Raw genomic sequence first — 72,089 nt, 5'->3', positions numbered from 1 at the left:
TTATGTTGCACCTGCTCAAGCTCAATGAAGACCCCAAAGAAAGAAAAGAGCAGTGCCACAAGCCTTGGAAGGACAAACATCAGGAGGACAAGTCCCAATCACCTTAGACATGAGCCAAATTCAAGAGGCCATTGATAGCTTATTGATAAACCCTGATTTTGTGGTTTATCTTGTGCTTATTTTGGGAGATTTTATCACCTTTTCTCACATTTATTCAATGAAATAGCATGGTTTTGTAATTCTCCCTTGATTTGTGCTTAAATGTGAAAGCATGCTTTTAGGCCTTAAAATAGCTAAATTTAACTCACTTTAATTCCATTCGATACCTTGATGTGTTTGTTGAGTGATTTCAGGATCATAAGGCAAGTATTGAATGGAAGAAGTGAGGAGAAAAGCATGCAAGTGGGAGAACTCATGAAGAAATGAAGGAACCGTAAAGCTGTCAAGCCTGACCTTCTGGCACTCAATCAACCATAACTTGAGCTACAGAGGTCCAAATGAGGTGGTTCTAGTTGCGTTGGAAAGCTAACATCTGGGGCTTCGAAATGATATAAAATTTGCCATATGTTACTTCGCGCTCAGGGACGCGCCATGTACGCGTGCGCGCCGATGTTGCTTGTGGATCTACTTTAGTGAAATCGCCCCCAGCGATTTCTAGCTCATTTTGGGCCCAATCCAACTCTGCTATTGAACCCAAGGATTGAGGGAGGGGGGGAATGGAGAAGTAGTCATAGTTTAGTTTTTCATCATATTTTAGGGTAGAATTCTAGAGAGAGAAGTTCTCTCTTATCTCTAGAATTTAGGGTAATTTAGGTTTAATTTTCTCAAATCCAACTTTTAATTCTTGTTTTGATTTAGTTTTCCCTTGTTAATTTCTTGTTGCTACTACTCTATTCTTCTTAGTTCTCTTGTCAATTTTACTCTTATGTCTTTTTTTTTTATGTTCATGAACTCTTTGTTGGATTTGGATCTTTTCTTTAATGAAATTTAATGTTTGATGTTCTTTTATTGATGATTTGAGTTGTTGATTTACTTTTCTTGCAATTGGTAGTTGGTAGAATTTACTATTCTTGCTCATTTACCATGCTTTCCTTTATTACCCACCAAGTGTTTGACAAAATGCTTGGTTGGGCTTTAGAGTAGATTTTGAGCATTCTTGGCTTGGAAAGAGTAATTGGGCAATCTTGAGTCATGAAAACCCAACTTATGTTGGTGATCTAGAGTTGTTAGCTAATATTGTTTCCATTGACGCTAATCTTTTGCTAATTTAATTAGTAAGTTGATTAGGACTTTTGGATTGAGATTAGCTAGTCTTATTAGACTTTCTCTCATGGAAGATAATATGATACCTTCTTCCAATGTTGGAGATGACGTAATAAGATAAATTCTTGTTATTATTGTGGTATGATTGATTAGTCTTGTTTGACTTTCTCCCTATTTGTTGGAGTTGACTAAATAAGATGAATTAATCATTGCATAACTAGGATAGAAAGCCTATGATCTCAACACTTGCCATGAATGTCTCTCTTTATTAATTGCTTTCTTTAGTTATTTGCTTGATTTACTTTCCTTGTCATTTAATTTCTTGCCCTCTTATCAATCAAAACCCCCCTTGATCTTCATAGCCAATAATTGAGCACTTCATTGCAATTCCTTGTGAGACGACCCGGAGTCTAAGTACTTCGGTTAATTTTCATTTGGGGTTTGTTAATCGTGACACAACTCATATTTTAATTTGATGTGAGAGTTGTTTGTTGGTTTGGAGCTATGCTTGCAACGAAGTAATTCTTTTCTATAAGAAGAAAATCTAGACCGACAACGATTTTTGTGTCAAATTAATGGCGCCGTTGTCGGGGAGTTGCAATGGTGTTATGTTATTGGTTATTGTATATATATGAATATTGTGAATAGCTTGATTTTTGGATTGCTTGTTAGTTTTTGCTAGTTCTAGGACTTTGTTTCATTATTTCTTGTTAGCTTTTGTTTCTTATTTTTACTTTTCACTATGAATTCTCACTTTGGCTATGAGTGTGATTACAACTATGTTGTAGGAAATGGGAACTTCAATGAAGATGTGCATCAAGGATGGGATAACCAAAGGTGGGAGGAGCCATATGCATATGATCAATCCTCTTGGCAACAACCTCCACCAATGCACTATGAAGAAGAGCCATTCTATGATGCATACCAATCCAATGGTTATGGTGAATCCCCTTGTGACTTCCAAGAACTACCACCATACACCTATGAGCCATATCCTCAACATAGCCATCAACCATACTCACAAGCCACCTTTCACCAACTATCTTCATATGACCCTAATCCATATCCATCCTATCAACGACCATATGAGCCATATGAACCACACATAGAGCCACCACCACTCCAACATCAACATTTTTAAGAGCCGCCCCCTCCATATTATTACCAAGAAGAACCACCTTCCGACTATAATAAATTTCCCTCAAACAATGAACCCTCTCTTCCACCATCACCTCCTGATGAAGCCTTCATGCTAGAATTAAGGGATCTTGAATCTCATATCTTAAGGCAACATGAGGAGGATGAAAAGAAATTTGAGGAGTTAAGAGCAAAATCGGCTATCATGGTGGAAGCCATTGGCAACATAGTCTCATCCCGCCTAAGCCTATGCGATCAAGGCACTTCCATTGTGGAATGTGGAGAAGCAACCAAGGAGCTTAGTGAGGGAGTGAACTTGAAGCTCCAAGGTGAAGAAGAGGAGTTAAAGCAAGAAATGCAACAAGAGAAGGAGGTAGAGATTATTGAAGAAGAGGAAGAAGTGGTTGAAGACTTAGGAGATTCGGAACCACCTTGGGAGTCTAGGATTGAAGAAAACCCCTCCAAAATAACTGAATTTGATGCTAAAGAGGAATGTGCACAACCTCCGAGGCATACTCCATATGAAGCCTTGGATGGGATAGAGCAAGAATTCAGTTTCCTTGGTGAGGAAGATCAAGCACCAAGTCTTAGTGGTGAAGAATCCTTTGAACATGAAGAACCTTTCCCCATTGGATTTGAAAGCAATGTGGAGGTAAATCTCTCTCATCCTTCCATTTATAATTTGAGTAAGGGAAAATGTTTAGATAAAATTGTTGAACAAAGGATTGAAATTAAGAGATCTTGTGGAGAGGTGGAAGTCCTTAGAAAAAAGGAGGATGGGAATTGAATACGCCTTGTCAAGACCCTTGGAATCACCTTTGCCTAGGTTGCCATCTACACCTTCATTTGAGTTGATGAAACTCATTTCTATTATCTTTATTATCCCACTTGAATATGGCTTCTTGAAAAGGATGGTCAACTTAGGATGCTTTGTGGGATGAAGCGTAAAAGAAAGATGTTTTGTGGTTGGCGTTGTAAGTCTAGGCTCATTATGGTTGAAGCTTCAAGGAATAAAGGTTTGACTAGTGCTCAATTGGATGGGTCTAGGAGGATAGTTTGGTGCTTCCATGAGGATTCATCTCTCTTGTCACCCGGAGGAAATCACCATGATCAACTCAAGGATGGGTGTGAAAACAAAGTGTGGGATCCCGGATCGCACAAGGAAGATCAACTTTGGGAGCCTATGGTTTGTGAAGAACTCCATCAAGGCTTGGAGGTATTAACCTTGAATGATGAAGCACAATAGAAGTCCAAGCATTGGTGGATGTTCAAGGATGGATTCAAGCACAAGCCACCTTGATGAGGAGCTCCCCATAAGTCCAACTTAAGGACAATAAACAAAAGTTCTAGGTGGGAGACAACCCACCATGGTAATATCCTTTCATTTTCCTCTTTGTAAATATTGGTAATTTAGATTTAATTTCATGTTTTGTTTGATTAGTTGAGTTTAATTGGGAGTCTAGTAGGTCAAATAAGGTTTTATGATGTTTTGGTAGTTGTTTGGAGGTTTGGAATGCTTGGTTTGGTGCAAAAACGTAGAAAAATTTTGAAAAACAGAGCACCACCCACGCGCACGTGCACTCCACGCGTACGCATGAATCAAGCAATTTCGGCCATCCACACAGACGCGCCATGTACGCGTACGTGTGGATTGAGTTTTTCCACCCCCTCCATACATTCACCCGAGAGTTGTGCCTGAAGTTTGCCAACTTTGTGCCCCAGGGCACGCGAACGCGTACCTTGCGCATCCACGTCGACTCTCTAATTTGCCATGCACGCGTACACGTCAGCTGCGCGTACGCGTCGCTTCCATTTCATCAATCCACGCTTACGCGCACATGACGTGCACGCGTGGATTGCCCTGTTTCACTCACCTTCTTTTCTTTTCCTCTTTCCATTTATTTCCTTCTTCTCTTTTCTTTCCACCCTTCAATCATCATCCAACACTACCAAGCATCATATAACACCATTTCTTTTAGTTAGTTAGTTAGTTTAATTTTTGTTTTCCATTATAAGTGTTGGATTACTAATCTTATTTACCATTTACTACTGCTTATTACTAATAGGATGTTAGTTTAACATCATTATTGTTAATTGTCATTGTTGGATTTCTTTGTTGATGTTGTATTTGGTTACTTGGTTTGGAATTTTTCATGTTCAACACTTTGGAATACCAAGTACTTGTTATATTGCCTTCATGCATCTTACCTCTTTGAATTGCATGCTTTGGCCACCATGCATTCATCATCTATTGTTAGGCAATTGTACATTATCAATGCATTTTTTTTAGGATGCTTGTTCTAATTGGTCATCACCTATTTCATGCATTGAGATTTTTGAAATTGTGAAATTGGATCGAAAGCTGACCTAGCGACATATTTTTGAGCTTTCTAAGCTTTGTGGACCATGCTTGCTATGTGATTGATTTTTGACTTCTATATCCTTTTTTCTAAGTTCCATAGCATCTATGTGTTTCACCTCTATGCCACTTAGGTGTTGCAACAACTTCAATATGTGTCATTGATTGTTGTGTGAGTTTCTTATACCATTTTATTCACTAAGTCTACCTACACATCAATCAATGTCCATGCAATATCCAATTTCACAATTGCTTGATTTTTGCTTGAATGCTTTCATGCCTCTTCACTACTTATGTGGTTGACTTAACCTACAAGTCTTTTAAAGTATCTCAAGCACACTAGAATGAGTGAAGTGCATGTTTTATTTTGTATAATTGTGACATGATTTTTAAATACTAAGGTGTGAGTTCTAAACCGTATTCAAGTTAGGACCCACACACATATTTTTCATTAATGTCACACTAATTCACTCACTCAATTCTAGTGATTTACCTCATTCCAACAATGCATGCTTCCTTGCTTGTGCATTTACTTGTCTTATTATCTCTTGTTTTCTATGTTCAGGATGAGTCATCATAAGCAAAAACGGAAGCGAGAGAAGAACACGCAGCATCGGTTGACCTACCAACTGAAGGTAGCAACTAGGAAAGTCGTCGTACCCCCTTGTTCATCTTTGGATGCACCGAGGACGGTGCAAACCTTTAAGTGTGGGGAGGTCGTCCGACCGCTCGGCATTTTCTGGGTGACAAGTTTCTAATTCCAACACTTTTGCATTTCATTTTAGGATTCCTAGTTGCACTTTCTTATTTTGCATATGTATATAATAAGCTTAGTCAAAATCATGATATTTTCCAAGAATTTTATCTATAGGGCACCCCAATTGAAAAAAAAAAATTTTTAGAACTTGCTTGAATTATATACTTTGTGGAACATGATTTCTGAGCTAAGAACACAAGCATGTGAGATTTGAGCATAAATGTGTGGTCACATCATACATGACCACTTATTTTCATTCTTGTGTGCATTATTCTCTTCCTATGATTGTAATCTTTGATTTGTTTGATTCTTTATGTCCATTATTTTGTGTATACATGCATTTATATGATTGAGGCCATTGTTCAAATAGCTCACTTACCCAAAATAGCCTACCTTTTATCCAATTTTGGCAAGGTTAGGTGGTCAAGGATCTCTATCCTAATCACTAACCACAACATGAGAATTGGCAAGGATCAATCCCACTAAGTTAACCCTTAACTAATAGTAGAGGAAAGTCAAGTGAGCTATATCAATCCAAGTCCATAAGTCCTAGTTCTACACCTAATCAATTGGTGAGATCTAGCATTAATGGCTCCCAATCATCAATCACTTGGACATTAGTAACTCAAGAGTTCCTAAGTTACCTTCCCAAGCCAAGAGCACAAAATTCTACTCTAAAATCCAACCAAGCATTTTATCAAACACTTGGAAGCCATAAAAGGAAAGCATGGTAAAAGTGCAAGAATAGTAAATCTATCAACTACCAATTACAAGAAAAATAAGATCATAACTCAAATCATCAATAAAAGAAACATCAAACATAAATTTCATTAAAAGAAAATCAAATTCAACATGAACATCCATGAACATAAAAGAGCATAAAAAGTAAAATTAGCATGAGAACTAAGAAGAATAGAGTAATAGGAACAAGAAATTGTAGAAGAAACAAGATGAAAGCAAGGAATTAAACATGGATCTATGAGAGATTAACCTAATCCTAACATAATTCTAGAGAGAAGAGGGAGTTTCTCTCTCTAGAAACTAAGCTACATGATGCTAAGCTGCTAAACAATTTCTCTCCCCTTTACCCAAGCTTGAATTCTGCATGAAATAGCATTAGAAATGAGTTGGGTTGGGCCCAAAGTGCTTCAGAAATCGCTGGGGGCGAATTCACTTTAGTGGGCCACGGTAGCATCGGCGCGCACGCGTACATGGCATGTGCGCGCCCCTGAGCTCGAAGTAACATATGGAAAATTTTATATCATTTTGAAGCCCCGGATGTTAGCTTTCCAATGCAACTAAAACCGCCTCATTTGGACCTCTGTAGCTCAAGTTATGGTCGATTGAGTGCGAAGAGGTCGGACTTGACAGCTTTACGGTTCCTTCATTTCTTCATGAGTTCTCCCACTTTGCATGCTTTTCTCCTCACTCCTTCCATTCAATACTTGTCCTATGAACCTGAAATCACTCAACACACACATTAAGGCATCGAATGGAATTAAAGTGGATTAAAATCACCAATTTAAGGGCCTAAAAAGCATGTTTTTACACTTAAGCACAATTCAAGGGAGAATTGCAAAACCATGCTATTTTATTGAATAAATGTGGGAAAAGGTGATAAAATCCCCCAAATTAAGCACAAGATAAACCATAAAATTGGGTTTTATCACTTATCAAGGCAATATCTAGAAAGCCAAAAGCAGCAGAGAAACCTCCAAATGCAAATGATGCACCAACAAGAGAACTTTCAATCCCAAATGATGGATCACCAAAGAGAGTGGCAGAAGTAATTCATGGAGCAACAACTCGAGCAAGGAAAATAATTTGGTGAATCCATCAACATGGTAAACCAAAGACAAGCTCAACAACAAGAAGCCATCCAAAAATTAATCCATATGCAAGCTCACCAAGATGCACACATCCATGAAATGCATCAAAGGCAACATGAGCATATGAACGCATTTGATGAGTATAGGATATTTCAAGAAGGAGTTTATCTAAGTAGAGCTGGGTATGATATAAATACTCAAGCTAGGCTTGGTTACTTGGTTGGGCAGCTACCCGTGTTGAACCCAGGAATCAGAAGATATGAAGAGGTCCATGATGAATTGGCATGGGTAGAGAAAGAAAGAACAGAGTATAACCATGAATCAGTGAGAAAAGCACTAGAGGATTGGAAGAAGGCTAGAATGGCACGAATACAAGGAGGAACAAGCAGACAAAAAGAAGGAAACCAAGAAGAGGAGAGAAACAAGAAGGGAAAGCACATCAAAGAGTGAAAGGTGGTGGAGTTTCTTTCTTTAGTTCTGAATAAGAAAAATCATGTATGAAATAGAACATACTTCCATAGTTCGTTTAGAAATTTTACTTCGGTTTTTGCATTTAGTTTCTTTGAATTCATCTTTAGCTTGCTAGTTTATTTGATGAGTCAATTGCATTTAGTTTACTTATCTTGCTTGCTAGCTTAGTTGCTTAGCCCACTGCATCATTCCTTGAATTGTATGCTGTGTTCTTAAGTTCAATAAAAAAAATTATAAGAAAATGTTGTGAAAAATAAGAGTGAAATCTAATGTTGTAGAACAAAATCCTAGTGTTTGTGGTGGTATTTTCTAGCTAAGTTGGTTCATCAATAAGGTACAAGGCTAGGATATCTCTTGAATTATGAGCTTTAAGTGCATTCTATGAGACTTAAATGAATAATAAGATCCTAAAAAGAGAAAAAGAGAATGAAAAAGAAATAAAAGAGCAAGAAATAAAGCTAGGCACCAATAGTTTGAACCTTGAGGCATGTGTCTGTGGTATTTTTGTACAAGGATCTTCTTGAATGAGTAAGTTCTTAGGAGTACTTCATCACTTGAAAACTTGGCTTAACTAACCCGTGATTATCAACTGAAAGTCCACTATCAAGAGCAACCTTGTCACAAAACATTTAGTAACCCAAAGAGGTGCTGGACACCAAGGTCTCAGGAATGAATAACAAACCATGTACCTGTGGTGTGTATGTGCTGAGGAGAGACTTGGGTGATTAAGTCCTTAGGGGTGTTTCAACACTTAGCACCTTAAACCAACTGGTTCGGGAGTGTTGACTGAAAGCCTATCCTAAAGGGTTGCCTCAACACAGAACACTTAGCTACAGAAAGCAACAAGCTCTAAAGAAGGAAAGAAAACAAAAACAGAGCTATGTTAAGGATTTGAATTCTCTGAATAAGGACTTGTATCTCTTGTATTTTCATTTCATTCTTCTGATGTTCTATCACTTGCTTGAGGACAAGCAAGATTTAAGTTTGGTATTGTGATGCCAGGACATCTTGGCTAGTTTCACAATCCATTTTTAGTTTGTTTTAGGTTAGTTTCATGCAATTTCTTAGGCAATAAGCAAGTAATTGGTTGAATATGCATTCATACCTTGATTCAAGCAAACATTGTGAATTCTAAACAATTTCATGAGAATAATGCAAGGATTGAATGATAAGATGGATAATGCATCATCTCATGATTTAGAGCAAGACTTGTATGCACTTTGTTTGATTGATTTCAGGTAAGAAGAAGCAGAGAAGAGCCACGTTAGTGGCCACGTTAGTGCCACTAATGTTGCCGTTAACATGGAAGAAGGGACAGGCTTGCAACGTTAGTGGTGAAATTAGCACCACTAACATGTTCGAAGGCCAAATAAGCCCACGTTAGTGGCCCCGTTAGTGCCACTAACGTGGGTACTAACATGGAACAAGGAAAATTGTGCAACGTTAGTGGTAAAGTTAGCACGACTAACATGAGGAATTACCAAAGAAGCCCACGTTAGGGCCACGTTAGTGCCACTAACGTGGGCATTAACGTGGAACAAAGGGGAGGTTTGCAACGTTAGTGGTGAAGTTAGCACCACTAACGTGTTCGAGCCAAGGATTGCCCACGTTAATGGCCATGTTAGTGCCACTAACGTAGGCCATTAACGTGGAGGAAAGGGTGTTTGCAACGTTAGTGGTGAAGTTAGCACCACTAACGTGCTCGAGTGTTAGGAAAGGCTATGTTAGTGGCAACATTATTGCCACTAACGGTGGGGATAACGTGACTCAAGAGGGTTGGGAGATGTTACTGACCAAGTTAGTGTCACTAATGTCTTCTAACCAGGAATTTACACTTAACGTTAACCACACTAACGGCCTGACTAACATGAAAGCCACCCAATTCAAACTCTCCCAGCAAGCTGAGCAAAGCCCACTGAGATCGTAACTACTTCAACTAAGCTCAAAGGCCCACATCCAGAGAGTTGCAGAGTTAACTAAAGATTAGAAAAGTAGTATATATAGGGGTAGTTTTGAACTAGAAAAAAAGATTGGGACCTAGGGGATCCATGATTGTAAACAATCTGTATTTACTTTTCTTTGTAATTCAATTTTACTTTCAGTGTATTTTACTTTTCCATCTTCCATTCCCAGAGCTATGAAGAGCTAAACTCACCTTCATTGGGTTAGGGAGCTCTGTTGTAATTCAATGGATCAATTATAGTTCTTATTCTTCTTCTTCTTCTTCTTTCCATTCTCTTTGATTTACTTGAAAGCTTTCGCTCTTCATCCAATTGAGCAATTGTCTTGGAAGAGAAATTGCTAATACTTGAATTTCCTCTGATCCTTGGAAGAGGAATGAGGAAATCATGCTACAAATGCTTTCTTATGTTGGACTGGATTGGGGGTTGGATGGATATAGTGACATATAATTCAACCAATGCTTTAATCTAGGAAACCATGTGGTATAATCAGTGATCGCACTTCATCTCCTCCCATGAGCAATTAGATCAAGGAATTAGGCAATTGTTTAAGCTTAAAGAGATTGAATTGCTAAGGAATTGGGATTCAATCATCTAAGATTTCCAAGAGATCAATGAGTTGCATGGATTGGGGAAGAGATGAGAATGAACTTGATTCGGAGAATGCAATATCTCCTGAACCCAATGAGCTTCCCATTTCTGATCTCCCCATTCTTTATATTCTGTTTTTTTACATTTATGCTCATCACCCCCATTCCCATTTAAGTTTCTGCAATTTACTTTCTACATTTTACATTATGCTATTTACTTTCCGTTATTTACATTTCTTGCTATTTACATTTCCTGCCAATTTAATTTCTGCAAATCTCAATTTAAATCTGTTTAGTTCAACTAGAACACTCCTCTGAAAAAAGTTGCTCAACCAATCAATCCCTGTGGAATTTGACCTCACTCTATTGTGAGTTTTTACTTGACGACAACTTGGTATACTTACTGAAGAAAATTTGTAGCAATACAGATTTCCGTGCATCACATCAAAAAGCAGAATCAGGCAACAAAACCACTACCAGCATTCATGACGACCACCAATGTCCAAACATCCACTAAGATCATTCAAAAGGCAACAAGAAAAATGGAAAAACAAAGCACCAACCTGAGCGAGAGTTGAAAAAGGAGAGCGCGACAAGCAGCAACAACGCGAACGATCACCTTCAAAGAAGAAGCCTCTAGAAAAACTCAAGATAAAGAAAATCTTGGAAACCAGAGCAAACGGAAACAAATGGAGAAGGAGAGAAGTTCTTTTCACAAAGAAAGGAAAATGACACTACAAGAAAAACACCCATTCAGCCACACTTTGTTTAAACTACATTTGAAAAGCGTAGCCTATTCATAGAGTAGGCTACGCTTTTTTCTGTGTTCCCTTTTTATAAGAGAATAGGAAACACAATTATGACATCATTTAAAAAGTGTAGCCTTAGATACAATAAAAGTCACTTATAAAGCGTAGCCTTATGTTAATATCTATGGGTACACTTTTCATACCAAAGAGAGCGCTTTTGAAGAATACATATTTGTTATGATTTGGATGCGCTTTAAAAGCGTTGCCTAATATAAAAACGCCAAATAGCCATAGGACACTTAGTGAAATTTTATTTTGTTTCCTTTTCATCATCGAAGCTTTGCACTCCCTGTCTCTCTCATTCGGTCATTCTTTCTCACCTACCAAAGCACCAAATAACAAAACCCTAGTCGCTTCTCCAATCTCCCCGTCGTTGTGCTCTCCGTCGTCGTGCGCCACTGTCGCCGTCTCACTTGTTTGCTCGTCTCCCTTAGTTGTGCTTCTGCCGCCGTCCGTCCATCTTCGCAACTCTCCCTTGAAAGGATGTGAAAACCCTAGCCTCCATCGCGCCGCCATCAATCTCACCGTCGCTGCTCGTCACGCTCAAGATCGGCACTAGGTTCGTCGTGGTCGTTCGCAATCCTCATGGTTCGTCGTTCTCGAGGGCCCTCGATCCCCTCGTTCGCCAATGTTTGCTCTCTTGTCCTGTTTGAAGCGTCCCCCGCGTGTTCAGTCTCACTGCATCCCGCGAGTGCTGGAGGGCCACCACGTGCTCGGCATCGATGAAACTGGCAGCGGCAAGACCGCCGCTTTCGCCCTCCCGGTCCTCCACCGCCTGTCGGAGCACCCGTTCGGTGTGTTCGCGTTGGTGGTGACGCCCACTAGGGAACTGGCATTCCAGCTAGCAGAGCAGTTCCGCTTAACTGAGATAATTAGTAATTCCAAACAGCTATCTGAATGGCATCCAAAGAGCCACTGGTGATCTCTAACAAGGACGCGATGAGGAAATGGTCAAGGGCCATGATTTTAACATTAAAATTGTTGGTTCTGAAATCACACGTGAGAATGATGGCTTGGCAATGAGTTCGCGTAATGTGCGCCTTTCTACGAAAGACAGGCAAAATCTATGATTTTATTTTATTCAGATATGTATATTTTAATTAGTTCATGGTAGTCATGGTATTTAATATGAAGCACTTGTTATGATAGTAATGATAATTGTAACGCTGAGCCTATAAAGTCTTTATAACTAAAACTAACACAACTTTTTTCCCCGTTCCATCTGTTGCAGGCACTATCCATAAATAAATTTTTGTTACAAGCTAAGTCAGCGGCAGCAGATGGTCAGGTGCATTGTGAGAAGTTGAGAAACTTAGTGGTCCAATGTATTACTAAGGCTGGTGGACAGATTGATTATGCTGAGGTGAGTTCTTGTGTTTAATTAATTTGGATTATTTAATGAGATAATCTCTATAGTTTAATTGCATATTCAACTTCAAAAACATTCAGTCTCAGTTAATATATTATTAGATATTTACAAGTGATGTGCAATATGATTATTGCTAAAGATATCCTAGTTGTATAATTGGTCAGGGAAATTGGATTTACTTTTATTGCTGTTGTCCTTATTCTTTCTATGGGTGATCCTGGGAGTTCATTGGACGATTTAACATGATTTTGGTTATAAATATTATTATAAATAACAATGTTGGACAAATTTTGAATATAAATAACTTTTTGAGACATTTCATACTTGGATTATATATTTCTCATATGCATGTAGTGGAACAAAATTGTCTTTGCGGTACACATATATAGAGGGAGTAACGCAAACTGAAAGAATACCTATGCAACTCAAAATGCTGTTTTTTATGCACCAATTTCAATTAGCAGCAAGATCCATCATCACTTTTCTAGAGTCATGCCGTTAGTGTAATCACATTTCAACTTTTGGGATTTTGCCTTGCTGTTTTAAAATAGTCTATTATTTTCTGTATCTTCTAAAATAGAGACATTGGACACTGTTGCAAAAGTCTCTTTTGTTTTCTTTCGCTATCCCTCACTACTACCAAATACCAAATAGGATACAAAAATAATTTTTTTTTTGGGGTCTTCACTATCTCTGTCTCTGTCCATACATTACCCAACCATTACTGTAATGCCAAAGTTTCTTTGGGGGTAGTGTACACTGTGGCTTCCAAACAATCAATTAAGAACATTGAAAAGACACTTTTGTCCCAAGAAATAGAGAGAATAGTGAAAAGACATTGACTTAGATGCATGCTAACTAGATAGATGCATCTTTTCAGCATATTGTTGATCAAGAGAATTTGGAGAAAGTGGAATTTATCAATGGCAGCCCTGTTGTCTTGTGTGTTGCAGCATGGTTTGGAAAAGTGAGACTTATAGACAACATGGAAATTTACTTCAAAATAGATGTGAAAAATTGATATAGTTAAGCTACCATGTCTCATCGTAGCTCTCAAGGATTCGCCACTTGGTAAATAGCTAATGCACAATGCAATGATACACCACCAATGCTCTGCTATTAATCCTGAGCACTTGAGGCTGATTTAATATTTTCAACAAGTTACAATAGGTAAAAGAAAGTTAGAATGCAAGGTTAGAGTGAGTGAAAAGCTAGGAATCAATTTTTGACCTCTCAAAACCCGAGGTTATATGTTGCAGAATTATGCAATTTCAGGCAGCAACTTGTGAACAAAACTGGGAGCAATCTAGCCACTCAAAATGAGTGAAATTATTTTTATATGAAACCTTAAGATTTCTAGATTATTCCCCTAAAATTTCAGAATTTTCCGATGTGTAGTTTAGGAGATATGATTTTTAGAAAATGGTTATTTTCTGCAGAAACAATGCTGTGCGAATTCTGGAACAGCAACTTCAAAACCACATATCTCAATACTCTGAAACTCTTTGGAGGTGAAACTAAAAAAGAATGAAATATTAGGATGTCTATTAATTTATGTCCAAATTTCAGGACAATTCGAATTTTATAGAGAAAGTTGTGTCTTCTGGAAGCAGGGTTGTTCACTACTGCGACAGCACCCTTTTCTTAAAATAAAACCATATTTCGAGAGGCATAACTTTTTCTAGAGAAGTGAAAATGCCCTGGGACTTGAACTGGGTGAAATATGGGTAAGTCTGGTTCAACCACACTAAACTTTAGGAGAATCCAACCAAAGATGAATTTTATATGATTTTTTTAAGTTGGTTACTGCTTGCTGTTTTTCTGAAGTGTACTAAATCAGTAGCCGATTTTTAAAAAATCATATAAAATTAAATTTTTAGAACGCAGTTGCAAAACCAAAACCAAAGTACACTTTAGAATTCCTATTTAAAATAAATAATAATATATTAGGATTTTTTTTGCCCCTTTTTTTTATATGTATAATATATTAGGTATATGTATAATATGTTATACCTCTTATATTTGCATATGGTTAAGTTAATTGCTATGGCTGAAAATCATATGTTGTTGGCTTTATTGATACTTTAACACTTGAAATTGTATTGTTATAGCTGAAAATTGTTTGTGCAATTCTGGTTGTTGTAATTCTAGTTTTGTGCTAACTGAAGTAGCACCAAGAATTGTGCTAACTTTATTTTTGAAGTTGACATAGTTTTAATAATTTATACAACTATTTTTAGTTTGGTTTCTAATTATTTTCAGTTTGATTTTTTAATTTTTATAATTGTGAATGTTATTATAAATATTTTTCTAATACTTTTCTATATAATTATGCAGGATAATATTGAGAATAATAATGAAGATTAAGCTGTTTATCATTGTAGTTTATGGGTTAAGATGGAGTAATATTGAGAATTGATACAAGTATGGTAGACTAATTACTTTTATTAGATGATACTTGTATAGAATATAATATTTTAGTTTTTCGTAGAGTATTAGTAGTAAATTTTAAGTGGTCTCATGCCTATTTTGATATGGCTATGTTTAATTTAGTGTGAGATGTATGAATATTAGTACTTTTGGATCATTATAAATATATTTTATTTACAGATAATTTTTATTATTTAAAGAAATTATTTAGTATAATTATATATTTATTTTTATTTTATAATATTTAACTCATTTAATTAAAAATACAGAATTATATATGTAATCATATTACTAAATATTATGTACAAAAAATTATTAGAATATATATATATATATATATAGAAAATAAAAAAAACAATGAGGAACCTAAGGCTACACTTATATAGAGTAACTATGGTTATACAGAAAATTAAAAAAAAAAATGAGGGACCTAAGGCTACACTTATATAGAGTAGCTATGGTATACAATGTGGCTACGCTTTATAGGTGATGCAGTAGCACTAAAAACCGTAGCCTATTATGGTAAAAATGGAAGTTGAAAAGCGTAGCCTTTGGTCCTGGACAGCATCACTTGAAAAGCGCACCCTATTTCCAAACGCCAAAAGCGTAGCCCTTGGTGCAGAAAAGCGTAGCCTTTGAGAATAGGCAACGGCCGAATAGGAATCATCCCAGAAAGCATAGCCGTAGCCTAGAAAGCGTAGCCGTAGCCTAAGGCATCATTTTTTTTCACTTTTGGCTACACTTTTCAAGTGTACCTGAATGAGTATTTTTCTTGTAGTGTGAAGAGAATCGGAGAAGTGGAGAAAGAAGGAAGAGCAAGATCCACAGAGCTTTTATAAACGATGAAAAACCCAATAATAGAGCTTTAAAGCGCACTCAAGAATCAAGGAAACTGTCGCGCCAATCCAGCCCCACATTTAAAGCAGGGTAACATTTGAAATTTCAAAACAACAAAAGCCAGTTGCCCGACCTACCCGGAAAAGAAGCGTCCGACAAAAGAAGCCGCGAAATGCTCGAGCACGACTTATGAAAAGGTCGAAGCTCAAGCAGGGGCACTATTCATACCCTGCCCCAAGAATGAGGCTGGGTCTCATAAAGAGGAAAGGGCCGGCCTTAGAGGTGGGCCCTCCAACCCCTAACCGACCTCTTGAAAGAGGTCGGATATCAACTAAAGAGCCCAAGGCTCCAAGCACCCAACACAGCGAGGTCACTGCTTCTAGAAAGTAGTGACTAAAAAGATAAGATCCCAACAATTTTCCAAAATATAAGATAAGATAAGATTATCGCCCCCAGGGAGGTCATCAGGCTTTATTATAAATACGCTGGCACCTCCCAGGTATAACTCACGTTCTACTCTACTAACAACCTACTTAAAGCCCTTGCTAACTTAAGCATCGGAGTCTCTTGCAGGTATCACCCTCGCCACTTCACGAGGAACTCGGACAGGCAATATCTCAGTATCAACAAGTCGAACGCTGCAACTTGAAGGGACCTGGACCTCACGTTCAGGTCCGACTCAACGTTTCAGGTAACCCTACCTTGAAACAATAAGTATAGTAATTAAAAAAAAAAGAATGAAATTTTTGTTTTTAATTAAAAGGTTTCTGGTGCATTGGAAAAAAAAAATTGCGTTTCTTATGTTTCTTTTAAAAAATGATGTGTTCATCGTAAAATATATATATGCTTTGGTAAGAAAAAGTTTTTGTATTTTTTGTTTTTTGTTTCTCTGCAAAAATATCTGGGTTTACTTTTAAAAAAGTTTCTGTGCTTATCGTTCAAAAAGTTTTATGTTTACTTCCTATATTTCTCTTAAAAAATTGGGTACCTTCAAACAATTTATAGTATTTATCATTAATACATTACTGCGTTTACATTCTAAATTTCTCTTAAAATTTTGTATGTTTACCTTCAAAAAAGTTATGTTTGTGTCGCAAAATTTGTGTTTAGCATAAAATAATTTATATGTTTTATTTCTGTTTTTTTTTTTCAAAAATTTTTTGTGTATCATCAAAAACTTTTTATACTTACGTCAAAAAGTTTTATATATTTTTTGTTTTATTTTTATGCATTTTTTAATTTTTTTTGGTATCTATTTTTTATTATTCTTCTTCATAAAAGAAAGAAAGAAAATACAAAAGAAAAAAGAGAAGATGAAGAATAAAAAGAAAAATATATACAACAATAAAGAAAAGACGAAAAAAACACATAAAAAAATAAAAAAAAAACGAGAAAAAAAGAAGATAACATTAAAAACAAGATGACATGTAAATTCTGATAAAAAAAAAGAAAAACAAATGTAATAGAATTTGGTTTAGTTTAATTTAATTATTAAAAGGACTTGTTCTCTAAACTTTTTAACTAAATATCTTTAAATGGACATACAAGATAGAAATTAAAAAAAAAAAAAAAAAAAAAGGAAACACCTCTTAGATGTTTGTTTTACCTATATTGCCTTAACCTTTTCGATTAGCTACGGTGTCACTGTCACATGGATCTTTTCGATAGAAACTTAAACTGAGAAATGCCAAATAAAGATTCATGTCAAGGTCGGGGAAGGATATGTATATAAACCAATGAGTAATACATAAGAGGGTGGTAGCTGTGACCAAACCCCACCCTATTAATGTTGATCACATGTTATGTAACAACATCCATTTACTTTCTTCATAGTCATCATGGTCCCCCGATTCTCAGCTACTAAATCATCGTTATAGAGGAAAAACACCAAGCTAGGTACATTGAGAGATAATATATGTTTAGTTCAAAATATAACACTTTGTCCATTTCGTGTAGCTAGTATGGTCCAAAGGAACAAAGGTATTATGAGAGATAATATTTATAAATTTATTGCTAGAAACGTCAATGTCTGTTGGTTATTCATATTCCAGCCATAAATGAACTAATAAGATATAGCAATAATAAATGATGAGATTATCAATACTTGATGGGATTGTCCTTTTTTCATGGATAATTATATGCATGTTCTTCCTGTGTTTAATTTACTAATTAATTTGGCATAAATGTATTTATTGAAGAATCGGTTGTCCATAACTCTCTCATATGCATCTCATAGATTTAATCTAACATTATTCTCAAAAAAACAAATCTTTATTCTAATTCTTTTTAATTAATTTGCTTATAGACAATTTTTTTAAAAAAATATATCTGCAAAAATTTACTCTTTTTTTTATTTCTATTCTATTTTATTTAAATAAAATTGTGTCTCTTAATATTACTTTATCTATTCTTTCATTACCAAACAAATGAGTAAACTGGATAAAAAAACAAAATTAGCAGTTCAACAATACATATGTAAAATCCTAAAAACTAGTCACGACTCACGATTCGGTTCAGATTTTTTGTAAAAAAATAGATGACTCAAGTTAGTAAAATTAAATCACATACAACTCATTTAGAAACGAATCAATCTTATTCGGTTTGTATAACTCGCGAGTTAAAAAATTTGGTCGAACAGCCACGGTTGGTTCACCTATCTTGGTATATAAAGTCTTTTGTGTTAACTAATTTTTTGCATTAGATCATTTATTTTGAAAATATATAAATTTATGATTAGTTTTTTTATTTGTGTAGATGTCAAATAAAAAAAAATTCTAAAACATTGTATAGTAATTCTTTTTTTTTAAAAATTGTTGAAATTAATTTGTTGGCTCGAACAAATTAAGTTGTATTGACATCTTTTTTATTTATTTAAAATGCGAATCAATCTATTTTTCTAGTTTTAATTTACTGCTGATACCAAGTTGACTCAAATTTGGCCTACCCGCTCATTTGGGAGCTCTATACATATGGATATGGATTAGGCTTGAACGAATGAGGAGCATTTAAAATTTCTGCTGATTGTTAATAAATATGCCTGGAAAGTACAGTGATTACGTCATATATATAGTATAAGATATTGTAGCATTGTTTCTGATCAAACTATACGTAAATGCAGAAACGTTAACTTAGAAAGACCAAATATCAGCTTACATTATTTATGATTTATATATGCCCACTTTGAATTATTGATAAGTAAAATTGATACTTAATCAAGTCTAATAAAGGTTGAGAGCTTGAAGCGTATACCTCAGGAATAAATGTTTTTGTAAATATAGTGGGGTTAGTTTCAATCACTGAACAAATTGTTAGTTGTTAGCAATGGTGCAAATGAACAATTTCTCCTAGAGAGGTAGCTGGGAAATGTTTAACTCATAGCGTTATTCTAATGTTATTTACTAGATCAAGCATTTATCATTAAGTAAAAATTATAGTTATATATTAATATGTGTATAATTTTTTAATTAATTAAATTTTCCTAACCATATTTAGTATATAAATAGTTGCAGGTACTTTGTACTAAATTTTACTGGTACAGATTGAGGGGAGGATCGAGAACTTGTCGGTCTTGGTGATGACGTGATCGGACTTCTGGAGCGGCGGGGGCTGGTACCTGCAAAGATATTTCGATGCTCAAGTCATAATAGATCTAAGATGTAGGGTTAGGGTTATAAGTGTGTAATAATGTACTTGAGACTTGAGAGGGCCTTTGACTTCCCTTATATAGTTTTTGTTAGTTATCTTATCTTATCTTTTTGGCTATGATAAGGGAGATATTCAAATTCAAATGTTGGTTAAAAATTTCTGGTTTTTTAGCTGGTTTTGGCTGTAGAGAGGATAAGGGCTTAGAAGTCGGGCCATCGTTTGCCCATTTGGGGACCCGGGTGCCAGGCCCAGAACAGTTTTTCCCGGAGTGTGGGAGCAAGCTAGCTTGGTCTCGACACTAATATGAGCGAGTTTATTTTCTCGTTGTTCGGAATTTCTGGAGTTCATAGGCAGAGTGTGGGGTCGTTCCCGTATCTGTCCGTTGTATTTTTTGGTGGTAGGGTTTCGTTACATCTTTTGAGGTGTTATAATGATACTTAATGGAAGGAGAGAGGTTATGAAATTCTCTTTCGGCCCCTCGTCCCACCGCATTCCTACTTGAAACGTTGGGTTTTTATTTTTACTTACTTGTGACTACTTCCTTCTGTTTTCGTCATTCTCAGAACACCATTCACATATTCCTTTGTTTGAAAAAGCTCACTGCTGTATTTCTGGGTGGCTGTCGGCGGCTGCATTCTTCTACATTTGTGCTTCTTTGCCATTTCGCTTTCTCTGAAAACAGGTTGGTGCCTTTATTAGTTTTAGCATTTTGCGCATTGTATCGCTTTTGTTTCTTCCGTGCTCTTGGTATTTTTTGTGTGGTAGTGGTAGGAAAAATAGGGGATGCCACCATTTTCCGAAGTTTTTAGACATTTGGTAGATTTTAGTGTAGAATTTGTGTGCTTCTTTATCTGGGGAGCAAGCTGACAGTGGTGCCCCCTTTGGTTAAGGTATGGTTCGGCGGGACCAGAGGGTGCTGGGGTTCCTGTTTACCCAGCCGGAGGCATTCCCAACAATTATTATCGGGTAACTTCCGATGTGCTGGGTATGCCTTTCAGACTCACGAAGGAGGACATTCAAAAGCTTCATGATGAGAGTGCGGAATGCTGGTAGCGCGGAATTACACTTCGCACAACTGAACCAACAAGTGCATTGGGCCGTCCAAGTAATACCTGAGGTGAGTCAGGGTCGATCCCACGAGGATTGTGATTTGAAGCAAGTTATGGTTATCTTGTAGATCTTAGTCAAGTGTGTAACAACCCTAGATTTTGAAAATTAAATAATTAGTTATTTGTGATTATTTTATTTGATGATAATTTTATTTTAAGAAAATTATTTTACTAAAGGTAATTAAATGGAGTTTCATGATAATTGAAGTTTAAATTAATTAGAATTTTTATATAATCTTTATTAGATATTTGGTATAATTGAAATTATAATTTTGATAATTGAAAAAAATAGAAGAATTGTATAATTTAATTTAAATAAATTCTATTTTGAATGAATTATGTTATTAATTTGAACTCCTAGAAATTATTTTATTAGAAATGATTAGATTGATATTTATAAATACTTTAAGTTTAAGTCAATTAATATTTATGTACAATTTTTATTATAATTAATTATTTTATAAATTGAAATTAAAGTTTCAGAGATAGAAAAATAATAGAGATTTGTATAATTTAATCTAGAAAATTGATATTTGAATTTAAATTGTACTTTGCAAAATATAATTAACTTGTTCATTTTATAATGTAAATTAGAAATAATTGATTGAACATAGCAATATGTTGATAAATAATTTTCCTAAATATTTTTAAGAGAGTATACTTGATTTTAAAATTATCCTACCCTCCAATTTTATCAAAATATCTATTCATATCTATCCATATTCTTTTATAAAATCTCTAATTTCTAACCCTAATTCCCAAATTGAAAATCAAAAACCCTAATTCCCAAATTCACAAAAAACCCTAACCCTTAGCACCCTTCACCACAGCTGCACCCCATCCCCTTTCACCCCCTTCAGTGCAACTTCCAAAAATGGGAAATCAGAGAGGGAGAGTGAGGAAACGGAGAAGAGAATAGAGGAAGCAGCGGCTGTTCGCCGTCAGTGCCGCCCCCTGGAGCTCGCTGCCGAGCTGCTTCACGGCGTCGTCCCGTCCATGGAGCCATAAGCTCGCGTCGCCGCCGATCCGTCCACAAGTCGTCGTTGAGGGGACAGAATCGCGAAGAGAGAGAGACGCACGAACAAGAGAGGCCCACAACCAGCCTTGTCGCTGCCATCCTTGCGCCGCCACCGTCGCCCTCATCGCCACTACCGACGAGCACGAAGAGAGGGAGACATAGGAGTTCGCAGAGCAAAGAGAATGCAGCAGAGTAGCTCCGTTGAAGTTGGTCATTATCGCTGAAGCCTCTCTTGTCGCCGATGCCGTCCGAGCCGCCGCCAGTGGAAGTCGCTGCCGCCACTGTTGTGTCTACCGTGGGGAGAAACACGATGGTGGGGAAAGAACCTATAACTGTCACTGAGCTCTGCCCCTGTTTTTGGAATCTGAGAAGAGCACCACTATCACTGCTAGAGTTGATGTTGCTCCGGCTTTACTCTGAATTGTTACTGTTGCTGCTTGGCTGAAGCTGAGACCTTTCACCATCACTGGAGCTGCCCAGAATCATCATGGTAGCTGCTAAGAGAGCAGAACGGATGTTAGAACTGCCAATGGAGTTGCTGGGTTTAATGATTTCTGCGAGTTTCGACTTTGAGGTAGGGGATTTAACATTTTTAATTTAGAATGCCCACCAAGTTATTTGAATAAGTGCAAATGGTTAACAATGGTTAAGAATTTCTTAATTGACATGAATGAGCTGAAATGCATTTGAAATTTGTTAGTTGTTGTGAATATTTTGAGCTGTGACTGGAATTAAATGTGGTTGTGAATAATGATTAGTTTAGTGTAATTTATTAAATTGATATATGCTGGGTTAATTATTGAAAAGATGTCGTATGGATAATTGATGAATTGAGTGTGGACTGTTGCTGTGAACGTTACTGGGTTTTGTTGTTGTAAGTGATTAATTGATAAGATTAATTTTGGTTGCTGTTGTGATTGATATTGATTTTTTGATTTTGATGTAATTATGCTAAATTGGTTGAGTTGTGGTTATATTCTAATTGTTGAAAACAAGTGCTTGCTGTTGATTTTAGTTATCCGATGTACCGGAATGGCTGTGAAATTGACTCATGACTGGCTGAAATTTGATCTGGTGGTTATTGAAGGATTAGAACTTAAAGGATTAAACTGTCTTGAGAACCTGATTTTCTAAAATAATATAGTAACTTTAAGAGTATATAAATAATTCTGTGATGGCTGGACTAATTTTCTATGTCATGATTTATTGATCCTGGCTATGGCTGTGAATTGTGACTGCTTTTGAGGTTGTTATGACCATGATCAGTGGTTTGATTACTTTACTTAATTCTGATTAGTTGGGCTAGCTGGGCTAGCTATGAGTACGTTATGTTTGTGCTCTGATTATAGTAATATGCGAATTGAGGATTGCTTGGTGAATGTTTGCTGGAGATTCTTATTTTTCTTGTAAGCAATACATTGGGTGTTGAATTAATTTTTGATAAGCTAGGTTTGAAGTTGTGATTTGTAAAGAGATTGTAAATCGATTGTTAAATTAATTCCTTAAAATCTAAATTATAAACTGATGCAGTTATTATTAAAAGTATAAAGATAATTTGTAATAATTGGAAACTATATGAAGTTGACTTTTTGGGTGAACATAATAGTTGATTATAGGAGAACCAAGATTTTGTGAATAATACATATTTTTGTGTTTTGGTGTCAATGTTACTAAAATTCTGGTTAAGTGGGGGCGATAATGTGTTTGGATATTTGGGAATGAGGAACTATTAGTCTTTTGGTTAACTTAATTTATGAATTGATGAGTTTGAAGTTGGATTGATGGATTATATGAGAATAGCGAATTGTGGATTTTCTGATTGATTGAGAACCTTTATTTGATACCTGTTGAGAAAGGTTGATGAGACGTTGAGAAAGAGGGAACCCGTAAGGGTGGCTAAGTCTGATTTTAGGGAAAGTGCTGCCGAAATTTTATAAAATCTGAGATTTTATTTGAGAAGTTATTTTAGAAGATTTGAACTTGAAAAATTATATTATTTGAGTTTTATTTGGGTAAGAAAAGAATTATACTATTTTGAATTTGAATTACCAAGAAAAGGTTTATGTTCAAGTTTGAAATATTTATAAAAGATGTTATGTTTTGAGATTTATTCAATATGAAGAGAGTTATGCTTGGGGTTTGCAATAAAGGATTACTTTTTAGAAGTTTAATGAATATATAATATTTGAATTTGAATGATAAAGAGAAATGGTTTTTGAGTCTTTGGGAAGTTAGTAAACTTGAGAAAGAGTTTTATTTGATTACTTCTAATGAAAGGTTATGTTTTGAAAAGTGTTTAATGAATTTAAAAATAAATGATTTTCTTGAGTCTTTGATAGAGAACTAGAATGAAAGATAGTTTTAAAGTTGGCTTGACTCAAGATTTCCATAGCAGAGATTATGAACTGAATTGATGATTGAGATTTTTATGAACGAATGGTAAAGAGAAATGGCTTGAGCCAAGATATTACAAAAGTGAAAGATGTAAAGTTTATACTATATGATTGAATAGAGAAAGAAAGAGGTACTGCATAAGAATGTGAAAGTAATGATGAATAATGAGAATGATAATGAATGATGATAAAGAGAATGATTATGTAATGATCTGCTGCATGAAGGCAGCCAGATAGATGGTGGTACGACCACTAAGAGCGCTTCCCTGGGATACTTAGCTATAATGCTATTCTGTAAGTCAGAGGACTCTTACAGAGGTATCGAGAAAATATATAACTAGCATATGCTCCTATAAGTCAAAGGACTCTTACAGTGAGTGTGTTGGGCAGACTAGCTCCGCCTTGCAAGTCAAAGGACTCTTGCAGTGGGTTGTTAGTGCTGCCATGCAAGTCAAAGGACTCTTGCGATAGGTGTTGCCAACAGGGAAGCCTTACCTGGTCAAAGGACTCCGGGTAACGTCGGGAGCAGGTATGTAACCGACAAATGAGCTCATTACCTGCACTAGGGCTAGACATGCATCATCCTTGTGTGTGCATTTGCATTTGATTGGGTTTGCTCGTTGTACTTCCCTGTGATTGTGTTGTTTGCCTTGCTGTAACTTGTTTGTGTGCTGAATTGAATCTCTTATTAGTGCTATTAGTTGGTGAATGTATAATGATGATTAAGAATTGACGTTGTGATTGAAAATTAACTGTGTGGTTGAGAAATGCTTAATGTGACCAGTTTTATATTTTGGAATTTGTTTTGAGCTTAGATTTTTGAAAGAGGTAAATAATTAGTTAAAGTAAAACCAAGAATAGTATTTTCAAATAGGTTTGATAAAAATATAGTTTCCTTGAGTATGTTAATTATTTGCATGTTAATCATTACTTTTACGGCATTCCCATTCCCTACTGAGAACGTGTGGTTTGTTCTCACCCCAAAATCTTCCACCCTTTCAGTGATATAGGTTCGAAGACTCAGTTTGAAGCTGTGGGCGATTGTTAGACCCTATTTATGAGTTAAGTTTTTGAATTGAGTTGCTTTCATAGAATTCCCTCGCCTTTGTTACTTAAGATTTTATTTTATAAAGAGGGATAGGAGTTGTATCTAAGTTACACTTGAATTTGTTTGTATAATATTTACTAATATTTATATGATTATTATTATTTGGTGATGCTTGATATATGATTTGATAAATAAAAACAAAATTTTCTGGCATTTTTTACTAAAACTGAAACACGATATCGAACTAGAGGCTCAATAGTAAATAGTTAATAAAGGAAAGCATGTTGGTAACGCCTTACTTTCGGTACGATCATGACGTTCTGGAAGTTGGGTCGTTACAAAGTGGATAGAAGAGTTGTTTGTTTGTTTAATTCGCATAAATGGAAAATAAATAAAACGTTACTCAGTTGATGGTGAATGCAATGATATGAAGATGGTTAAGGCTTCAAGATGCTTTGTTCTTCTAGATCAATCTGATCTTACTATCTTCTTCAACCATGAATGATTTCTTCTATGGCAAGCTGTATGTGATCGATGCCCTTCTTAAGAGATCACCAATGCTCCTCCAGATCTGAACTCCAGGGTGAGTGCAAGGAGGTCAGATCCGGACAGCATCTGCAGCACTTTCTCTGTCTCTGAATTAGACTTTTGCTCCAACTCCTCAATTTCAGCCAGAAATACCCGAAATTGCATAAAAACACACAAACTCAAAGTAGAATCCAAAAATGTGAATTTTTCACTAAAACCTATGAAAACTTAATAAAACTTAAACAAAATATGCTAAAAACTATATGAAAATGATATCAAAAAGCGTATAAAATATTCACTCATCACATGCAGAGGAGGTGATGTGGAGCATCAGTATGAGTTGGCACTTTCTAGGGAGGATGAAAGGGTTTGCTATATCAACCTTGATTCCCACCAAGTTATCGAATGGATGTAGGTTTACGATCCCATGTTCACGAAGTTGGGGGTGTGGCTCCTTTTCTCCGCCTTTGTCCAGGCCCTTTTAAACTGATGTTTGGTGGCACTGCCTCAACTACACTCGAAGTGTTAGGCAACCGTCTGGACTTTTGAGTTGGATTCAGAATTTTTGGAGCTTCCTACCTGGGTGGAACCTTTCTTGTATTTTTTCTTGTGTACTATCTCGATTAAAGAGGCAAAGCACAAGAAGGGTTTTGTGTCGTTCTGAGCTTAGTCGAATCGCCGGGTTTTTGGGTTGCTTGAAGATTCCTTCGATGATTTTAAGGAGGTATATTTTAATGTTCGTTCGCCAGGGCACGCCATCTTTTCTGGTCGACTTTAGAGGGGGAGCGCCATTTCACCACCTACTGAAACTTTGGTGCGGGTTCATCTTATTTGACGAAGATTACCTATGAGGGGCTATCTCCCGAGAATAAAGATATCACCGATGTTCTGCTGGTAATTTTTGGGGACAGGTCATTGAACCCCTAGGACGTTATGGGTGATCCGGTGGCATGTCGGACTTATGTCGATGGGTTTTAGTCCCTTTTTCCTGTGTTTCCACAATTTACCTTTGACATTTTCTCTTTGGTTGTGTTTTTCTGTTCAGATGGCTGGCGAATAGACAACTCTTGCCAGGTTAAAGGCCGCCTTCATCCGTAATTCTAGGAGTGGAGGTGATGGGGCCTCGCCATGGACTCCTCAAACTATGACTCAGCCAAACTCGCAGATAGTTTTTCAGGAGGTAGCCGATCATGAGGTTGAGGTTGTGGAGATTCTTGTTCCCCACTTCGGTAGGAGGCGGATGAGACCAGTTAAGCAGAGTAGCGGGGTGAATTTGGAGGAGGAGGGGCCCGTTACTTCCATGATTGACCTAGATTTCGATGCTCCGGCTTTCATTGATCAGCACCTACTGCCGGGCACTGAGGACTTCTTTCATAATTGTGACATCTCCGGTCAGGCAAATTCTATGTATCATGCTCTTCTTCACTCGGCTGCCCTTGTTCAGAAGGTGGAACCGATGTTGTCCCAGGTGCTTCTTTTAGATAGTAAGCTTCGTCAGTCTTAGGAAGAGGTTGGTAAGCTAAAGGAGTAGCTGGAAGTTGCCAAGACCGCTCAGCTAAAGGCTATGAAAAATGCTGAGGATGCTAGTTCAGAGATCCCCTGTCTCTGATGAGAGAGAATTATACCAATTTGGAATTAAGTAGATTTCCATTGTAAGTATAGTCCGAACCAGCAATTTAAATCCCAAACATCAAAGTTTACAATTTCTAATCAACTGAGAGTAATTAAACCTCGGGTCATTCTCCCTATGAGCTAATGCCAATGAGTGCATACAGCTTTGGTTGTGAAGATCAAAAGGGTTTTCAATGATAAAGAAGCAATAAAGAAATAAAAGAACAAGACAAAATTACAATTAATAAAGCAATAAAGGAATAAAAGAACTATGTATGTAATATAAACAAGTAATGTTATCAAGTGATAGAAAGGTGATTCAAAACATAAAAGAAACCTTGACTTGGGATGAGTTATGGAATCCCTTCCTTACCATAACCACAACTATGATAATTATCATGAGTTAATCTCGCTTAGTTAAACCCTAACATTGAGGAGTAAGTCAAGCAAGCATAATTGACCTTAATCCATAAGTTCTAACCAACTTACCAAACTAGTTGATAAAAGGCTAGCTTTAATGGAAACAAGAATCAACTAACTTCCCAAGAATTACTACTAAATGTTGGACATTATGGCTCTAGTAATCCATAAACTCATTTACCAAGCCAAGGGGTGGAAATCTACCACATAACTAAGAATGACATTTTATCAAACACATAGAGGGTATAAACATAAAACATGGAAAAATTGGGAAAATGATAAAAACTATGAACCATAAATGATCAAAATCAATAAAGGCAACTCAGACAAACATAAAGTAAGCATCAAACATCAAATTAACTAACTAGAAATCCAAAATTACAAAACTATGTATATATTGACAAGAGAGATGAAAAGTAAAAGTGTAGAATAAGTAATGTCATCAAAGAGGAAATTAAGGAATACTTACAATGGGAAAGCAAAATCCAAAAGCAAAACTTGAACTATAAATTCTACATTGAAAACCTAATTAAAACCCTAATGAACTAGAGAGAAAACCTAAGCTAACTACTCTAAAACTACTCCTAAAATGTGTTGTATGAAGTATGGTAATGTATGGTATGATATATAGTTGCTTCCCCCTTCAAATATGCTCCAAAGCCTTCAAAAATGGGCCAAAAAGCCCCCAAAATGCGAGTCCACATGCAATTTTAATGGAGGCACGCGCTGGTACCTGTGCGTACGCACAGGTGCTGATTTCCATTTTGTCCTGAGCATGGGCACAGGTGCTGATTTTGGCCCTGCCTTGTGCGTACGCACAGAAGCTGTGCGTGCGCACAGAAGCTGTGCGTGCGCACAGAAGCTGTGCGTGGACACAGGCTAAGATGCTTTTCTCCTTTGTTTTCTTCATGTTTTCCCCCTTTTTGCATGCTTTCTTCCACTTCTACCAAACCATTCTTGCCTCTAGGACCTGAAATCACTCAACAAACATATCACGGCATCGAATGGAATAAAAGTGGGATTAATTTACTCAATTTAAGCACAAAAATGCATGTTTTCACATTTAGGTTCAATTTAGGGATCAAACACAAAAGTATGCTATTTTGGTGAATAACTGTGAGTTTATGTGATGAAATCCACTCAATTCAAGCTAAAATATATCGTGAATTATGGACTCATCAGTCTCTCCGAGTTGGAGACCTCGCTTCTTTCTCAGCTGGCTCAGGAGCAGAAACGGGCCACTGAGGTTGAGTCGGGGGCCGCTTCTATGCTTGCCAAGGTGGATCCCTTGAGGTCCGAGGTTGCTCAACTGAAGAGGGATAAGGAAGGTCTACTTGCTGATGCTAAGGACAATATCTCGGCGACTGATGAGGCCTTGAAAACTCAAGTCAAGGTGCTGGCGACCGAGGTTGATGTGTCCGCATTGGGGGCCTTTCGGACTATTCGTGATAGGGAGATTGTTGACTTAAAGTAGTTGGTATTATGGAAAATTTTCCTTAAGTTTGTAAGTCGTTTGTTCGGCGTTTATACATTACTTTTTGTTTTGGCTTGACAATTTCTTAAGTTTGTAAGCCATTTGTTCAGCAACTTTTTACTACTTTGTTGGCCTTTCCTAGGTTGTTTTGTTATACACGAATTCTGGTTCTTGTGGTGGGCCGGTTTGTATGTTTATTTGTATATCCGTTTCGGGCCCTGATGTTGCCGTTTTGCTCGTATCGTTTCCGTAGGTAAAAATGTGAAAAAACTTAGGGGAGTGTTTGAACTTAGAAGAGTACTCGAATGAAAATAACCTCTTCATTAATGGTCAGGCCTTGTTAAAACTTCCTATTGTTTTTTGCGTAGGTTAAAGTGCCCAAAAAATGTTTTGAACATGACTTAAAAAGAATAAAAAAGGTAAAATAAAGGAAAGGAAATACAAAAATTGTAAATGAACCTTAAATTTTCTAAGTTGTCAACTCAATGGAGTTCACCTACAGGTAGTAGTGCCATATGTTTGCGACGTTCCATGATTTCGATAGCTTGGTGCCGTTAACCCAATCTGGTATGTAAGCTCCTTTTCCGACTACGAACTTGACTCGGTAGGGTCCTTCCCAATTGGGAGTTAGCTTTCCTTCTCCCGGGGTGGGAGGGCTGATGTCATTACATCACAAAACCAGATCCCCTTGCTTGAAGTCTTGTATTACCACGTCTCGGTTATACCTTAGGCTTATTCTTTATTTTATAGCTACTTTCCATAGATGAGCTATGCTTTTGACTTCGTCCATGAGGTCCCATTCTGTGTCTTCATCACGTCCTCCTACGGTCCTTCGCGGGCTGTGTTCCCCGACCTTAACAGGGATGATGGCTTCTAAACTGTATGTTAGCCTAAAGGGGGTTTCTCTCGTTGAGGTTTGCGGCGACGTTCGGTATGACCAGAGTATGAAGTCGAGCGCATCAGCCAAGAGGCCTTTGGCTTCATCTAGTCTTTTCTTGAGTCCCTTTAGAATGATTGATAAACCACAATTTGATGGTTTATTTTGTACTGAAATGAGTATATTTTATCAACTTATCCTACATTTACTCACTGAAATAGCATGATTTTGTGAATTCCTCTTAAATTGTGCTCAAGATTAAAAACATACTTTTTAGGCCCTTAATTTGCTAAATTTAACTCACTTTAATCCCATTCACTTTAATCACTCCAAGGATGGATTGAAGAAGAAAAGAAAAAGCATGCAAAAGTGAAAAATTCATGAAGAAATGGAGTTTAGAGCATTTCAGGGTCATGCGTACACGCGCCTCATGCGTACGCGTGCATGAATGTCAAGTTGTGCGTACGCATGAGGCATGCGTACGCATGTTTTGGAAAATCATGAATTCATATCTACGCATGCCTCATGCATATGCATGACTGCCAGCATGTGAGTTCACCTAAGTAAACACGTGGTCGTGATTTCAAGGCTTTCTTGGGCCCAATCCAACTCATTTCTGAAGTATTTCAAGCCAAACTTAAGGAGGATGAAGAGGAGAGCAATTAGGATAGGTTTTTGGATGTTTTTGGCTAGGTTTCTAGAGAGAAAAACTCTCTCTTCTCTCTAGAATTTAGGGTTTAGGTTTATTTATCTCCATAGATTTAGGTTTTGAACTTGCTTTGAATTAGTTACAATTACAATTTGTTGTTTTAGTATCTTAATTCTCTTATTTTTATTTGTTTATTTCTCTAGTTTGTTACTTTTATATTTATAAATTCTTGTTAATTTTGATTTCTTTTAATGCAATTGAATATTTTATGTTCCTTTTATGCTTGTTTGAATTATTATTATTGTTTTCTTGCAATTGGTAGTCATAGATTTTATTATTCATGCAATTTACCATATTTTTCCTTTTATGTATGCCAAGTATTTGATAAAATACCAGTTTTAGTTTTAGTGTAGTTTTTCACACTCTTGGCTTGGGATTAAGAACTTAGGTGACCTTGAGTCATTGATGTCCAATATTGGTTGGTAATCTAGGGTTGTTAGTTGATTTGGTTTCCACTAACGCTAATCTTTCACTAGGCTAATTAGCGAGTTGGCTAGGATTTCTGGATTGAGATCAATTATGCCTATTTGACTTATTCTCAATGTTAGGGTTGACTAAGTAGGATTAACTCTTCATAATTGCCATGTTTGTGGTCAATAACTAGGATAGAAAACCTTATCTCTTATCCCTTGCCAAGAGGTCTTTTAGCATTTTGATTTCTTTAATTGCCTTAGTTTACTTGCTTTTAATATTTAGTTATTGTTTGCTTCTTTAATTTTTTTTCTATTTACATTTCTTGTTTATTTCAACCGAAATCCCCGACTTCCTCACAGCCAATAATGAAGCACTTGATTGCAATTCCAAGGGAGAACGACTCGGGATTAACACTCCCGGTTATTCCGGTATGTATTGTAACAACCATTTAAACCTTGATTAGGGTCAATTGTTGGTTTGGGACTATACTATTGATGAAGCAATTCTTATTCAGAAACTCTAAACCGACGCTTGGTCTTACATCAGTGATCTAGTTGGCCGCCTCTACCTAGCCATTGGTTTATGTGTGTGATAAACCACTATTTCATGGTTTATCTTATGCTCAATTGAGTGGTTTTTATCAATCTTTACCCACTTATTCATACTATCTGCATGGTTTTACATTTGCCTTCCTAATTATGTGCTTTAATTGAAAACATGCTTCTTTGGTCTTAAGTTCCCTATGTTTAATCATCTCTTATTACCATTAGATGCCTTGATATATGTGTTAAGTGATTTCAGAGATTACAGGGCAGGAATGGCTCAGAGGATGGAAAGGAAGCATGCAAAAGTGGAAGGAATACAAGAAGTTGGAGAAACTGCTAAGCTATCTAGCCTGACCTCTTCACACTCAAACGGCTATAACTTTAGCTACAGAGATCCAAACGGCGCGGTTCCAGTTGCATTGGAAAGCTAACGTCCGGGCCTCGATCCATAGTTTTCCTGATGCTAGGTGACTGATGAGAGGATAATTTATACGCTTTTTGACATTATTTTTAGTATGTTTTCAGTAGGATCTAGTTACTTTTAGGGATGTGTTTAATAGATTTTGTGTTAAATTCACATTTCTGGACTTTACTATGAGTTTGTGTGTTTTTCTGTGATTTCAGGTATTTTCTGGCTGAAATTGAGGGACTTGAGCAGAAATCAGATTTAGAGGTTGAAAAAGGACTGCTGATGCTGTTGGATTCTGACCTCCCTGCACTCAAAGTGGATTTTCTGGAGCTACAGAACTCAAAATGGCGCGCTTCTAATTGCGTTGGAAAGTAGACATCCAGGGCTTTCCAGCAATATATAATAGTCCATACTTTGGCCAAGAATAGATGACGTAAACTGGCGTTCAACGCTAGTTTTCTACCCAAATCTAGCGTCCAACGTCAGAAAAGGATCCAAAATCAGAGTTGAACGCCCAAACTGGCACAAAAACTGGCGTTCAACTCCACAAATGGCCTCTGCACGTGCAACACTTAAGCTCAGCCCAAACACACACCAAGTGGGCCCCGGAAGTGGATTTATACATCAAATACTTACTCATGTAAACCCTAGTAGCTAGTTTATTATAAATAGGACCTCTTACTATTGTATTAGGCATCTTTGGATCATCTTAGGATCTTAGGATCATCTCGGAACGCATTGTTCTTAGATCAAGGGGGCTGGCCATCTCGGCCATGCCTGGACCTTCACTTATGTATTTTCAACGGTAGAGTTTCTACACTCCATAGATTAAGGTGTGGAGCTCTGTTGTTCCTCAAAGATTAATGCAAGTACTACTGTTTTCTATTCAATTCATCTTATTTCGCTTCTAAGATATCCATTCGCACCCAAGAACGTGATGAAGGTGATGATTATGTGTGACGCTCATCACCATTCTCCCCTATGAACACGTGCCTGACAAACACTTCCGTTCTACATGTAACAAGCTAGAATGAATATCTCTTAGATCTCTTAATCAGAATCTTCGTGGCGTAAGCTAGAATGATGGCGGCATTCAAGAGAATCTGGAAAGTCTAAACCTTGTTTGTGGTATTCCGAGTAGGATTCAATGATTGAATGACTGTGACGAGCTTCAAACTCGCGAGTGCTGGGCGTTAGTGACAGACGCAAAAGTAGGGTGAATCCTATTCCAGCATGATCGAGAACCGACAGATGAATAGCCGTGCCGTGACAGGGTGCGTGAGCATATTATTCACTGAGAGGAGGGGATGTAGCCACTGACAACGGTGATGCCCTTGCATACAGCCAGCCATGGAAAGGAGTAAGACTGATTGGATGAAGATAGCAGGAAAGCAGAGGTTCAGAGGAACGAAAAGCATCTCCATTCGCTTGTCTGAAATTCCTACCAATGAATTACATAAGTATCTCTATCCCTATTTTACTATATAATATTCGAAAACACCATTATCACTTGATATCTGCCTGACTGAGATTTACAAGGTGACCATAGCTTGCTTCATACCAACAATCTCCGTGGGATTCGACCCTTACTCACGTAAGGTATTACTTGGACGACCCAGTGCACTTGCTGGTTAGTTGTATCGAAGTTGTGACAACTATGAATTAAGATCAGAGCACCAAGCTTTGGAGCCATTACCAGGATTTGTTCGAGCCTGGAGATCACAATTTCGTGCACCAAGTTTTTGGCGCCGTTGCCGGGGATTGTTTGAGTTTTCGGCATGCTTTTGGTCCGGTAACATCAGTGCCAAGTCTGATCCGGCAACAGCACCAAGTTTTTGGCGCCGTTGCCGGGGATTGTTTGAGTTTGGACAACTGACGGTTTATCTTGTTGCTCAGATTGGGTAACTTTCTTTTCGTTTTCTTTTCAAAAAGTTTTCAAAAATTTTTCAAAAACTCTTCTTTTGTTTTTGAAAAAAAAAATGTTTTCAAAAGTTTTCTTTAGAATTTTTAAGAATGAATTCTAGTGTTTCATGAAGCATGTGAAGCCTGGCTGGCTGTAAAGCCATGTCTAAATTCTTTTGGACTGAGGCTTCCAAACCATCAGAGGTAAGTTACATACTTGATAAATGATGAGCAGCAATTTGTTATCAAGATCAATATACTCTGATGTTAAATGCTGAAGCTTGGCTGGCCATTGGCCATGTCTAGTGTTTTGGACTGGAGCTTTCATTGAAAGCTTGGCTGGCTAGTGAGCCATGTCTAATTCCTGGACTGAAGCTTTAGACTAAGAATGCAAGATTCATGGAATTCATATTAAAAATTTTGGAATCCTTATTTTTCTTTTTCATATAATTTTCGAAAAAAAAAATCCAAAAAAAATTAGAAAATCATAAAAAAATCCAAAAATATTTTCTGTTTCTTGTATGAGTCTTGAGTCATATCATAAGTTTGGTGTCACTTGCATATGCATCTTGCATTTTTTCGAAAATATCATGCATTCATGGTGTTCTTCATGATCTTCAAGTTGTTCTTGGTAAGTCTTCTTGTTTGATCTTGATGAATTTTTGTTTTGTGTCTTTTCATGTTTTTCTTATGCATTCTTGAATTCTTTAGCATTAAAGAATTCTAAGTTTGGTGTCTTGCATGTTTTCTTTGCATTAAAAATTTTTCAAAATTGTGTCTATGATGTTCATCTTGACATTCATAGTGTTCTTGGTGTTCATCTTGACATTCATAGCATTCTTGCATGCATTCATTGTTTTGATCTAAAAATTTCATGCATTGCATAATTTTCATGTTTTCAAAAAAAAATTTCAAAAAATCAAAAAAATATCTTTCCCTTTTTCTCTCATCAAATTCGAAAATTTGAGTTGACTTTTTCAAAATTTTTTAAAAATCAAGTTCCTTTCATGAGTCAAATCAAATTTTCAATTTGAAAAATCAAATCTTTTTCAAAATTCTTAGTTATTTTCGAAAATTCCAAAAATATTTTTCAAAAATCTTTTTCTTATTTTTATATCAAATTTTCGAAAATAACATAATCAATTAATGTTTTGATTCAAAAATTTGAAGTTTGTTACTTGCTTGTTAAGAAAGATTCAAACTTTAAGTTCTAGAATCATATCTTGTGATTTCTTGTGAATCAAGTCATTAATTGTGATTTCAAAAATCAAATCTTTTTCAAAAACTAATTTCTATCATATCTTTTTAAAAATATCTTCTCATCTTATCTTTTTCAAAAATATCTTTTCAAAATATCTTTTCTAACTTCCTAACTTCTAACCTTTTCAAAATTTGTTTCAACTAACTAACTAACTTTTTGTTTGTTTCTTAACTTTTTCAAAACCACCTAACTAACTCTCTCTCTCATTTTCGAAAATATCTTCTCCTTTTTTTCAAAATTTCTTTCTAATTTATTAATTTTTAATTTTTAAATCTTAATTTTCGAAAATTACTAACATTTTTCAAAAACTATTTTCAAAAATCACTAACTTCTTTTCAAAATTAATTTTCGAAAATTCCCTCCTTCTCTCTCATCCTATTCTATTTATTCATTCATTAACTAACATCTCTTCCTCACATCATCACCAAATTCGAACCCCCTCTTCTATCTGTGTTCGAATTTCTTCTTCTTTTCTTCTACTAACAATAAGGATCCTCTTTACTGTGACATAGAGGATTCCTCTTCTTTTCTTTTTCTCTCCTCTTTCTTATGAGCAGGGACAGAGAAAAAGGCATTCTTGTTGAAGCTGATCCAGAACCTGAAAGGACTCTGAAGAGAAAATTAAGAGAAGCTAAATTACAACAATCCAGAGACAACTTGATTGAAAATTTCGAACAAGTAAAGGAGATGGCAGCCGAATCCAACAACAATGCAAGGAGAATGCTTGGTGACTTCACTGCACCTAATTCCAATTTACATGGAAGAAGCATCTCCATTCCTGCCATTGGAGCAAACAACTTTGAGCTGAAACCTCAGTTAGTTTCTCTGATGCAGCAGAACTGCAAGTTTCATGGACTTCCATCTGAAGATCCTTTTCAGTTCTTAACTGAATTCTTGCAGATATGTGATACTGTTAAGACTAATGGAGTAGATCCTGAAGTCTACAGGCTTATGCTTTTCCCTTTTGCTGTAAGAGACAGAGCTAGATTATGGTTGGATTCTCAACCCAAAGACAGCCTGAACTCTTGGGATAAGCTGGTCACGGCTTTCTTAGCCAAGTACTTTCCTCCTCAAAAGCTGAGCAAGCTTAGAGCTGATGTTCAAACCTTCAGACAGAAAGAAGGTGAATCCCTCTATGAAGCTTGGGAAAGATACAAACAGTTGACCAAAAAGTGTCCTTCTGACATGCTTTCAGAATGGACCATCCTGGATATATTCTATGATGGTTTATCCGAGCTATCAAAGATGTCACTGGACACTTCTGCAGGTGGATCCATTCACCTAAAGAAAACGCCTGCAGAAGCTCAAGAACTCATTGACATGGTTGCTAATAACCAGTTCATGTACACTTCTGAAAGGAATCCTGTGAGTAATGGGACGCCTATGAAGAAGGGAGTTCTTGAGGTTGATACTCTGAATGCCATATTGGCTCAGAATAAAATATTGACTCAGCAAGTCAATATGATTTCTCAGAGTCTGCATGGAATGCAAGCTGCATCCAACAGTACTCAAGAGGCATCTTCTGAAGAAGAAGCTTATGATCCTGAGAACCCTGCAATAGCAGAGGTAAATTACTTAGGTGAACCTTATGAAAACACCTATAACTCAACATGGAGAAATCATCCAAATTTCTCATGGAAGGATCAAAAGCCCCAACAAGGCTTTAATAATGGTGGAAGAAACAGGTTTAGCAATAGCAAGCCTTTTCCATCATCCACTCAGCAACAGACAGAGAACTCTGAACAAAATGCTTCTAATTTAGCAAATCTAGTCTCTGATCTATCTAAGGCCACTGTAAGTTTCATGAATGAAACAAGGTCTTCCATTAGAAATTTGGAAGCACAAGTGGGCCAACTGAGTAAAAGGATCACTGAAATCCCTCCTAGTACTCTCCCAAGTAATACAGAAGAGAACCCAAAAGGAGAGTGCAAGGCCATTGACATAAGTGTCATGGCCGAACCTGTGAGGAGAGGAGAGGACGTGAATCCCAAGGAGGAAGACCTCCTGGGACGTCCAGTGACCAATAAGGAGCTTCCCTCTGAGGAACCAAAGGACTCTGAGGCTCATCTAGAGACCATAGAGATTCCATTGAACCTCCTTATACCCTTCATGAGCTCTGATGAGTATTCCTCTTCTGAAGAGAATGAGGATGTTACTGAAGAGAAAACTGCCAAGTTTCTTGGTGCAATCATGAAGCTGAATGCCAAATTATTTGGCATTGATACTTGGGAAGTTGAACCTCTCTTGTTCATCAATGAACTAAGTGATCTGGATCAACTGACATTGCCTCAGAAGAGACAGGATCCTGGAAAGTTCATAATACCCTGTACCATAGGCACCATGATCTTTAAGGCTCTGTGTGACCTTGGTTCAGGAATAAACCTCATGCCCCTCTCTGTAATAGAGAAACTGGGAATCTATGGGGTGCAAGCTGCTAAAATCTCATTAGAGATGGCAGACAGCTCAAGAAAATAGGCTTAGGACAAGTAGAGGACGTGTTAGTAAAGGTTGAAGGCCTTTACATCCCTGCTGATTTCATAGTCCTGGATACGGGAAAGGAAGAGGATGAATCCATCATCCTAGGAAGACCTATCCTGGCCACAGCAAGAGCTGTGATTGATGTTGACAGAGGTGAAATATTCCTTCAATGGAATGAGAACTCCCTTGTGTTTAAAACTCAAGGATCTCCCTCTGCAACCATGGAGAGGAAGCAGAAAAAGCTTCTCTCCAAGCAGAGTCAACTAGAGCCCCCACAGTCAAACTCTAAGTTTGGTGTTGGGAGGCCACAACCAAACTCTAAGTTTGGTGTTGAACTCCCATATCCAAACTCTAAGTTTGGTGTTGGAGAGTCTCAACAAAGCTCTGCACATCTGTGAGGCTCCATGAGAGCCCACTGTCAAGCTATTGACATTAAAGAAGCGCTTGTTGGGAGGCAACCCAATGTTTATTTATCTAACTATATTTTTCTTAGTTATGTGTCTTTATAGGTTCATGATCATGAGGAGTCACAAAATAAATATAAAAATTGAAAACGGAATCAAAAACAGCAGAAGAAAAATCACACCCTGGAGGAGCATCTGTCTGGCGTTCAAACGCCAGAACAGAGCATAGTTCTGGCGCTGAACGCCCAGAATGGGAGCATCCTGGCGCTGAACGCCCAGAACAAGCATGGTTCTGGCGTTCAACGCCAGAAATGGCAGCAAAGGGGCGTTGAACGCCCAAAATGGGCACCAACCTGGCGCTGAACGCCAAGAGTTGTGTGCAAGGGCATTTTACATGCCTAAATTGGTGCAGGGATGTAAATGCCTTGACACCTCAGGATCTGTGGACCCCACAGGATCCCCACCTACCTCATCATCTCTCTTTCCATTCATGATCATCCCTTCTGTTTTCCATTTACCACTCACATCCATACACCCACTACCTTCAAAAATTCAACATCTCTCTCCCACCCAATCCCACCCATATGGCCGAATACACACTCCCATCCATCTCCTCCATATCTTCTTCATTCTTTCTTCTTTTGCTCGAGGGCGAGCAACATTCTAAGTTTGGTGTGGTAAAAGCATAGCTTTTTTTTGTTTTTTCCATAACCATTGATGGCACCTAAGGCCAGAGAAACCTCTAGAAAGAGGAAAGGGAAGACAAAAGCTTCCATCAAGGGTCTATAGCTCAGTGGTAGAACATTTGACTGCAAATCAAGAGATCCCTGAGATACCTCAGGGGATACATTTTCTTCCACACAATTATTGGAAGCAACTAAGGGTGGAACATCAAGAGCACTCCATCATCCTTCATGAAATTAGAGAAGATCAAAAAGCAATGAGGGAGGAGCAACAAAGACAAGGAAGAGACATAGAAGAGCAACAAAGTCCCGCTCATATGATTGAAGCTCTGTTTCATTGATAGTTTGGAATTTATAGTATATTCTATTCTTTTTATCCTATTTTGATTTTCAGTTGCTTGGGGACAAGCAACAATTTAAGTTTGGTGTTGTGATGAGCGGATAATTTATACGCTTTTTGACATTGTTTTTAGTATGTTTTCAGTAGGATCTAGTTACTTTTAGGGATGTTTTTAATAGATTTTGTGTTAAATTCACATTTCTGGACTTTACTATGAGTTTGTGTGTTTTTCTGTGATTTCAGGTATTTTCTGGCTGAAATTGAGGGACTTGAGCAGAAATCAGATTTAGAGGTTGAAAAAGGACTGCTGATGCTGTTGGATTCTGACCTCCCTGCACTCAAAGTGGATTTTCTGGAGCTACAGAACTCGAAATGGTGCGCTTCCAATTGCGTTGGAAAGTAGACATCCAGGGCTTTCCAGAAATATATAATAGTCCATACTTTGGCCAAGAATAGACGACCTAAACTGGCGTTCAACGCCAGTTTTCTACCCAAATCTGGCGTCCAGCGCCAGAAAAGGATCCAAAATCAGAGTTGAACGCCCAAACTGGCACAAAAACTGGCGTTCAACTCCACAAATGGCCTCTACACGTGCAACACTTAAGCTCAGTCCAAACACACACCAAGTGGGCCCCGGAAGTGGATTTATACATCAAATACTTACTCATGTAAACCCTAGTAGCTAGTTTATTATAAATAGGATCTCTTACTATTGTATTAGGCATCTTTGGATCATCTTAGGATCTTAGGATCATCTCGGAACGCATTGTTCTTAGATCAAGGGGGCTGACCATCTCGGCCATGCCTGGACCTTCACTTATGTATTTTCAACGGTAGAGTTTCTACACTCCATAGATTAAGGTGTGGAGCTCTGCTGTTCCTCAAAGATTAATGCAAATAGTACTGTTTTCTATTCAATTCATCTTATTTCACTTCTAAGATATCCATTCGCACCCAAGAACGTGATGAAGGTGATGATTATATGTGACGCTCATCACCATTCTCCCCTTTGAACACGTGCCTGACAAACACTTCCGTTCTACATGTAACAAGCTAGAATGATGGCGGCATTCAAGAGAATCCGGAAAGTCTAAACCTTGTCTGTGGTATTCCGAGTAGGATTCAATGATTGAATGACTGTGACGAGCTTCAAACTCGCGAGTGCTGGGCGTTAGTGACAGACGCAAAAGGAGGGTGAATCCTATTCCAGCATGATCGAGAACCGACAGATGAATAGCCGTGCCGTGACAGGGTGCGTGAGCATATTATTCACTGAGAGGAGGGGATGTAGCCACTGACAACGGTGATGCCCTTGCATACAGCCAGCCATGGAAAGGAGTAAGACTGATTGGATGAAGATAGCAGGAAAGCAGAGGTTCAGAGGAACGAAAAGCATCTCCATTCCCTTGTCTGAAATTCCTACCAATGAATTACATAAGTATCTCTATCCCTATTTTACTATATAATATTCGAAAACACCATTATCACTTGATATCTGCCTGACTGAGAGTTACAAGGTGACCATAGCTTGCTTCATACCAACAATCTCCGTGGGATTCGACCCTTACTCACGTAAGGTATTACTTGGACGACCCAGTGCACTTGCTGGTTAGTTGTATCGAAGTTGTGACAACTATGAATTAAGATCAGAGCACTAAGCTTTGGAGCCATTACCAGGATTTGTTCGAGCCTGGAGATCACAATTTCGTGCACCAGTGACGCGACCGCGTGCTCCATGCGGATGCGTCGCAGTGACGAAAAACCAGCGTGGCAGATTTCTTCTCCAGCAATTTCTGGGCTACTTTTGACCCAGTTTGCGGCCCAGAAAAGACAGATTAGAGGCTATAAAGTGGGAGAATGCATCTATTCATGAAGAGAAAAGCTTTCACAATTCACTTTTCATAGGATTTAGATGTAGTTTTTAGAGAGAGAGGTTCTCTCCTCTCTCTTAGGATTAGGATTTAGGATTTCTCTTAGTTTTAGGAGTGACTCTCAATCCCAGGTTCAATGTTCTTCAATTTATATTTCTCTTCTACTTTTAGATACTCTAATACTTTTATTTGTTAATTACTTATGTTGCCCATTTGATTCATAAATCTTTCATGTTAGATTGGATTGCTTTTATTAATATAATTTGAGGTATTTCAGACTTATGATTGCTCTCTTTAATTTATTAATGCTCTTTGTTTATCCAAATTATTTTCATTCAAGTAGACTTTTTTCCCTTTTGGCTTTGGTGGAGTAATTGGAGACACTTGAGTTATCAAACTTATTGTTGATTGAAAATTGGATTTCTTCATTTCATTAATTCAAGTTCCAATAACTCTAGCCTTTCCCAAGGAAAGACTAGGTCCTGAGGAATAAAAATTAATTCATCCACTTAACTTACCTTCATAGTTAGAGGTTAACAAAGTAGGAGAAAAATCCAATTCTCATTACAATTGATAAGGATAACCAGGATAGGACTTCCAGTTCTCATACCTTGCCAAGAGTTTATTTTACAGTTATTTATTTATTTTTATTGCATTGAAAATATACCTGTGCCCATTGCCCAAACTCCAGAACCCCAATTTACAAACTCATAACCAATAATAAGAACATACCTCCCTGCAATTCCTTGAGAAGACGACCCGAGGTTTAAATACTTCGTTTATCAATTTTAAAGGGGTTTGTTACTTGTGACAACCAAAACGTTTGTATGAAAGGACTTTTGAAGGTTTCGAAACTATACTTGCAACGAGGATTTATCCGCAAATTTCTAGACCGCGCAAAAGTTCTCTCATCAGTGTGCCCTACTGAACTAAACTTCTGTGGGATGCCGAACCATTCTAGGAACTCCCTGAATCATTTGTCCAGGAACTGGGTTCCGTTGTCTGAGATAACGATCTTTGGGATTCCGAGTGGCGGTGATTATGGCCAGTGCTTCAGCTTCGATCCACTTAGTATAGTAGTCACTGGTGACTATTAGGAATGTGAGTTGTCCAGGAGACGTGGGGAAGGGACCTACGAGGTCAATTCCCAAAGTTCCAAAGGGGCATTCTGCCGTTATCGCACTGAGTTTATTAGGGGATACTTGATGGAGGTTGGTATGCACCTGGCATTACCTGCAGCTTTTAACTAGCTGGAGGACATCTCTGATGATGGTATGCTAGAAATACCCATCTCAGATAACTTTCTGAGCCAGTGTTTTGCCTCCAATGTGGTGGCCACAACATATTTCGTGAATCCACATAGTATGTAGTCTGTCTTCCCGGGTTCAATGCAAATAAGGAGGGGTTGTGATAGTCCTCGCTTATACAGCCGCCCAGCTATTGGGTGTATTTTGCGGCTTTTTGTTTCACACGTTTGTTCTCTTTTGGATCCTCGGGTAGGTTCTCGTTGGTGTGATACCTTGTGACCGAAAGAGTCCATGAGTGCTGATTGGACAAGGGTAAGTTTCTGAAGGAAGTGGTGGCGATGGAAAATGCTTTGATAACTTTCTAGATCAAAAAATGGTTTCCCAACGCCAACTTGAAACTCGCTATCTTGGAGAGAAAGTCAGCTCTCACATCCCTTTCTCGGGGAATGTGCCAGATGGTCACTCCAACGAATTTTGTGGTCAGCTCCTTAACATTGAATAGGTATTGTTGTACCAAAGGGTCCCGTGTTTTGTAGTTGATATGCTCGCATCATTAGTTATTTTTCTTGCTTTAAATTCATTATTTTCTTAGGTTCAATTACAATTTTATCTTCTAATCTTTTACTCTTAAGTATCTTGTTCTACTAAGATGTTTGCTAAGTGTTTTCAAAGAATTATGATCAAAAGAGAGGTAAATCAAGTAGAAAATTGAAGGTTGATCAAGGAGCAAGCTGAGCATGAAGAATGGAGAGCTAGGGATGTAAGGGTGAAGCTATGCAAGCCAAACACCAATTCAAGAAGTAAGGCGTGCCACGCCCAAGAGGAGAAGAGAGGGGGCGTGCCACGCCCCAACATCATTAAGGGTGGCATGCCATGCCTAGGCAGGGGCGTGCCACTCATACATAGGGAGGAGCCAGGGCGTGTCACATGCATGCCAAAGCATGCCATGCCCTGGAGAAGAAGACTTTGCCTACCACACAACCTTAAGGACATGCCACGCCCTAACACTTTCAACAAGGGTGTGCCATGCCAAGCCCTAAGCATGCCATGCCTAAGCATCACCAAGGAGAGGTGTGCCATGCCCTATGAAGAAAAGCAAGGGCGTGTCATGCCAAGCCTTAAGCGTTCCATGCCTTGCCAAAGTAACTTCCCTGGGAGCAATGCAACAAGGAGAGTGTGCCACATCAAGGAGCAGGCGTGCCACTGATAAACCACTGTTTTATGGTTTATATTGTGTTTAATTGTGTGGTTTTGTCATGATCCTTGCCCACTTATTCATCAATTTAGCATGCATTTAGATTTCCTTCCTAAATTCAGTACATGTTTGAAAATTGCTTCCTAGAGACTTTAATTATTTACTTTTAATTCTCCTTTATTCCATTCGATGCCGTGATCTGTGTGTCAAGTGTTTCAGGCCTTATAGGGCATGAATGAGATGGAGATTGGAGAGGAAGCTAGCAAAAATGGAAGGAACACAAGAATTTGAGGAGATAACCAGCGAGAAGTGACGCGGTCGCATCGCTCACGCGACCGCGTGAAGGAGCGCAAATTGCAGCGACGCGGCCGCATGGCTTGCGCGGCCGCGCGGATTGGAAAGCGCAAGCGACGCGGTAGTGTGGACGACGCGAACGCGTGGAGAGGAAAAAGCGCAAGCGACGCGCCCGCATGGACGACGCGATCGCGTGACATGTGCGATCTGCATAATCTGCAGAATTCGATGGGGGCGATTTTGGACCTTATTTCGGCCCAGTTTTCGGCCCGGAACAGCAGACCAGAGTCAGAGAATATGCAGAAACAATAGAAACATTCATTCAGTAGTTTTAGATCTAGTTTTTTCACTCTCTTGGGTTTTTCTCTCTAGTTTTTAGAATTTTAATTTTCAATTGGTCTTAGCACTGGAACATTGAGAAGAGTTATTTCCTCATCAAGACTTCATCACTCTAGTTTGTTCTCTTAACTTGGTTTTATTCTTCCATGTTCTTTGTTATGTTCAATTTTGTCATTCAGATACTTTTATGATTAATTAATGCAAGGATTATTTCTCTTTAATTTAATTTCAATTCCAATAATCATGTCTTCTTTTAATTTCCTTTCATGTGCCATGGATTCTTTATTTACAATGCGTGAGTAGTTTCATTACTTGATAGGGAGTTGATTAAAAGGAATTCTTGAGTTGGAAGGATTGAAGGAGAAATTTATAGTTGGGTTAAATGTTGGATTGTTATCCTGTCACCAACGTCAATCCCTTTGAACTAAGTGGGTTGTAACTCGTGAATAGATCTAGCAGTCCAACTTGTTTGACTTTTTCTTACCTAGTAAAGGATAACCAAACAAAGTAACCGTTAATTATAAATCAATCTAAAAAAAATCACTCCATCAATGATAGAGATTCTAACTAATCAATTCCCAGTCAAGGCTTTTATTTATATTATTTAAAATTCCTCGATTTAAATTCCAATTTACTTAGCTCAACTCTTGGAACATCTGATTAATAAAACAACACACTTTTCTGCAACTCGTTGGGAGACGACCTGGGACTTAAAACTCCCAGTAATTTTAATTTAAACTCTCTGTGACATATTTCTAAATTGATAGGCAGATTTTCGGTGAGTTAAGAATTATACTTGCAACGTAACCATTTTAATAAATTTTTAATTCACCAGCTTCTGCTTCCCATCAGCCACGCCCTAGTTACTTCAATTCCTTGGAAACCATTCAAGAAGCGGGCGTGCCACGGGAGAGCAAGGGCATTCCATGCCTTAGCAAAAACAAGCCCCTGGGGGCAACTCAATAACAGGGCGTACTACGCCAAGACATGGGCGTGCCACACCCTAGCCCAATTCAATTCCTGGGAGTGCTTTCTAAACCAGGCGTGCCACGAGGGGTCATGGTAAACTAAGTGTTGAATGATTACGAATGGTAGAGAATTGATAATTAAGAGTTGAGAATGTTTAGAAATTGTTTGGGAATGGTTTAGAACTGAATTGGATTGAAAATTGGTCAAGATGAGCATTTGTGCAAAATTGGTAAAAAATGAGTTTTTAACCAACGTTGATGGGGCGTAACATAGCGCTTGGAGTTTGGAATTTGATGAAATTTGTCTTAAGTTATGAATGATGAGAGCTTTAAAACGGTTTGTGAATGAAGGAAAATAGAATTTTATAGAGGAACTTATGAATGATTAAAAATGGGTGTTTTAAACTAAAATCTAAGATGTTCCAGAAAAATCATAATTTTGGCTGTGTGCGTATGCACATAGTTATACGCACACACTACTCAGAGCGAGCGCAAGTTCTCGTGCATACGCACGAGAGTTGTGCGTACGCACGAAGGGGGAAATTTCAAGTTGTACGTACGCACAAGAGGTGATCCGTACGCACAAGCTGGGAAGTGCTTCTAATTAGTGCATACGCACAAGGGTGATACGTATGCACAGGTCCTGTTTTCTCAAATTTCTCTATTTTTGATTGGTTGGCTTTCCCAGAAAGCTTGAAAAACCCTGTAAACTCTGTATAAGGTCCGATAACTAGTTTTTAGGCTCTAAAATGGGTGAGATTATATCGAATGGATTGAATTGATATTTCGCATGAGATTGTGGATCGAAGTTAATGATAATTAATGAAATATATTAATGTTGACTAATTGAAAACTTAATTACTATACTGGAAAAGACGATGGTGAATTCTACTTGCATACTGACTGATGTTTACTCATGGAAAGGACGTGGCAAGGACGGTGGTGAATCTGACTTGCACACTGAGCTGAGTTATACCAAAGCAAGGATGCTGGTTAATCTTGCTTGTTCGTGGTTCTCTCTGATTGTAAGGGTGGCCGGGCACGAATCCCAGATATCGATACCTCCATGGAGAAGGTGATAGGGTACTATCCCTGTTAGACCGGCATGTGATAAGTCTGTGTTATGCCTCCGAGGGATACACGAAAAAGAGACAATGTCGGCATTAGCTACCAGATGTGACACCCTACTACACAGAGCTTTACGCTTAAGCCGTAAAAAAGAGGTAATGTGGTATTACGACCTCTAAAATAAAATATACATACATATAATAGTGGAAAGGATATAATATTTAAGGATCCTTGAAGGTTGGGTCAAGCAAATTCGTGAAAAATAAAAACACAATGCTATAGATAACAGTTACTTGCATACGAAGAAAAGTAAAGATACACATACGTAATATTAGAAAGGAGTGTCAAAGGATACAAAATATTCAATCCCCGGGCTCAACCTACGAAGCTAAGGCTGGTTGGAGAATATTTACATACAAATATATAATCCCAAGACTCCAAAATGCTCAAAATGAACCCTAGTTCTCCATCAAGCCTCTTTGAGGCACAAAAGTGAAACAAATTAAAGGAGAAGTCTAAGCATATATATATATAGAGAGAGAGAGACACACACACACATATACATAACAAAAAAAAATGTCCAAAGTCCAATTTTCGTTCCAATCGAAACTCTAGATGCCTAGGGAGGTGGCTCTCGACTTGCATATGTGGTGCGCGAAATTAGAACTCGTACAACTGAACCGGCAAGTGCAACGGTTCGTCTAAGTAATACCTCAGGTGAGTGAGGGTCAATCCCATGAGGATTGTTAGATTGAGCAAGCTGTGGTTATCTTGTAGATCTTAGTCAGGCGAACAGAAAAGATGGTTGGTGTTGTAAACGTATAAAACGAAACAATAGAGAAAGCAATACTGAATTGACGTAGAAACGATGATGGAGGATCAATTAAGACTTCGGAGATGCTTGTTCTTCTGGATTAACACTTCTTGTTGACTACTTCAACAACAAATGATCCATTCAATGGCAAGGCTGTAAGTGACTAAAGCTAAGGTCAGTGATCATTAATCTCCTTAGATCCAAACCAAATGCCAGGGTCAGTGATCATTCAATCTGGATGAGGGTGAAGCTTACGCATTTAATCTTTGGTGATCCTACTCAAAACGCCACAGACAAGGTCAGATCTTCCGAATCGGAGAATGAAGCTTATGGTTTTAGCCTTAGCGCCATAGAAACCTCAGTCACCTACGACTAACAAGATTTTATGTCACATATCCCGATTAGCCCAGATACATGTTGGAATCTGTGATGCACTCTCAAGCTGTAGGTCAATACTATCCTGTCAGGGACTTGCAAGAACTCATGTAGAATCAGGGGTCGTACATCAGCTCCACCCTAGATCCATAAGGATGAAGAACGAAAATGCATCATAGAATAGAATCAGACATAAATTAAAGTAGAAAGGTAATTGTATTAATCCATAAGAATCAGCAAAGCTCCTAACCTTAACCTAGAAAGTTTAGTCGTTCATACTGTACAGAAAATAACATATGATATGTTTTGTGTTGTTGAAGATCCTAAACATGGGTGATCGTTGCCTATATATACTAATATTAAACCTAAAAAGACATTAATAATAATTAGAAATTAAAAAAAATAAAATAACTAAGCTAAAAGGTGCAAAAAATTCACTTCTGGGCCCACTTGGTGAATGTTTGGGTTGAGCTTCGTGTCCAACATGAAGGAGTGGGCATTGAACACCTACTAGGGGGTAGATATGCTGCTTCCTTACTCCCCTTGTGGCGTTGAACGCTGAGTTTGGGCGTTCAACGTTGGCTTGAGTCCCTTTAGGGCATTGAACGCTTGAAAGGGGGTAAGTTGGGCATTCAATGCCCATTTTGGGTAGTCCAATTCAAAGAGAATTATAAATCATTATATATTGTTGGATAGCGTTAACACTGGCATTGGTGTACTTATGGTGCCACTAACGCCAGCGCATGTTGATAAATCTCCTAGCCCCAAATTTGTGCAATGACCGAAGACGTTAGTGTGCTAACATTGGTGGCATTAGCACACTAACGTTGGCACCTTCTTCCTTGTGTAATGGCATTGGTGAAATAACTTTGGCCACTAATATTGCCTTTCATCTTGAGTCACGTTGGTGCTAGCGTTAGTGAGCTAACTTGGCCACTAACGCCAACTTCTTCTTCTTCCTTGGCAAGGTTAGCGCTGGCATTAGTGGGCTAACTTGGCCACTAACGCCAGCACCTCTTCATTGGAAACATTGGCACTGGCGTTAGTGGGTTAACTTTTCCACTAACGCCAGCTTCTTCCTTGTAGAGCATGTTAGCACTGGTGTTAGTGGGCTAACTTGGCCACTAACGCCAACACCTCTTCATTGAGCCAGTGTTATCGCTGGCATTACTCGGCTAACTTTGCCACTAATGCCAGCACCCTCCTTTGTGTAGTGTTAGCCATGGCGTTAGTGTGTTAACTTGGCCACTAACGCCACAGCTTCCTTGTATTCCTTTGCCTCTTCTCTGCTTCTCCTTGCCTATCATCAATAAAACAAGTGCATCAAAGCTTTGCCATAATCACAAGATAATATATCATTTACTGCATCAAGTAGTTTTTGCATAAATCTCATGAAAATGAATATAATTACTAAGGTTTGATGAATCAGGACATGCATAGCTAACTCATCCAAATGCTTGCTTATTGGTGAAGATAATGCATGAAACTATGTAAAAAACTATAGAAAATGGCTTGTGAAACTATTCAAAGATGTCTAGGCATCAGACGCCCATATTGACCCCTACTGGACGTTGAACACCAGTGATGTTCCCTTCTGGGCATTCAGCGCCCTTGGTTATGCCCTAAGTTGCTGTGTTTTTGCCTTCTAACGTTTCCTCTCCTCCTTGCTTTTCATTGTTCTAAGACTGGCTGTTCAGTGTCTTTCGACTTCTCAATTGGATGGCTTGGCACTCTTCTCTTATCTATTTAGATAAGTGTTGTTCAGCCTGGTTCAACCATGCCTTTACATTCTTATTGGAGGCACGGGTTTCTTGCAACACTTCTTGCAAACTTAGTAATTGTTGTGTGAGGGAGTGTAGTTGCTGGGTTAATGATTCACTCTATTTTGGAGGGTCTAATTCAGTGTACACTGCCTTGACCTCTTCGTTCATTGCAGTCTTACCAGATGAGTATAGATGCTGGTTGCTGGCGACTGTCTCAATAAGCTCTTGAGCTTCTTCAATTGTCTTTCTCATGTGGATTGAACCACCTGAATGATCTAAGGACATCTTGGATATATCTGTGAGTCCGTAATAGAAGATGTCCAGCTTTACCCATTCTGAAAATATTTTCGTGGGGCATTTCCGTAGCATCATTTTGTACCTTCCCCAGGAATCAAAAAGAGACTGACTCTGTTCTTGCTTGAAACCTTGAATGTCTAGTATTAGCTGGGTTACCTTCCTTGGGGGGGGGGAAGTAATGGTTCGAAAACTTGTCCACTAGCCTATTCCATGTTTTCAAGCTTGATTTAGGCTGAGTATCTAGCCACCTCCTTGCTTGGCCTTTTAAAGAAATCCTGTAGCAACCTGTAGATATCCTGGTCTACTCATTTGGCTTGTACTGTGTCAGAAATCCGCAAGAAGTGTGCAAGGAATTTGATGAGTATTTTGGTGGAAAAATGAATTTCTCCCAAAACACACAAATCTAACCGGCAAGTGTACCGGGTCGCATCAAGTAATAAAAACTCACGGGAGTGAGGTCGATCCCACAGGGATTGAAGGATTGAGCAATTTTAGCTTAGTGGTTAATTTAGTCAAGCGAATCAAGATTTGGTTGAGTGATTTGTGATTTGCAGAAATTAAATTGCATGGAAAGTAAAGGGAATGGGTAAATTGCATGAAGTTAAAGAGAGCAAGAAATTAAAGTGCTGAATCTTAAAGAACAAGAAATTAAATGGCAGAAACTTAGAATGCAAGAAATGTAAATTGCGGAATCTTAAAGTGCAAGAAATATAAACGGCTGGAATTGTAAAGGGAATTGGGGATTGGATTTGCAGAATTTAAACAAGGAAAAGTAAAGTGCATCAAACAGAAAAGTAAAAGAGTGTTTGGGTTGAATCGGATCTGAAGCAAAACAAGTAAATGAACATGAAAAGCAAAAACAGAATGTAAATTGGAATTTCAGATCTCAGGGGTCCAGAGACTAGAAAACCAGGTCTAGATCTCACTACCTTCCTTGATCCAACAAGAACAATTGCAAGGGAAAAGTAAATTGCAAAGAAAGTAGATGAAGAGCAATTAACAGAAATTAAATTCAATCAAGCAGTAAATAAAGCAGAGAGATCCAAGGATGAGATTGAAACAGAATTTCTTCAATTCTCCAACCCAAGATCCAAGACAATTGTAATTGAAATTGAAAGCAATAAAACTAAGAGGAAGAGAAGTGAATTCTGCTTCCCCAAGACTATGAAATTAAAGATCACTCAATATCCAAAGCTCTCCGAAAACTATTATGAAAATTCAAAGGGAAAGCTCTCCGAAGAACTTGAATTCTATCCTATTTATACACTTTCTTCAAATGATCTTCAAGCCTTGAGTTGGGCCTTTGCTCTTGGTGGAATTGGGTTGAAAGAGGCCTTGGTTGATTGCTCTTGAAGTTTGGAGAAGAACCAAAGTGAACCAATTGAACCGGGTTGGAGTTTTGCAAAAGTTGGACCAAAAGTTGGAGCAAAAGTTAGGGTCTAACTTTTGGTCCAACTTTTCATATCAGCCAACATAACTTGCTGATACTCACGTTGGTGCAAAAGTTAGGGGTCTAACTTTTGCACCAACGTTGGCCTTCCTTGGTGCACTTGTGGCGCCAACGTTAGCCCAAAAGTTAGGGGCTAACGTTGGCGCAAACTTTTGCTCCTCCCCTTGTAGTTTTCATGTGCCAACGTTAGCCTCAAAGTTAGGGGCTAACGTTGGCGCAAACTTTTGGTGCCCAGGGAGTGTTTTTCTCATGCCAACGTTAGCCTCAAAGTTAGGGGCTAACGTTGGCGCAAACTTTTGGTGCCCAGGGGTGATTTTCATGTGCCAACGTTAGCCTCAAAGTTAGGGGCTAACGTTGGCGCAAACTTTTGGTACCCAGGGAGTGATTTTCAAGTTCCAACGTTAGCCCAAAAGTTAGGGGCTAACGTTGGGGCTAACTTTTCACCCAAAAGTTTGTGCAAAAGTTTGAGGCTAACTTTAGGTCCAGCTTTTTGCTTCCTGGTTCAATTTCACTTATTCCATTGTCTTCTCTTTACTCCTAGCTATTCCTTCTTGCTTCAACCTTTCTCCAAGCTTTCTTCACCTATCATTAATCAACCAAACACATCAAAGCTATGCTTAAAATCATGAGATATTCATTCTTTCATAATACGTGACAATTATAGTATAAAACCTCATGAAATAGCATGAATTCATACATGGTTGATTAAATCAAAGGAAACATGAAAATCTACCTAATTGGCTTGCTTGTAGCTCAAGAAAGTGCATAATTCTAATGAAATCAAAAGAAAAAGACTAGTTAAAATAGGCTAAGATGACTTGTCATCACAACACCAAACTTAAAGCTTGCTTGTCCCCAAGCAAGAAAAGATTTATTGAGAAGAAAGAATGAAATGGAAGAGGATGTTCATGCTAGCAGAGTATTATTGATAGTTCATGGGATTTTGTGTGGATATGTAAATACTCACTTCTTATTGACTCCTAGGCCTAAAAAGTCTCCTTCAAGCTTCAAGTAACATACTGCTATGACCTCTCATTATTCCTTTATCCTTGGCTATTACTTTGTTTATAAGCTTTATTTGAGTGTCATGTGTAGCAAGTTCATTTCCTTTTCTTTATACTTGACACATTATTCACCATAGACACTTGGCTCACATTCCTTCTTAAAACATTGATGCCCAGCACCTCTTTGGGTTACTAAATGCCTTGTAGTTAGGTTGCTCTTGATAGTGGACTTTCAGCTGATGATCCCGGATTAGTTAACCCAAGTCACCGAGTGTTGATGCACTCCTAAGAGCTTACTAATCCAACCAGATCCTAGTACAAAGACACCACAGGCATATATTTTAAAGTTCAAGCTATTGGTGTCCAGCTTTGTTTCTTTTTGTTTCCTTTTGTTCTGCCACTTTTTGGCTATCTCTTTTCTTTCTTTCTTTTTGTTTTTCTTTCTAACCAAGGAATTTTTTTTATTTAATTGAGATTCAAAGACAGTAGGCCACTCTTTACTTAGAAGGAGATATCCTGGCTCTTTATTCACTAAAAGTGAGCTATCATATAATCACACACATACCACCACTTACTTTTATTCTACTTCTATCTAACAGAGATCATCTTGCTTCACATTCAAACATTTCTTTTATTGAACTTAAAGATGCAGGGGACAAAACATGCTTCTTGTCAAGTGAAAGTAAACATACAAGCACACACATAGACTAGCTTACTTATTTTAAAAGAAATTTGAATCTGTTTGAACTAAATGAACACTTTAACAAGACATCAATCAAAAGTATTTCTCAACAGCAAAAGTTAAGTATAGATACAACCTATTGGTTTGTATTTCTTTTGTTCTTCTTTTCTGCTGTGCCCCTTTTTGAGTCTTGATGCATAGTATCTTCAATTGGTGGTTAACTCCCAGACTTAATTCCTTGCTACTTCTTCTGATTCAACAGGTTAACTCTGGGTAAACTTTTGTGTCCTTGCTAAAGGTTATGAAATTGAGACTAAACAAAAACAGTTAAGTTGTTTGAATAATCTGTTTGATTGCTTGGAACTAGCAATGTGCAGGAAGTTAGAATGTAATTTTAAATGAAGTTTTGGTGGAACACCAAACTTAGCATCCTGCATTCTCCCTTCGATTGTTTTTGGTGTGCAACACCAAACTTAGCCTTTTGCAATACATAGCAGTTATCCAACACTCTTATTGAAAAAGTTATGAAAAGAAAACTACCTCAGGTTGGGTTGCCTCCCAACAAGCGCTCTTTTATTGTCACTAGCTTGACATCTTTCAATTCTTTTTAAGAGGGCTGTAGGTGTTGAACCTCTTTTTCCTTATCCCATTGTCCTCCCAAATACAGCTTTGCTCGGTGACCATTTGCTGTGAATTGATTCTTTGTTGCCTCATCTAGCAGTTCAATATTCCCATAGGGAAAAATCTTTGTCACCAAGTATGGGCCAGTCCACTTAGACTTCAGTTTGCCAGGGAAAATTTTAAGCTTCGAATTATACAGGAGCACTTGCTGTCCTGGCTTGAATTCCTTCTTTGTGATCTTCTTGTCATGCCACTTCTTAGCTCTCTCCTTGTATATCTTAGCACTTTCATAAGCTTCTAGTCTAAATTCATCCAACTCATTTAGTTGTAACAACCTTTTTTCTCCTGCAGCTCGGGGATCAAGGTTTAGGAGTTTAGTGGCCCAAAAAGCTCTGTGTTCAAGCTCTACAGGGAGGTGGCAGGATTTGCCATACAATAGCTGAAAAGGTGACTTGCCAATAGGAGTTTTAAAAGCTGTCCTATACGCCCACAATGCATCCTCTAGCTTTCTAGCCCAATCTTTTCTTGTGATTCCCACTGTTTTCTCTAGGATCTTCTTTAATTCCCTATTTGCAAGTTCAGCTTGGCCGTTAGTCTGAGGATGGTAAGGTGTGGCTACTTTGTGAATTACTCCATATTTGTGGAGGAGTTTCTCCATCTGTTTGTTGCAAAAGTGACTACCACCATCACTAACAAGACCCTTGGGCACTCCATACCTAGTGAAAATGTGCTTTTTAAGGAATTGGAGGACAATCTGTGCATCACAGGTGGTTGTGGCTATGGCTTCCACCCACTTTGAGACATACTCCACTGCTACCAAGATGTATCTAAAGGAATAAGAAGGAGGAAAAGGCCCCATGAAATCAATTCCCCATAGATCGAACAATTCTAATTCTAAGATAAAGTTTTGAGGCATCTCATTCCTTTTTGTTAATCCTCCTGCTTTCTGGCATTCATTACATTGGTGTACATATTCTCTGGCATCCTTGAAGATAGTTGGCCAATAGAAGCCACTCTGCAGTATTTTTGCGGCTGTTTTTTCTGGGCCAAAGTGTCCACCATAAGCTGAACCATGACAATGCCACAAGATGTCTCTCACTTCACTTTCAGGAACACACCTTCTGATCACTCCATCAGAGCATCTCTTGAACAAGAAGGGTTCATCCCATGAAAATTTTCTTGCTTCATTGATCAACTTCTTCACTTGTTGCTTAGAGAACTCTTGCGGTATCTTCCTTCCCACTTTGTAATTTGCTATGTCAGCAAACCAAGGTGCTTGCTGGATCTGCAGAAGGTGCTCATCTGGGAAGCTTTCATTTATGGGCTGGGATGCTTTTTGACTTGTTTCATGTGGTAGCCTCGACAGATGGTCAGCGACCTGATTTTCAGTGCCCTTCCTATCTCTTATCTCAATGTCAAATTCTTGTAGGAGCAGTATCCACCTGATGAGTCTTGGTTTAGCATCCTGCTTTGACATCAAATACTTAAGTGCAGCATGATCAGTGTAAACCACAACTTTGGATCCTATCAGATATGATCTAAACTTATCAAATGCATAGACTACAGCTAGCAACTCTTTCTCTGTTGTGGTGTAATTTCTTTGGGCCTCATTCAACACTTTACTTGCATAATATATGACATGATGCAAATTTCCCTTCTTTTGCCCAAGTACAGCACCAATTGCAAGGTCACTTGCATCACACATGAGTTCAAAAGGTAATTCCCAATCCGGAGGTGTGATGATTGGTGCTGTTGTGAGTCTATTTTTTAAAGTTTCAAAGGCATGCTGGCAGTTTTCATCAAAAACAAAAGGGTTATCAAGCATTAACAGATTACTCAAAGGTTTGGCTATTTTTGAAAAGTCCTTGATAAACCTTCTGTAAAATCCGGCATGCCCCAAGAAACTTCTGACAGATTTCACATTAATTGGTGGAGGGAGTTTTTCTATGATCTCAACCTTTGCCTTATCAACCTCTATCCCTTTTCTTGAAACTTTATGGCCAAGAACAATCCCTTCGGGTACCATGAAATGGCATTTCTCCCAGTTTAAAACCAAATTAGTTTCTTGGCACCGTTTCAAGACAAGGGTTAAATGGTTTAGGCAAGCATTGAAATTATCACCAAAAATAGAGAAGTCATCCATGAAGACCTCTAGAAACTTTTCGACCATATCAGAGAAGATGGATAGCATACACCTTTGAAATGTGGCAGGGGCGTTGCAAAGCCCAAAGGGCATCCTTCGGTATGCAAAGACTCCAAATGGACATGTAAAGGCAGTCTTCTCTTGATCCTTGGGGTCCACCACGATTTGATTATACCCAGAATATCCATCCAAAAAGCAATAATATGCATGGCCGGCCAATCTTTCCAGCATTTGATCAATGAATGGGAGAGGGAAGTGGTCCTTTCTGGTCGCATCATTCAACCTTCTATAGTCTATGCACATCCTCCATCCAGTCACTGTTCTAGTAGGAATCAACTCATTCTTCTCATTAGTGATGACCGTCATTCCTCCCTTTTTTGGTACAACTTGAACCGGGCTCACCCATGGGCTGTCAGATATTGGGAAGATTATCCCTGCATTCCACAACTTCATTACTTCCTTTTGGACAACTTCCTTCATTGTGGGATTTAGTCTCCTTTGAGGTTGAACCACTGGTTTGGAATTGTCTTCCAAGAGGATTTTATGCATACACACTGCAGGGCTGATACCTTTCAGGTCATCAATGGTCCATCCCAAAGCATCTTTGTGGGCTTTGAGTACATCAAGAAGTTCTCCCTCTTCCTTCTTTGTCAGGGATGAATTTATGATCACTGGGAAGCTTTCTGATGTGCCAAGGAATGCATATTTGAGATGGGTTGGTAAAGGTTTCAGTTCTTGTTTTCGTACATCTCCTTATTGTCTTGTCTTTCATCTGGCTCAGTAGAGGTCTCAGCCACTTGTTCCTCTGTTGCCCCTTGATTTCCTTCTTGCTCTTGGAGATTTTCTTCCAATATTTCATCCACTAATCTGTCTATCATATCCACTCTTACGTAATCCTCTTGCTCAGGAACGTGTTGCATTGATTTGAACACATTTATGACCATTTGTTCATTATGGACCCTGAAGATCATTTCTCCTTTTTCTACATCAATGATGGCCCTTGCTGTGTGTAGAAATGGCCTTCCCAGAATGATTGAGTCGTTTCCTTCTTCTTCAGTATCCAAAATTTCAAAATCTGCTGGGAAAATAAACTCCCCAACCTTCACTAACAGATTCTCCACAATTCCACTGGGTGTCTTGATTGATCTGTCAGCCATGACTAGTGACATCCTGGTGGGTTTAAGCTCTTCTATTGCAAGTTTTCTCATCATTGAGAGAGGCATTAAATTGATGCTGGCACCCAGGTCACAGAGAGCCTTGTTGAGAATTATCTTGCCAATAGTGCATGAGACTACAAAGCTTCCCGGATCCTTAAGTTTTGGTGGAATACCCCGTTGAATCACAGCACTGCATTCCTCGGTGAGTAATACGGTTTCCTTCTCAAGCCAACTTCTTTTCTTGTTGATAAGATCCTTCAGAAACTTGGAATATAGAGGCATTTGCTCAAGTGCTTCAGCCAAGGGAATATTGATTTCCAGCTTCTTAAAAATCTCAAGGAATTTGTGAAAATGCTGGTCTTTAACCTCTTTGTTGAACCTCTGGGGATAAGGCAGTGGGGGGTGTGATGCTCTTTCCTATTTGCTGCTGTCCCTGAGCCACTTTCTTTGAGCTATGTAGCTGGTTGTCCTTCTCTTTAAGTTTCTCAGTGCTTTTGTTTGGCATCACAACTTGCTCCTTAGCCTCATCGTCCTTTGCTTGCATCTCATCCTCTGTTGGTTCTTTGATGTTCTCTGCTTGTTTTTTTGTAGTGTCATTGTTGCTTATCAATGTTCTCTCACTCCTTAATTGTATTGCCTTGCACTCCTCCTTGGGATTTGGGATTGTGTCACTGGGCAGTGAGTTTGAAGGTCTCTCAACAGATACTTGCTTGGAGAGTTGCCCAATCTGCCTCTCTAGGCTCTTTAATGATGCTTCATGGTTTTTGTTTGTTATTTCCTGGTGTTTCATCATTTTCTCTATCAAGGTCTCTAAGTTGGTGAGTCTTTGAGGTTCAGGTGGTGCTTGTGGTGGGTTGTGAGATGTGGGTAGTGGTTGGTAAACATTTTGGTTGGTGGAATGGTTATTGGATTGGTACTGGTTGAGATTAGGGTAGTTGTTTTGAGGTTTTCTGTATGTGTTTTGGTTAGTCTGCTGCTGGTTGTAGTTTTGGTTGTTTCTTGGGTTGTTTTGGTTTGAGTTCCTCTGCCATGGGTGTTGGTTCTGGTTGTGAGTGTCTCCCCATCTGAGGTTGGGGTGATTTTTCCATGAGGGGTTGTAGGTATCACCATAGAATTCATTTGGGCTTGAATGCATGTACTGGACTTGTTCCTGCTGTTGCTCCTCTTGGATTTCTTCATTTTGCCCCTATGTGGCTGATGGTTGGCTGGTGTTAACTGCTGCAACTTGGAGGCCATCAATCCTCTTGGTCATTTGCTCAAATTGTTGTTGAATTTGCTGCTGCATTAATTTGTTTTGAGCCAGGATTGAATCCACTCCTTCTAGCTCCATTACTCCTCTCCTTTGTGATGGTTGGCGGCCTCTTTGATAAGCAAAGAAATATTGGTTGTTGGCCACCATATCAATGAGTTCTTGAGCCTCCTCTGCAGTTTTCATGAGTTGCAAGGAACCTCCAGCTGAATGATCCAAAGCTTCCTGGGATTTCAGTGTTAAGCCTTCATAGAAGTTCTGCAGCTTCTCCCACTCATTAAACATGGCAGGGGGACATTTCCTGATTAGAGCCTTGTACCTCTCCCATGCCTCATAGATGGGTTCAGCCTCCATTTGTGTAAATGTTTGTACCTCAACCTTCAACCTTATAATCCTCTGAGGTGGGTAAAACTTGGCAAGAAACTTGGTTACCAAATCATCCCAGTTGTTGATGCTGTCCCTTGGAAAAGATTCCAACCATTGAGTGGCCTTGTCCCTGAGAGAAAATGGGAATAGCATCAGTTTGTAACTGTCAGGAGGCACTCCATTAGTTTTGACAGTGTTGCATATCCTCAAGAAAGTGGACAAATGTTGGTGTGGGTCTTCAAGTGGTCCTCCACCAAAAGAGCAATTGTTCTGAACCAAAGTGATGAGTTGTGGCTTGAGTTCAAAATTGTTAGCATTGACATTTGGAGCCAAGATGCTGCTCCCACAATGTCTAGGATTTGCAAAGGTATAGGAAGCCAAAACTCTCCTCTGGGGTGGGTTGTCATTGTTGTTGTCTGCTCCACCTGGTGGATTGGTAGAATGTTCCTCCATCTCTTGGAATTCTTCGTCTGATTCCTCTTCTCCAACAATGTTTTTCCCTCTTTCAGCTCTTCTTAACCTCCTGAGAGTTCTTTCGTCTTGTTCATGAAAATTGGGTGTGGTTCTTCCTGTGCCTGACATACAAGCATAGCATGAGAAATGCACAAAACCAGTGACACTTCAATCCACTGCTAGATTGAAGTGTTAGTTAGTTTAAGCAAAAAATCAAACAGTTAGTGGGTTAATCAATATTAAAGACAAAGTGCTTGATCTAGATTACCACCTCCCTTAATCATTGTCAATCTAATCAATCCCCGGCAACGGCGCCAAAAACTTGATGAGTATTTTGGTGGAAAAATGAATTTCTCCCAAAACACACAAATCTAACCGGCAAGTGTACCAGGTCGCATCAAGTAATAAAAACTCACGGGAGTGAGGTCGATTCCACAGGGATTGAAGGATTGAGCAATTTTAGCTTAGTGGTTAATTTAGTCAAGCGAATCAAGATTTGGTTGAGTGATTTGTGATTTGCAGAAATTAAATTGCATGGAAAGTAAAGGGAATGGGTAAATTGCATGAAGTTAAAGAGAGCAAGAAATTAAAGTGCTGAATCTTAAAGAACAAGAAATTAAATGGCAGAAACTTAGAATGCAAGAAATGTAAATTGTGGAATCTTAAAGTGCAAGAAATGTAAACGGCTGGAATTGTAAAGGGAATTGGGGATTGGATTTGCAGAATTTAAACAAGGAAAAGTAAAGTGCATCAAACAGAAAAGTAAAAGAGTGTTTGGGTTGAATCGGATCTGAAGCAAAACAAGTAAATGAACATGAAAAGCAAAAACAGAATGTAAATTGGAATTTCAGATCTCAGGGGTCCAGAGACTAGAAAACCAGGTCTAGATCTCACTACCTTCCTTGATCCAACAAGAACAATTGCAAGGGAAAAGTAAATTGCAAAGAAAGTAGATGAAGAGCAATTAACAGAAATTAAATTCAATCAAGCAGTAAATAAAGCAGAGAGATCCAAGGATGAGATTGAAATAGAATTTCTTCAATTCTCCAACCCAAGATCCAAGATAATTGTAATTGAAATTGAAAGCAATAAAACTAAGAGGAAGAGAAGTGAATTCTCCTTCCCCAAGACTACGAAATTAAAGATCACTCAATATCCAAAGCTCTCCGAAAACTATTATGAAAATTTAAAGGGAAAGCTCTCCGAAGAACTTGAATTCTATCCTATTTATACACTTTCTTCAAATGATCTTCAAGCCTTGAGTTGGGCCTTTGCTCTTGGTGGAATTGGGTTGAAAGAGGCCTTGGTTGATTGCTCTTGAAGTTTGGAGAAGAACCAAAGTGAACCAATTGAACCGGGTTGGAGTTTTGCAAAAGTTGGACCAAAAGTTGGAGCAAAAGTTAGGGTCTAACTTTTGGTCCAACTTTTCATATCAGCCAACATAACTTGCTGATACTCATGTTGGTGCAAAAGTTAGGGGTCTAACTTTTGCACCAACGTTGGCCTTCCTTGGTGCACTTGTGGCGCCAACGTTAGCCCAAAAGTTAGGGGCTAACGTTGGCGCAAACTTTTGCTCCTCCCCTTGTAGTTTTCATGTGCCAACGTTAGCCTCAAAGTTAGGGGCTAACGTTGGCGCAAACTTTTGGTGCCCAGGGGTGATTTTCATGTGCCAACGTTAGCCTCAAAGTTAGGGGCTAACGTTGGCGCAAACTTTTGGTACCCAGGGAGTGATTTTCAAGTTCCAACGTTAGCCCAAAAGTTAGGGGCTAACGTTGGGGCTAACTTTTCACCCAAAAGTTTGTGCAAAAGTTTGAGGCTAACTTTAGGTCCAGCTTTTTGCTTCCTGGTTCAATTTCACTTATTCCATTGTCTTCTCTTTACTCCTAGTTATTCCTTCTTGCTTCAACCTTTCTCCAAGCTTTCTTCACCTATCATTAATCAACCAAACACATCAAAGCTATGCTTAAAATCATGAGATATTCATTCTTTCATAATATGTGACAATTATAGTATAAAACCTCATGAAATAGCATGAATTCATACATGGTTGATTAAATCAAAGGAAACATGAAAATCTACCTAATTGGCTTGCTTGTAGCTCAAGAAAGTGCATAATTCTAATGAAATCAAAAGAAAAAGACTAGTTAAAATAGGCTAAGATGACTTGTCATCAGAATTCCATGGGCTCCTCTTGTAGGAGTCCCTGGAACTGGCAATTTTACTGTATTAAAGTGATGAGCTGTGGGTTGAGCTCAAATTTTGCTGCTCGAATAGGGAGTATACAAATGTTTCTTTCATAGAAGTCAGGAGTGGGTCTGTATATGACCCAAAAGTTCTTCTTGGTTGTTGTTCATACCATGGGTCGAGCTATCCGACCTGGGCTGATTGAAGACAAAGTAACCAACCTCTTCAGGTCAGGTGCCCCGACCTCTTCTTTAAAAGAGATCGGGCAGATCGCCACAAGAAGCCCAAGCAAGCCCAAACAAAAGGACACAGCCCAATCTAAAGGCAGCTAAAGCCTAGAAAGGTCAAGGCGGTTCCCTTTAAAGATAAGATGACTTCACTAAAAGATAAGATAAGATGACTAACTTATCTTATCTAAGAAGGTCAGCCCACACTACTATAAATACACTGGAGCACCCAGGTATAACTCATACTTTGATTCTACAATAAATCTGCTTAAAGCCCATGCTAACTTAAGCATTAGACTCTCTTGCAGGTACCACCACCCTCCGTTGACAAAGGATCAACAGCATCTCCAGCTCCACCAACTTCCAACAAGTCGAACGCGTCAGCTCCGGCCACCACAGTAGATCTCATCCGAGATCGACCTTCAATTTCAGGTAACCCTCGGAACATTGGCATCGTTGCCGGGGACTTGGAAGTCATCCCATCATCATGGCAGATAACATTGACAACGACCGCAAGTCTGATCTGGAAAATAGGACGCCGCACAAGAATGCGGACATCACCCCGAAGGATACACCTCAATAGAACGGAGATAAGCACTCTTGAAATACCAAAATTTTAGATGCTCTCCGAGAACAGCAAGATTGCCTCAAACAACTCAAAAAAGAGGCCGAGCATCAACGAGAAGCCAAGAGAAACCTCCGGAGGCAAACTAGGCGACAACGAGAGCTAGAGGACAAGCTCCCAAAACTCGAAGCAGATCTCAAAAACAAAACTGCTCATTCCAACCAGGAAGATAACTCCCACCAGGACCAAGATCCCTTCATCAAAGAGATCATGAAAGCTAAAGTTCCAAAAGATTTTAAGGCTCCCGACATGACTTCATATGACGGTACCTCGGATCCAAGCCATCATTTCAGCAATTTTCGAAGCAGAATGTATCTCACCGACGCCTCGGACACCGTTCATTGCAAAGCCTTCCCAACTACCCTAAAAAAGACGGCAATAAAGTAGTTCGACAATTTGCCTCCCAGATCCATCACAAGTTTTGTCGACCTAGCCAAAAAATTCCTTGCCAGATTCTCCATCCAGAAAGACAAAGCCAAACATGCCCTGAGCCTACTAGGAATCAAGTAAGGAAATTGGGAGAGTCTTCGCAGCTACATGGAAAGATTCAACAAAGCATGTCTGGACATACAAAGTCTGCCAACAGAAGCAGCCATCATGGGTCTCATCAATGGCCTAAGGGAAGGACCTTTTAGCCACTCTATATCGAAAAAGCATCTAACATCCCTGAACGAGGTACAAGAACGGGCAGAGAAGTATATCAACATGGAAGAGAATTCTCGATTAGGGAAAACATCAAAACCTGGACCCTCCTACCCCTCTCGGTACAAGGATAAAGAGTCCAGGAAAAAAGAAGATCAACTGAAGGAGAAGCCCCAAAAATACCACAATTACACCCCTCTTCGGGTGTCTCTTGTAGATATTTTTTGAGAAATATGCAACACTGAGAAGATCCCACCACCTTGCCAAATCAAAAGCAAAAAAGGAGGGAGAAGTCGGACAGGGTACTGTGAATACCACCGAATTTACGAACATCCCACCAATGAATGCTTCGACTTAAAAGATGTCATAGAGAAGTTGGCAAGAGAAGGGCGACTAGATCAATACTTAGCCAACAAAACAGAAGAACCAAGGAAAAGAAGAAGGGACGAAGAGGTCGGCCGAGCTGAGCGACCACCTCACACTCCTGAGAGACATGTTCACATGATAAATGGAGGATTTGCAGAAGGAGAGATCTCTAAGTCATCTCGCAAAAGACACCTTAAAGAAGTATATTATGTAGGGGAATGAGAGAGGTCATCCGACCTCCCCACCATTACTTTTACCCAAGAAGATGCAACAGGCGTCATCCCGGGACATGATGATCCCATGGTCATCACCGTTATATTAGCTAACGCTAACCTCCACAGAACATTAATCGACCAGGGAAGTTCCGTGGACATCTTATTCAAAACCGCCTTCGACAAACTCAGCCTGCAGGAAAGAGAGCTCAGAGAATATCCGAATAGCTTGTTCGGACTAGGAGATACTCCAATCCAACCACTAGGGTATATCTCACTACACACAACCTTTGGAAAGGGAACCCGGTTAAGGACACTTAATATAGACTACATTGTAGTCGACGTGAGCTCAGCTTACAACGCCCTAATAGGTCGGACAACACTGAACTAGCTTTCCGCAGTAGTCTCGACCCCACATCTATGCATGAAGTTCCCAACTCCTGAAGGGATCGCCACGATAAAAGGAGACCAAAAACTGTACGTCGCTATTATAATGAAAGTCTGAACCTTAAAGGCAACCCCAAAGGAGAGAAAGTCAACACTATTGAACTCAGTGGAATTCGAGCTCGTGAAGAACTTCGTCTGCAGCCTGAAGGTGACACTGAAGAGGTCCAAATCGGTGATGCACAGGGTAAGACGACAAATATCAGGGCAACCTAAAAGGGAGACTTAAAGGAGTCACTGATACAGTTCCTCAAGAATAACGCCGACCTCTTTGCATGGAAGGCCATAGATATACCGGGCATAGATCCCAAACTAATGTGCCACAAACTGGCAGTATACCCAGGATCACAGCCAGTACAGCAGAAGCATAGGAAGCTCGGACCAGAAAAATCTCAAGCCGTGGAAGAAAAGGTACAGGCCTTACTAGAGGCAGGATTTATAAGGGAGGTAACATACCCACTATGGCTAGCCAACGTCGTATTGGTAAAAAAGTCAAATGGGAAATGGCAGATGTGCACTGACTACACCGACCTCAATAAAGCCTGTCCAAAAGATCCCTACCCATTTTCCAGTATAGACACTCTAGTGGATGCATCTTCCAGATATAAGTACCTCTCCTTCATGGATGCTTACTCAGGATATAATCAAATTCTGATGTATCAACCCGACCAAGAAAATACCTCGTTCCTAACTCCAAAAGTAAATTACTGCTACATCATCATGCCATTCGGGCTCAAGAATGCAGGAGCTACCTATCAAAGACTAATGAATAAAGTCTTCGCCGACTACATTGGAAAACTAACAGAGGTTTATGTTGATGACATGCTAGTGAAAACACAAAGTGAGGAATCATTATTGTCTGACCTCACTAAAGTGTTCGACACCATAAGAAAGCATGGTATGCGACTTAACCCCGCAAAGTGCACCTTCGTGGTAGAAGCTGGCAAATTCTTGGGCTTCATGCTCACACAAAGAGGAATTGAGGCGAACCCAGATAAATGTCAGGCCATACTTAACATGAAAAGTCTGACCTGCGTTAAAGAAGTACAACAGCTCAACGGAAGACTCGCAGCCCTGTCCAGGTTTCTAGCCGGATCGGCCATCAGATCCCTCCCCTTTTACCCCATATTAAGGAAAGGAAAGTGGTTTGAATGGACCACAGAGTGCGAGCAAGCCTTCCAAGATTTCAAAAAAATTTTGGGGCAACCACCCATTCTTACCCGACCACGGGAAGGAGAAGCACTCATATTATACCTCGCAGTAGGAAATCGGGCAATAGCCTCCGCACTAGTCAGAGAAGACGAAAGTGGGCAACAAACCATCTACTTCATCAACAAAGCCTTACAAGGAGCCGAACTGAATTATCAAAAGATAGAAAAGTTCGCCTACGCACTCATCCTCACCTCTCGCCGACTTTGCTTGTACTTTCAAGTGCACACTATCAAGGTTCGGACCAACCAGCCCATAAAAAGCATTCTACAGAAGACAGACTTAGCGGGAAGAATCCTACAGTGGGCAGTCGAGTTATCTGAATTCGTTCTTCTATATGAAACTCAGACAGCCATCAAGTCACAGTAGCTAGCCGACTTCATTGCTGAGTACACAGATACCCCGGGAAATCCCACAAAATGGAAAATCTACATGGACGGCTCTTCGAACAAAACTGGGAGTGCCGCAGCCGTGATAATAGAAAGTGATCAGGGAACCCAAGTCTAACTCTCATTAAAATTCGACTTCCCCGCTTCAAATAATCAAGCTGAGTACAAAGCATTACTAGCTGGTTTGAGGCTGGCTAAGGAGATAGGAGTCCAAAAGCTAACCATCTTCAGTGATTCACAAATAGTTACCTCACAAATAGAAGGGAATTACCAGGCCAAGGATCCCACCATGAAAAGATATCTGGACAAAACCAGAGAACAACTTGGACAACTCGGGGAATATGAGATCCAACATATACCACGGGAACAGAATTCTCGAGCTGATGCACTCTTAAAACTAGCCAACACCAAACCAGAGGGCAATAATAGAAGCCTCATCCAGAAAACACTGCAAAATGCATCGATGTTAGAGGAAGAAAAAGTCCTAACCATATCAGGTTAGGATCAGGGGCGGATGACCCCCATAATCAACTACCTCAAGACAGAGGCACTCCCCACAGATAAGAAGGAGGCAAAGAGGTTGGTACGAGAAGCATAGCATTACACCATAGTAGGCAACATCTTATATAGAAGAGGGATCTCAACACCCATCCTAAAATGCGTACCGACCTCCAACACCAAGGAAGTCTTGGAAGAAGTACACAGTGGCATGTGTGGCAACCACTTGGGGGCACGAGCTCTTTCCAAAAAGGTACTACGAGCTGGATTCTTCTGACCAACCTTACAAAAAGAAGTGACAGAATTCGTTAAAACATGCCCACCATGTCAGAAGAATGCTAACTTCCACGTCGTCCCACTAGAAGAGCTCATCAGTGTAACGTCACCCTGGCCGTTCGCAAAATGGGGGCTAGACCTCCTCGGACCCTTTCCCCAAGGATCGGGACAAGTCAAATTCCTTATTGTAGGGGTGGACTATTTCACAAAATGGATTGAGGCAGAGCCCCTAGCCAATGCCACTGCTCAAAGAAGTCAAAAATTTCTATACAGGAATATTATTAAGAGGTTTGGAGTCCCTTACTCCATCATCACAGATAATGGCACTCAATTTACTGATACGGGCTTCAGGAACTTGGTAGTCGACTTTAAAATAAAGCACCAATTCACATCTATATAACACCCACAAGCTAATGGACAGGCAGAAGCCGCCAACAAAGTCATACTAGCCGGGTTAAAACAGAGACTACAGGACACAATGGGAGCTTGGGCAGAAGAACTTCCACAAGTCCTATGGACATATCGGATAACTCTGCACTCCACCACAGGAGAATCACTCTTCTGACTTGCTTACGGAATGGAGGCAATGATCCCAGTGGAGATAGAGGAAGGATCCCCCAGAATAATCCTCTACCATGAAGAAGCCAACTCCCAAAATCAAAAGGAAGAGCTCGATCTACTACTCGAGGTCCGAGAAAGAGCTCGGATTAGAGAGGAAGCGCTAAAACGTTGAATGACTTCAAGGTATAATCAAAGGGTAATCCAGTGAAGCTTTACCTGCAACGATCTCATCCTAATCTGAAATGACATCAGAGTAGGTCGATCAGGAGAGGGCAAGCTAGCAGCAAACTGGAAGGGACCTTACCGAGTTGTAGAGGTACTGGGAAAAGGCTACTACAAGGTGTCTGATCTTGAAGGGCGAGAATTACCAAGGTCATGGCATGCCTGTAACCTAAGAAGGTACTATAGTTTGAAAGTGATAAAGATCTTAGGTCAAGGTGCACTCTTTTTCCTGAAAAAGGTTTTTTAATGAAGCGCCAAGCCAAGATCTACAAAATTGCCCGACTTAGAAGGGTAAGCACTTATATGTATATATTCTTGTCTATTTTTCCTACTTGAATAAAGTTTTTTAGATTTCATAAAAAAGTTACCTACCAAGACGCATTAATCTAAGTGCAAGAATTCACCGTCCGATTACGACAAGGTCGGCAAGATGAAAACCTAATTCATTGCCCGATCACGACAAAATCGGCAGAATGAAAACCAAATTCATCACCTGATTACAAAGAAGTCGGCAAGGTGAAAGCAACAAAAACAGATTAATACAAGAAGTTATAAAAAGTAATCTATAAAAAGTGGCCTGACGAGGTATTACTAAAAATAGACTACTAAAAATAACTTAAGAAGGAACGACAAAGAAGAATTCAGACCAAATCAATCAACGCAAAAGTTATAAAAAGTAATCCATAAAAAGTGGCCTGACGAGGTCTTACTAAAAATGGACTACTAAAAATAACTTAAGAAGGAATGACAACGAAGAAGTCGGACCAAAAAGTTATAAAAAGTAATCCATACAAAGTGGCCTGACGAGGTCTTACTAAAAATGGATTACTAAAAATAACTTAGGAAAGGACCTATAATAGAAGTCGGACCAACAAAAAGCGTGCGCTAAAAGGGACACAACTTTGCCCAAAAAGGCACGACCCCTCGACAAGGCTATCAAAATTATTCAGCCTAACTAAAAAAGTTCTACGAGAACACTAAAAAGTTGCTGGACAGATTAGCCCCAAGGGTCAACTCGCCCTACCAGAAGACGGGTAAAACAAGATCTAAAAGAGGTCGGACAGCAGAATGCCAACATTCTATAAAGATCTACAAAATTTGCTAAGGTTGCAAAAAAAGAATGATCAACATATCAAAAGAAACGAAGCCATCATTAAAAGGCTCAGAAGGCGACCTGAAAGAGGGCCTCAAGAGTTCAAAGTATTTTATTTTTCTACCTAATAAATTGCATAAAAGCAACTAAGAGTCACGGGAGCCAAACCATAAACAAATTACAAAAAACAGAAGTTCAAAAAGCCCACAAATCAGGTTATGCAGATAAAATAGAAATGTTATAAGGGGTTCAAAGTTTCCCCAGTAGTAGCAACGGTAGCCGAAGGAGGAGGAATGATATTCACAGGGGTGGTGTTCACAGTCCCATTATCCCGATTAAGAATCTGACAATCCGGATTAGGTTCAGGATGGCCGACCTCAGCAGAAGGATTTGAAGAAGTCATGGCTGTAGAAGCTTTGGCTGGCGGTACAAGGGGAGGAGGCTCGTCATCTTCGTCATCTGGAGCGGGCACTATTTTACCATCCTCCACCATATTGTCCAAGCTAAAGAGAGTCAGGTCGAGTTTAAGAGCAAGAACTCAGACCTGTGCCTTTAAATTCTCATAAGCAGCCGTTACAATATCCACCAGATGACCCTGGAGATCGCCGTAATTCACAAGAGCAAATTCAAGCCTCTCCCTCAGCTCCAACACCTCGGCATAAGTGTGGGTATAGCTCTCCTTGTAGTTTTTCGCTGTTTCCCCAGCCAGGTTGGCAGCAGCCTCAGCAGCAGTAGCCCGTGACTTCTCCTTCTCCAAATCGAGCTCCAATTTGGCCACCCTAGCATCAAGCTCATCCTTCAACCCCTTAATTCTATTGAACTCCGACTTGGCATCCTCAAGGAAAGCTTTCGTAGCATGAACTGGGGAGCCCTGAACAGTACGGAATAGAGCTGCTCCCATATGGGCCATCCGAATACTGTTATTGGTGATAAAATTCAAGTGGTGAATGATGGACACATCATCCATTAGAAGTCAACCAAAGGGGGCAATCTGATTATCAACAAATCCCACAGCATCAAAATCTGGGGCATCCAAGTCATAAGGTTCAACAGTTTTTTGTTTTTTAGGAGGAGGACCAGCAGTAGGAGAAGCAGCAGCACCAGTAGATGGTCGAACTGGGTCAGAAGGAATAATTCGGACCTGAGGGGTTGGAATAACCTTCCTCGTCCCAGAAGCACTCGATGTTGGTTTCCTTGGAGGAACCTGAGAAGACTCTCCCTCCGCAGTCTTGGCCGAGATGTTGAAGGCAGCTGTCACCTTCTTAGCCCGACAATAGGCCTTCATGGATACTGCAAACTTCACTATTTCTGAAAAAGAAAGACAGAAAAATTATATCACCAATAAGAAAAGTATAGATCGGCAAGCAAATGCAGAAAAGCTAAAAGGACGTCAACAACTACCCAATTCAGCCTTAAGAAGGGAAGGATATCCTAGAAACTTTTTCGTATCAAGAAGGGGAGGCTCTCCCCAATTTTTCTCTAACATATTCACAAAGGCCTGCTCAACTTCATCCAGACTTTCCCAGGAGTACTTAGCTACAACTACATTCTTCTGCCAGCAAAGAGGGAAGGTAGGCTCATCATTTTTATCCAAAAAAAGGGCTGAGCTCCCTCAACAGCTCAGACCTTGAAATAGTAGTTTTTAAAGTCCCTAAAAGACTCGTCGTACATAGAGAAAACTTTCTTTCCTTGAGTAGCTCAGAAAGAAACCCAAGAGGCTTTCTTCTTCGCTGCCCCCGGCTTCGTCAACACAAATAGGTAAAGGAAGAGAGTTTGGGTAGGTCGGATATCTAGTTCTTGGCACAGCAATTCGAAGATCTTTATGAAGCCCATGAATTCGGATGGAGCTGAGAAGGAGCTACGTTGCAAGACCACATCAGCTCAGTCTCAAAAGGGGTAAAAGGAATGGTAATATTCAATTGACTAAAAAAGTAGTCGTAAGCGTAGAAAAAGGGACGTTCTCCTTGAGTCAAAGAGGGAAAGCTAACCCTCTCCTCAGGGTCAGGTGACACTAACTCATAGTTCTTCTCTTGATCCCTATCACTATAAATCCTGTGGTGCCTCCTAAGTTGCACACAATACTCAGAGTCAGCAACGGTGACACACATCAACACAATGGAGTCCAGCCAGTCAAACATGCCATCCGGGATCTTAGTAGACATCTCAACAATATTTTTGCGAGAAGACATAGGCCAACTATTCCTACAGTAAGAAAAAGGAAAAATGGGTTACTACCAGACAACTCGGACAGATATAGAAACAAATCAGACAATAATATACGAATGTCAAGAGTCAAACACGGTAGTAAAACGGAAACCCCAGAATCTATACTAAAATCCTGGGGCACCCTTGGAGACAGCAACAAGGCAAGAACCCAGAAAGAGAGAAATCAACGGTCTATGCCCTAAACATCCCGTAAAACAAGAATCAACACTCCACAATGCGAAAGTCGTCATCATCAAACAAAAAACATCAAAGTCAAAGCCTTTCCTACCAAACAACAGTTCATCATCAGAAGCTATAGCCTTTTCAACCAAAAAATGCATTTGTTCAAACAGAAGCAAAAGGAGGGAATTACAGCATCATTCGAAAACAAAGACACAATCTTTTCGCAAAAGGATGAAAATTTTCAAAGACAAAACCAGTAAAAATCACATGCAACAGTGAAGACAATCAAAGAGGTGACTAAACATAAAAGGGGAAAGAAAAACACTCACCTATAGAAGACGAAGGAGTAAGCGTGAGGAAAGGATCTGGAAGAATCAGCGACAAAAAAACACCAACAATCACTTTCGAAAGCAAGGAAAGAGGGGAGCACGAAGAACGCGAAGAACAGAGGGTCGAGAGGAACAAAACGCTGTAGCAAAGCAAAGGCGAAAAAGAAAGAAGAAGAGAAACTGAAAGATGAGATTTTAAAATTCAAAATGAAATGAGAAAGAGGGAAAGAAGAAAATGGCAAAAGAGGAGTTAATGAGCATTTAACCCTTGCACATTCCCAAGGAAGCGCAACGCGCGTGGTAATTAACAAAAGGAAAAAGAAAAAATGCTCCGCATTTAAAAGAGTCCAGCAGGAGCTATATAGAGATTGACATGCTCAAGTTCGACTTCTCCAAAAGGGTCGAAGTCTGAAAGACACGACCCTAAAAGGTAAAAAATCGAGCTCAAGCAGAGGCACTGTTCATACCATGGGTCGAGCTATCCGACCTGGGCTGATTGCAGACAAAGTAACCGACCTCTTCAGGTCAGGTACCCCGACCTCTTCTTTAAAAGAGATCGGCCAGATCACCAAAAGAAGCCCAAGCAAGCCCAAACGAAGGGACACAGCCCAATCCAAAGGCAGCTAAAGCCTAGAAAGGTGAAGGAGGTTCCCCTTAAAGATAAGATGACTTCACTAAAAGATAAGATAAGATAACTAACTTATCTTATCTAAGAAGGTCAGCCCACACTACTATAAATACACTGGAGCACCCATGTATAACTCATACTCTGATTCTACAATAAACCTGCTTAAAGCCCATGCTAACTTAAGCATCGGAGTCTCTTGCAGGTACCACCACCTTCCGGTGACAAAGAATCAGCAGCATCTCCAGCTCCACCAACTTCCAACAAGTCGGACGCGTCAGCTCCGGCCACCACAGTAGATCTCATTCAAGATCGACCTTCAGTTTTAGGTAACCCTCAGAACAGTTGTGCATTCTCAAGTGGATTAATACTAAAATATTTTTTTTTGTTCCTGCCTACATGATGAGCGGATAATTTATACGCTTTTTGGCATTATTTTTAGTATGTTTTTAGTAGAATCTAGTTACTTTTAGGGATGTTTTCATTAGTTTTTATGTTAAATTCACATTTCTGGACTTTACTATGAGTTTGTGTGCTTTTCTGTGATTTCAGGTATTTTCTGGCTGAAATTGAGGGACTTGAGCAAAAATCAGATTCAGAGGTTGAAGAAGGACTGCTGATGCTGTTGGATTCTGACCTCCCTGCACTCAAAGTGGATTTTCTGGAGTTACAGAACTCAAAATGGCGCGCTTCTAATTGCGTTGGAAAGTAGACATCCAGGGCTTTCCAGCAATGTATAATAGTCTATACTTTGAACGGGTTTAGATGACGTAAAAGGGCGTTGAACGCCAGTTCTACGCTGCTGTCTGGAGTTAAACGCCAGAAACAAGTCACAAACCAGAGTTGAACGCCAGAAATACGTTACAACCTGGCGTTCAACTCCAGAAAGAGCCTCTGCACGTGTAACATTCAAGCTCAGCCCAAGCACACACCAAGTGGGCCCCGGAAGTGGATTTATGCATCAATTACTTACTTCTGTAAACCCTAGTAGCTAGTTTATTATAAATAGGACTTTTTACTATTGTAAGAGACATCTTTTGATCATCTTGGGACGTCTGGTTCTTAGATCATGGGGGCTGGCCATTCGGCCATTCCTGAACCTTTCACTTATGTATTTTTCAACGGTAGAGTTTCTACACTCCATAGATTAAGGTGTGGAGCTCTGCTGTTCCTCAAAGATTAATGCAAAGTACTACTATTTTTCTATTCAATTCAACTTATTCCGCTTCTAAGATATTCATTCGCACTTCAACCTGAATGTGATGAATGTGACAATCATCATCATTCCCTATGAACGCGTGCCTGACAACCACTTCCGTTCTACCTTAGATTGAATGAGTATCTCTTAGATCTCTTAATCAAA

At 39.0% G+C, this 72,089-nt stretch overlaps 1 non-coding gene across 1 annotated transcript; it reads right to left on the bottom strand.

Moving 5' to 3' along the window:
- Nucleotides 1-36,258: 36,258 nt before the first annotated feature.
- On the bottom strand, nt 36,259-36,366 carry LOC148545388 (small nucleolar RNA R71). Its single transcript, XR_015900724.1, has one exon. It is a non-coding gene; the product is annotated as a small nucleolar RNA R71 (small nucleolar RNA).
- Nucleotides 36,367-72,089: the final 35,723 nt, after the last annotated feature.

The sequence above is a fragment of the Arachis ipaensis genome, chromosome B9 (genome assembly GCF_059453495.1).
Source record: "Arachis ipaensis isolate K30076 ecotype BB chromosome B9, ASM5945349v1, whole genome shotgun sequence".
NCBI lineage: Eukaryota > Viridiplantae > Streptophyta > Magnoliopsida > Fabales > Fabaceae > Arachis > Arachis ipaensis.
The sequence above is the reverse complement of the archived record's forward strand: the minus strand, read 5'-3'. Positions and strand labels throughout refer to the sequence as shown.